The sequence below is a fragment of the Fusarium subglutinans genome (assembly GCF_013396075.1).
Source record: "Fusarium subglutinans strain NRRL 66333 chromosome Unknown NRRL66333_c0000224, whole genome shotgun sequence".
Taxonomy (NCBI): domain Eukaryota; kingdom Fungi; phylum Ascomycota; class Sordariomycetes; order Hypocreales; family Nectriaceae; genus Fusarium; species Fusarium subglutinans.
This window is the reverse complement of record NW_023502287.1, coordinates 1,025-67,526: the sequence shown is the minus strand read 5'-3', so window position 1 is coordinate 67,526 and position 66,502 is coordinate 1,025. Positions and strand designations below refer to the sequence as shown.

General features: G+C 50.1%; 22 protein-coding genes across 22 annotated transcripts in view; 7 read left to right on the top strand and 15 right to left on the bottom strand.

The window, feature by feature from the left end:
• Positions 1-2,363, bottom strand: part of FSUBG_11608 (SQS1) — a gene marked incomplete at both ends in the record, with an annotated part of 2,867 nt that extends 504 nt beyond the window's left edge. Inside the window, 3 exons of the mRNA XM_036676308.1 lie at positions 1-1,279; positions 1,799-2,032; positions 2,081-2,363. The exon at positions 1-1,279 is cut by the window's left edge and continues 6 nt beyond it. Coding sequence (XP_036532932.1) covers positions 1-1,279; positions 1,799-2,032; positions 2,081-2,363 — 1,796 coding nt within the window. The remainder of the gene's footprint in view (positions 1,280-1,798; positions 2,033-2,080) is intronic.
• Positions 2,364-2,699: 336 nt separating this feature from the next.
• On the bottom strand, positions 2,700-4,189 carry FSUBG_11607 (2-oxoglutarate dehydrogenase E2 component (dihydrolipoamide succinyltransferase); the record flags this gene model as incomplete). The annotated part of the gene is made up of 4 exons (XM_036676307.1): positions 2,700-2,996; positions 3,055-3,447; positions 3,519-3,875; positions 3,944-4,189. 4 exons carry the CDS (start codon positions 4,187-4,189, stop codon positions 2,700-2,702), a joined length of 1,293 nt encoding a protein of 430 aa, XP_036532931.1.
• A 1,207-nt stretch (positions 4,190-5,396) lies between these two features.
• On the top strand, positions 5,397-6,910 carry FSUBG_11606 (cysteine protease ATG4; the record flags this gene model as incomplete). Its single annotated transcript, XM_036676306.1, has 4 exons — positions 5,397-5,964; positions 6,019-6,187; positions 6,247-6,471; positions 6,523-6,910. The coding sequence occupies 4 exons, from the start codon at positions 5,397-5,399 to the stop codon at positions 6,908-6,910; spliced, it is 1,350 nt and encodes a 449-aa protein (XP_036532930.1).
• A 342-nt stretch (positions 6,911-7,252) lies between these two features.
• On the bottom strand, positions 7,253-8,872 carry FSUBG_11605 (uncharacterized protein; the record flags this gene model as incomplete). Its single annotated transcript, XM_036676305.1, has 3 exons — positions 7,253-7,290; positions 7,340-8,703; positions 8,763-8,872. 3 exons carry the CDS (start codon positions 8,870-8,872, stop codon positions 7,253-7,255), a joined length of 1,512 nt encoding a protein of 503 aa, XP_036532929.1.
• Positions 8,873-10,735: 1,863 nt separating this feature from the next.
• FSUBG_11604 (RING finger) lies at positions 10,736-12,490 on the top strand (the record flags this gene model as incomplete). The annotated part of the gene is made up of 4 exons (XM_036676304.1): positions 10,736-10,778; positions 10,887-11,054; positions 11,109-11,993; positions 12,048-12,490. The coding sequence occupies 4 exons, from the start codon at positions 10,736-10,738 to the stop codon at positions 12,488-12,490; spliced, it is 1,539 nt and encodes a 512-aa protein (XP_036532928.1).
• Positions 12,491-12,790: 300 nt separating this feature from the next.
• Positions 12,791-14,742, bottom strand: FSUBG_11603 (cystathionine gamma-synthase; the record flags this gene model as incomplete). The annotated part of the gene is made up of 3 exons (XM_036676303.1): positions 12,791-14,462; positions 14,533-14,627; positions 14,695-14,742. The coding sequence occupies 3 exons, from the start codon at positions 14,740-14,742 to the stop codon at positions 12,791-12,793; spliced, it is 1,815 nt and encodes a 604-aa protein (XP_036532927.1).
• Positions 14,743-16,069: 1,327 nt separating this feature from the next.
• Positions 16,070-18,346, bottom strand: FSUBG_11602 (uncharacterized protein; the record flags this gene model as incomplete). The annotated part of the gene is made up of 1 exon (XM_036676302.1): positions 16,070-18,346. The coding sequence occupies one exon, from the start codon at positions 18,344-18,346 to the stop codon at positions 16,070-16,072; it is 2,277 nt and encodes a 758-aa protein (XP_036532926.1).
• A 4,353-nt stretch (positions 18,347-22,699) lies between these two features.
• On the bottom strand, positions 22,700-23,601 carry FSUBG_11601 (ribosomal rna small subunit methyltransferase nep1; the record flags this gene model as incomplete). Its single annotated transcript, XM_036676301.1, has 3 exons — positions 22,700-23,176; positions 23,231-23,490; positions 23,559-23,601. The coding sequence occupies 3 exons, from the start codon at positions 23,599-23,601 to the stop codon at positions 22,700-22,702; spliced, it is 780 nt and encodes a 259-aa protein (XP_036532925.1).
• An 859-nt stretch (positions 23,602-24,460) lies between these two features.
• FSUBG_11600 (ribosomal protein s17) lies at positions 24,461-25,028 on the top strand (the record flags this gene model as incomplete). The annotated part of the gene is made up of 2 exons (XM_036676300.1): positions 24,461-24,595; positions 24,657-25,028. The coding sequence occupies 2 exons, from the start codon at positions 24,461-24,463 to the stop codon at positions 25,026-25,028; spliced, it is 507 nt and encodes a 168-aa protein (XP_036532924.1).
• A 354-nt stretch (positions 25,029-25,382) lies between these two features.
• Positions 25,383-27,906, bottom strand: FSUBG_11599 (adenosinetriphosphatase; the record flags this gene model as incomplete). Its single annotated transcript, XM_036676297.1, has 3 exons — positions 25,383-25,603; positions 25,657-27,757; positions 27,817-27,906. 3 exons carry the CDS (start codon positions 27,904-27,906, stop codon positions 25,383-25,385), a joined length of 2,412 nt encoding a protein of 803 aa, XP_036532923.1.
• Positions 27,907-28,571: 665 nt separating this feature from the next.
• Positions 28,572-30,702, bottom strand: FSUBG_11598 (oligomeric golgi complex subunit 6; the record flags this gene model as incomplete). Its single annotated transcript, XM_036676296.1, has 2 exons — positions 28,572-30,338; positions 30,388-30,702. The coding sequence occupies 2 exons, from the start codon at positions 30,700-30,702 to the stop codon at positions 28,572-28,574; spliced, it is 2,082 nt and encodes a 693-aa protein (XP_036532922.1).
• Positions 30,703-31,483: 781 nt separating this feature from the next.
• FSUBG_11597 (uncharacterized protein) lies at positions 31,484-34,291 on the top strand (the record flags this gene model as incomplete). The annotated part of the gene is made up of 3 exons (XM_036676295.1): positions 31,484-31,912; positions 32,272-32,931; positions 32,984-34,291. 3 exons carry the CDS (start codon positions 31,484-31,486, stop codon positions 34,289-34,291), a joined length of 2,397 nt encoding a protein of 798 aa, XP_036532921.1.
• A 2,796-nt stretch (positions 34,292-37,087) lies between these two features.
• FSUBG_11596 (solute carrier family 25 member 46) lies at positions 37,088-38,471 on the top strand (the record flags this gene model as incomplete). The annotated part of the gene is made up of 8 exons (XM_036676294.1): positions 37,088-37,125; positions 37,211-37,280; positions 37,341-37,376; positions 37,451-37,583; positions 37,637-37,729; positions 37,789-37,845; positions 37,909-38,380; positions 38,438-38,471. The coding sequence occupies 8 exons, from the start codon at positions 37,088-37,090 to the stop codon at positions 38,469-38,471; spliced, it is 933 nt and encodes a 310-aa protein (XP_036532920.1).
• A 985-nt stretch (positions 38,472-39,456) lies between these two features.
• FSUBG_11595 (uncharacterized protein) lies at positions 39,457-41,079 on the bottom strand (the record flags this gene model as incomplete). Its single annotated transcript, XM_036676293.1, has 2 exons — positions 39,457-40,044; positions 40,096-41,079. 2 exons carry the CDS (start codon positions 41,077-41,079, stop codon positions 39,457-39,459), a joined length of 1,572 nt encoding a protein of 523 aa, XP_036532919.1.
• A 719-nt stretch (positions 41,080-41,798) lies between these two features.
• FSUBG_11594 (uncharacterized protein) lies at positions 41,799-42,716 on the top strand (the record flags this gene model as incomplete). The annotated part of the gene is made up of 1 exon (XM_036676292.1): positions 41,799-42,716. The coding sequence occupies one exon, from the start codon at positions 41,799-41,801 to the stop codon at positions 42,714-42,716; it is 918 nt and encodes a 305-aa protein (XP_036532918.1).
• A 134-nt stretch (positions 42,717-42,850) lies between these two features.
• Positions 42,851-46,173, bottom strand: FSUBG_11593 (DNA repair and recombination RAD54 and RAD54; the record flags this gene model as incomplete). Its single annotated transcript, XM_036676291.1, has 9 exons — positions 42,851-43,217; positions 43,323-43,482; positions 43,537-43,616; positions 43,665-43,783; positions 43,840-44,753; positions 44,801-45,458; positions 45,623-45,691; positions 45,800-45,962; positions 46,106-46,173. The coding sequence occupies 9 exons, from the start codon at positions 46,171-46,173 to the stop codon at positions 42,851-42,853; spliced, it is 2,598 nt and encodes an 865-aa protein (XP_036532917.1).
• Positions 46,174-47,612: 1,439 nt separating this feature from the next.
• FSUBG_11592 (delta 8-sphingolipid desaturase) lies at positions 47,613-49,391 on the bottom strand (the record flags this gene model as incomplete). Its single annotated transcript, XM_036676290.1, has 2 exons — positions 47,613-49,104; positions 49,159-49,391. 2 exons carry the CDS (start codon positions 49,389-49,391, stop codon positions 47,613-47,615), a joined length of 1,725 nt encoding a protein of 574 aa, XP_036532916.1.
• A 1,405-nt stretch (positions 49,392-50,796) lies between these two features.
• On the bottom strand, positions 50,797-52,648 carry FSUBG_11591 (dihydrolipoyl dehydrogenase; the record flags this gene model as incomplete). The annotated part of the gene is made up of 5 exons (XM_036676289.1): positions 50,797-51,414; positions 51,468-52,172; positions 52,245-52,336; positions 52,390-52,454; positions 52,590-52,648. 5 exons carry the CDS (start codon positions 52,646-52,648, stop codon positions 50,797-50,799), a joined length of 1,539 nt encoding a protein of 512 aa, XP_036532915.1.
• A 799-nt stretch (positions 52,649-53,447) lies between these two features.
• On the bottom strand, positions 53,448-56,099 carry FSUBG_11590 (SGD1-like protein; the record flags this gene model as incomplete). The annotated part of the gene is made up of 1 exon (XM_036676288.1): positions 53,448-56,099. The coding sequence occupies one exon, from the start codon at positions 56,097-56,099 to the stop codon at positions 53,448-53,450; it is 2,652 nt and encodes an 883-aa protein (XP_036532914.1).
• Positions 56,100-56,653: 554 nt separating this feature from the next.
• On the top strand, positions 56,654-57,174 carry FSUBG_11589 (signal recognition particle subunit SRP14; the record flags this gene model as incomplete). Its single annotated transcript, XM_036676286.1, has 3 exons — positions 56,654-56,683; positions 56,762-56,840; positions 56,897-57,174. 3 exons carry the CDS (start codon positions 56,654-56,656, stop codon positions 57,172-57,174), a joined length of 387 nt encoding a protein of 128 aa, XP_036532913.1.
• A 243-nt stretch (positions 57,175-57,417) lies between these two features.
• Positions 57,418-58,063, bottom strand: FSUBG_11588 (CHRD superfamily; the record flags this gene model as incomplete). Its single annotated transcript, XM_036676285.1, has 2 exons — positions 57,418-57,643; positions 57,708-58,063. 2 exons carry the CDS (start codon positions 58,061-58,063, stop codon positions 57,418-57,420), a joined length of 582 nt encoding a protein of 193 aa, XP_036532912.1.
• A 2,217-nt stretch (positions 58,064-60,280) lies between these two features.
• FSUBG_11587 (Gbp2p-like protein) lies at positions 60,281-62,213 on the bottom strand (the record flags this gene model as incomplete). Its single annotated transcript, XM_036676284.1, has 8 exons — positions 60,281-60,565; positions 60,619-61,055; positions 61,121-61,172; positions 61,228-61,401; positions 61,456-61,549; positions 61,598-61,605; positions 61,728-61,780; positions 61,838-62,213. The coding sequence occupies 8 exons, from the start codon at positions 62,211-62,213 to the stop codon at positions 60,281-60,283; spliced, it is 1,479 nt and encodes a 492-aa protein (XP_036532911.1).
• Positions 62,214-66,502: the final 4,289 nt, after the last annotated feature.

The following is a 66,502-nucleotide window of genomic DNA, read 5'->3' as shown; positions in this document are numbered from 1 at the left end:
TCGGAACCCATCAGGAATGTTTGTAGCTCATCTGCGATTTGATCCATGTTCATTCCATCTGGATATTTGACCCGCAGATCGTCAGGGTCTTTTTTGCCTAGCATGCCAAGGGCACGCATTTCCTCTCTCTGTTTCTTTCGTTCGGATTTCTTAAGGCGATCGCTCTTCCAGCTGGCTTGGAGAGATGCTTCCAGTTCGGAATCGGACATGTTGAAGCTGATCTGAGCTCGAGCGCCTTTGCCTTTGCGCCAACGCAGGCTGGGGCGGTCCCAATCCATCAAATCAAAATCATCGTCGAATTCCTGGTGCTGTTTCGTCCTCTTGCCAGTGGAGTCGAAGTCGGAGTCGCTCGAAGAGTCTCCGAAATGTACATCCTCCATACCCAGATCTTGGCCAAGCTGCTGACCGGCTATCAGTCTTGCGAGTGTCTCATCATCGATCTCGCTGGGAACCTCATCTCCGTTGGTCGCTTGAGGATCGTCCGTGTTATCATCAGTATCGTCTCCTGCAGCGTTCGCTGACTCGGATACGCCACTATCGTCCGAGTGTCTTCCACGTTCTAGTAGTTCCTTGAAGTAATCATCAACCTCGGTGTTTTCCTTGAGGTTGGCGATGTAATCGGCAAGAATGGCATCCTCCTCGTCATCAAATTTAGTTTTAGCGTTGCGTCTCTCACGCTTCTTCTGTTTTTTCTCCATTTTGCTTGGGTTTTTACAGCGGGTTGGTTCCGTTTGCAGTTCCGATGCTGGTGGTTTTCGTGAATGGGATGGCTCAGTGATGATGGCCTGCTCGACGACACGGATTTCAGTCTGCATCTGCACCATATCGATATCAGGCACAGATTGTACGTTTCTCTGCGCACCTCGGCCCTTGAAAAGAAGCACTTCCTCGCTCGAGGTGCTGCTCCTCGACGATGGTCTATCCGGTATCTCCACGGGGGGGGGATCCTTCTTCTTTTGCAACTGGTCTCCTGTGAGATCAAAGAAGAATGGTACTTCCTGTTGTACGCTCTCTTCGGGTGCAGTCTCGGCTTGGATGGCTTCCTCAAGGTCATCAGGGCCTATAAAGTCAACCTCATCGGTCGATTCTTCAAAGCTCTGTTCGTCGGCCTGATCATCTTCCTTGTCGGCTTGGTCAACAATCGCGTCCAAGAGCTTCAAAGGTTCGGTAGGTCCAGCGCTAACAAAAGTGACTGGTCGCAGTCGTAGACTGGAATTCCCCCAAGTGGAATGGTCATGCTGTGACGTCTGGCGAGCTTCGTCGGCAAGCGTAAATCCAGCTATAATAGATCAGGTCAGCGTCCAAGCACTTTAACATTTGCGCATTTTGCATCAAGGCAATCCGTACCAGGTTCTTCTCTGGCAAAATTAACTCGGGGTGGCGTTGATGAATAGCTCCCACCTCCACGAAAAGTTCCCCTACCTCCTCGTCCTCCCCTGGCGTTCTTTGCGCCACGGAAAGCGGGAGCTCCCCTCTTGTTCTTTGCCATGGCAAGATCAGGGAGGGGTAGCCTTCATGATGAGAGTAGTCCGATATAGCAGTCCAATTGAGATTTTATAGTAGTTGTGCACCATGAAAACAAAGCGGTGATGTGGGTGAGAGAAAGCTATTACAGATCGTTGTCGATGGCAAAGAAAACGAGTCACCCCGCGGCGGACTTTGTGTTGCCGCTGGTCTATCGATTGGTTCGGAAAATAAAGTGGGGCTATGTGTCCTAGATAAGTGTCATTGAAAGAAGCCGTGATGCAGGTTGCAGGCGGGAGGCAGATAGCAGTTTGCCATGGAGTCACTGAAGCACCTAGAGCCTTGAGTTCGTTTTCAACATCCTGCTCGATTTGAACGGCTTTTTTGTTCTCGGTGTCATAAGTCGAGTGAGCACCTTGAAGCAGCGTGACTCGGAAACCAGCTTCCAGAGTGCCCTTGCAAGTTTCCAGCACACAACACTCACTCTGTATGCCAAATACAACAATGTGTTGAATGCCCTTCGACCTGAGAAGACCAGCCAAGTCAGGATTTGATTTGAAAGTGTCTCCTATGTACATTTAGAAATGAACAACGAATGAGCATGCAGCAATCTCACGTGTAACTTTTGACACGAGTAACTCTCTTGTATTGTTCGGGTCGTTTTCGAAGACCAACTCCCACGGCTTGCTACCCTTTACAAGAGGACCACTCTCGGGCGATTCTTCATGCTGAACAAAAAGTATGATGGGTTTCGGATCGGCAGCGATACCTCTTGCAACCTCAAGTATTTGTTCTCCGGCATCGCGTATGCGTTCAGCATGGGGGACTTCGGTCTTGTCATCGGATGCCAGATCCTTCTGGATGTCAATGACAAAAAGAGCGCTGACGGGGGCTGACATGGTCTCAATTGCTCTGATCCGAGCGTGGTAAAACAAACAACTACAGAGAAGGCTGGGTCATAAGGTCCTACGATAACTACAAAAGACTAAGCCAAAACAAGGCACGCTTCAATTTCGTTAGGCTAGGTTCTCCATCCATACAAGAGCAACCAGGATATACCACTATGAATGAAATCCATGTTTATCGACATTGGCAAGAGAACGTGCATGCTCCATAATTTATCTTTGTTTAGGTAGTATACAATAGATGATAGCCAAGGCGCCTCGAATTTCCTCGGCAGGACTATTGGCTACATGCTATATGGTATTAAGTAGCTTGACATTCAATGACGTCTTTTACAGGAGCATCCGTCGGGGATCCTCAATGTACTCCTTCACCTTAACAAGGAACTGCACAGCCTCCCGGCCGTCCAGCAGACGGTGGTCGTAAGTAAGAGCAAGGTACATCATGGGTCGAATCTCGATCTTGCCGTTCACGACAACGGGGCGCTCTTTGATAGCGTGGAGGCCAAGAACAGCACTCTGGGGGAGGTTGATGATGGGTGTGCCCATGAGAGACCCGAAAACACCGCCGTTGCTGATGGTGAAGGTGCCACCAGCCATGTCTTCGATAGTAAGCTTGTTGTCACGAGCCTGTAAACGCATGGTCAGTCACCAGTCTACTTGCGGGCGTGCCAGAATTGCGACCGACCTTCTTGCCCATATCGGCAATTGATTGCTCAATACCAATCATGTCCATAGACTCGACATTTCGGACGACAGGGGTAACGAGGCCCTTCTCGGTAGCGACAGCCACGCTGATATCGACGTAGTCGCGGTAGACGATGGTGTCACCGCCGTTGGGTCCCTCAATGGAGGCGTTGACGGCGGGGAGATCGCGCATAGCAAGAACGCAGGCTCGAGAGAAAGCACTCATGAAACCAAGCTTGACGCCAGTCTTCTTGAGAACATCCTCCTTGTAGAGCTTGCGGAACTCCATGATGTTGGACATGTCAACCTCGTTGAAAGTGGTCAGGGAAGCAGCCGTGTTTTGGGACTGCTTGAGACGCTCGGCAATTCGAAGGCGCATACGGTTCATCTTGACCTGAAAGACAGTTATTTAGTACCCGAGGACTGGATTCAAAAATACCAATATCATGGCATGCAGCAACTTACACGGCGCTCTTCTCTGTTACCCATAGAGGGAACGCTGGAAGCGGCAGACTGTGACTTAGAGTCCTTCTTCTCGGCCTGTCGGGGAGGCTCGGGCTTGCTGGGAGCAGGAGCAGACTCCTTCTTAGGCTCAGGAGCGGATTCCTGCTTGGGCTCAGGTTTTGATTCGGATTTTGATTCAGACTCGGACTTCTGGGGCTGCTCCTTGGACTCTTCTTTGGGGGTCTCCTTCTTGTCGCCGGATGGTGCGCCTCCAAGCTCAATTCGAACAAGATCTTGTCCGACAGTAACTGTGTCCTCCTCAGCAACGAGGAACTCCTTGATGGTACCAGACTCGGTAGCGTTGACAGCAACGTCAATCTGGGGACGATGTTTTAGTAAGGCTGTCCTGGTCAAAGTTCTCAAAATTGCTATGACGGCATGCATACCTTGTCGGTCTCGATGGTAGCGATCTCCTCATCTTGCTCCACATAATCCCCAATGCTCTTGGAAAACTGCTTGAGAGTACCCTCGGAAATGGACTCGGCCATCTGAGGAACTTTGATGACGGAATCGGCGTAGGTGCGAACGGTCTGCATCATGAAGGGAAGCATGACGAGCGGGTGCGAACGGGGCCTCAGCGCCCTGGTGGCGGGCACCATGCGGGCGGCGGTGGCTACACTTCTTGAGAGCATTTTGAAGGACTGTGAGAGGGATTGTCGAGGGCCGGGGGGAGAGAGGAGGGGATGCGACGGGGAGGATCGCGGGTGGTTGTTATTGTTGTTGTTCGAAGTTGTATTATGGAGGTGGAGATATTTAGAAGGCACTGGAGGTCAGGAGGGAAAAACGAAACCACACACGAATGAGACAAGCTCGGACAATGATTCGCGATGTTCCACTCACAAACAAGTTCCTCTCGGCAAGCTTTGGGGGAAGCAGAAAAAAAGCCGGGCAGTATTGATTGGTGGGTCCGCTTGGGCGTTTGCGGTAAAGCTTACAGGCAGGCATGAGGCAAGCCAGGCAGTCGCGGTACGTACCGTCCATTTTAACAGTCATCCATTTTTGGGTATAGGGTGGGAACATAAAGCAATGTCGAAAACTGGACATCTGTAATTTTCGACCGAAAGTAGTTGTAAAGGAAACTTTTAAGCATATTAGCATGGTTTTGCTTATATCTTAAGTGTCTAGACTTTGTTTATTGAGCATATTGAGGTGCCTGTATGTTGAAGACTAACATTGTCGTGTTTTACCCAATATTTCGTTAAAACCACAACATGATGAATTGTCTCGTAGGTAGACTTTCCAGCAAAACACGTACACAACCCCACATTGATAAGAAGAGAGGAAAGTGCAGAAAAACGCGTACATATACGTGTAACCAGAGAACGTAAATACAGAAGCACGAAAACTTCGAGCATTGCTATTAACTACAGGGCCATATGAACTTAACTCGAGCAATTCAACGGATATCTAGTCTGACGTCGAGACGTGTCACGGATGGCCCGTGCACTGAATCCCATCGGTACCTTATCGTGTGTGTTGGTACATATCGAGTACCTACAGCTTGTATTGGCTCCACTGGAACCGAAGTCCACCTCAGGCGCTTCTCACGGGCTGGCCTCCGGGTGCGAGTCACAAGCTACTGGGTTGTCTCTCCCCCGCCGCCCGCCGCCCGCCGGCCCCAGCTGACTCTCCACTGCCAGGCTAAGGCCAAAGCTCACCCATAGCCAGGATCCCATCTGCCCGTTTCCCGTCCGCTGCCTTCTATTCTACCTGAAGCTTCATGTTGCCTCCTTGTTGAGGCACTCATATTACATTTTTTATTGTATCTCGTTCCCAAGTTCCTCAGATTCTACAAGGAACGGATAAACAAATGAAAGCTTGAGATCCATGTCTATCAACATGGAGAACGCCATGGCCAATGTCGACCTCGGACGTTATCGACGGATCGTACAGATGTTTTGGGATCCGGAACCTACCAACGATGTTGCCCACGATCACCCAGTCTGGTGTCTTGGACGCTCCTACAAGCTAAGCGATAAGAAAAACACAAGATCCGATGAACAAAGTCCCCAGACGCCGCCCCCAGCACCCAAGTCGGACACCGAAGATCAGGATTCGGCTCGATCACCCAACATACCGACAAATGCACCAGAAACCCCACCGGAATCAATATCGAGCAGTTTCTCATCGTCACTGGCATATGACGACCAGTTGAATGACGGTGGATGGCCATCTGGCTTCATAACCGATTTTGAATCAAGGATATGGATGACTTACAGATCCGAGTTCGAACCTATTCCTCGCTCCACGAACCCCCAAGCCACATCTTCACTGTCACTGTCTATGAGACTTAAGAGCCAACTAGGGGACCAGAGCCCATTCTCATCAGACAGCGGGTGGGGATGCATGATTCGGTCTGGTCAAAGTTTACTTGCAAACACCATCGCACTCGTTCGCTTGGGGAGAGGTAAGTCAAAGCGCCCACCACACTAGACTATATCACATGCCTGACATCGTACAGACTGGCGGCAGGGACAATCACTAGAAGAAGAATGTCGAATCCTCAAAGATTTTGCCGACGATCCAAGAGCTCCATACTCAATCCACAGTTTCGTCCGACATGGTGCCAGCGCGTGTGGCAAGTATCCGGGTGAATGGTTTGGACCATCAGCAACAGCCCGCTGTATCCAGTACGTTCAAGTTCTCACCACTGTTACACGCGATATTCGTACTAACACATAACTTGAAGAGCATTGGCGAACTCACATGAGCCCTCAATCAGGGTATACTCCACTGGCGATGGGCCTGATGTCTACGAAGATGACTTTATGAAAATTGCAAAGCCAACCGGCGAAGCCTTCCACCCTACGCTTGTATTGGTAGGAACTCGGCTGGGACTAGATAAGATAACTCCCGTCTACTGGGAAGCTTTGATTGCAGCTCTTCAGATGCCGCAATCCGTTGGTATCGCAGGGTGAGTACTACTTGCCACTCTTCGCATACCTATAATACTGACCATGCGCAGAGGCCGTCCATCCTCATCCCATTACTTCATCGGCTCGCAAGGTTCCTTCCTATTCTACCTTGATCCTCACCACACAAGGCCCGCACTCCCATACCACGAGAACCCGATGGACTACACCACCGAAGAGATAGAATCGTGTCATACTGCCCGACTCCGCCGCATCCATGTCCGCGAGATGGATCCCAGTATGCTAATAGGTTTTCTGATTCGGAGCGAGGAGGACTGGCAGGACTGGAAGCGTAGCGTTAAGCACGTCCAAGGCAAGTCGATTATCCATGTGGCGCAGCAAAACGCAGTCCACGGAGGCTCAAGCGAGGGCCGCCAAGGCGCAATTGACGAAGTTGAGACGCTAAGTGACGATGATACGGATACCATTCAGGAGGCCTAAACCGGTTATTGGGCCCGGCGTTGTTTTGTTTTTGATTTTGGCTGTAATTTCCTGCAACCCATAATGATTGGCAGGAGGACCAGGCGTTACGTCGGGATAGACATTGAAATCGATTCGAATGACCCTCTTTACCACAATTTTTGTCGGTTGAGGCTGTGTGATACAACGCGTTCTTCACACGCTGCCTGTTGTTTGTTATCACTTGCCGAATGGTGACATGGTTGAATGTAATATGCATATCGGATGCGATGGGTCCTCAATCACCTCTTCTTCTTGCCTCCACCAGTCACTGATTTTAGTTCTGCATGTCCTTCCTCTCGAATATGGACGAACAGCCTGGTTCTAGAAGTAAAAGTCTCCCCACAAACTCCGCACCGTGGCTATGAACTTTTGTCAGCTTAACACAAAGATGATCGTTAATCAACATACGTACTTCTTCTTCTTTCTGCGACTGTGCAGCCGCAGCTTTCTTGGCGCGTTTGGCCTTAGCCTTGCCGACCTTCTTGCCCTGCGCACGCTCATCAACCGACAGATCCTGCACTGATGCTGACAATTCATCGTCTTCATTAGTAACATCGCTAGTAGTTTTGGGTTTGCTGGCTGAAGCTATTCTCTCCTCAACAACATCCCTGGGTGCGTAGTCGGTGTCGTCTGATGCGTCTGCAGACTCAGTAGGTGTCGTGGCAAGTGACGAATACGCTGGAGACGGTGATACAGCTTCACCCTGAGTCGAACCAAGCGGCTCCTCTGTAACATTGTATTTCTGTGCTGCAGCATCTTCTTGCCTGTTCGCATGTGCCTCATGTGGTGATGATACTTCATCAAGCTCCAACTCAGCACCTTCACGCTTCATCTGCCGACGCAGTTGTTGAACAGCCTTGGTGTGCTTCTTGCTCTTCTCGTGCGCCTCAAGCTGCTTCTCGCTTTTGAACGACTTGTTACATACGACACACTCCAGAATCTCAACCTCTGAATCCTCTTCAGATTCTGAAAACCCCCCTTCTGCTCCATTGTCGTCGGATCGAGCCTGGGCCCATTCGGGAACCTCGAATGATGCCATGCGTTCCTGGTTCGCAGCACGCGATCGAGCGGCCTGGGCAGCAGCAGCATTTCGCAGGGAAGCCTGGCGCTCTTCTTGGGTCTGCGAATTGGGTAGATATCTGGGGTCTCGTTTGCGCACGAAGCCGACGAGGAAGTTGACAGCATCATTGAACTCGCGAATGGCGTCCTCCCGCATCTTCTTGTTCTCCTTCTCCATCAAACGGCGGACACGGCGATCGGGGGCATCGGAAAGTCGGTATTTATCCTTCCATGCGAACGACTTGACGGTTGCGAAGCCAGTCCACGCGGTGTAAAATGGTTTCACAACATCCTCGTAGTCATCGTCAGAGGATCCAAAAGTTGGGTAGTCCCGGACATCGAGATCGTCGTTGTCGGCAGCAGCCTCCTCTTCCATGGCCAAGTGTTCAAAAGTTTCCCTGCAGATTCCGTAAAAACCAGTGGGCTCGTCATCGAAGGGTACCGCAGCGTTGAACTTGCGGATTAGGCCCATGATCTCCTCAGCGGATGTGAGTCGCACATTGCGGAACGTAGTAGGTTGGCCGTCATCGTCGCCGTCTCTTCCACTGAGGATGGCATCGCGGTGTGCATCGTACCAAGCTCTCTCTTGAGGGTCAGACAGGATCTCGTAAGCGGTTTGAACTTCGGCAAAGCGGCGTGTGGCGGTCTCGACATCATTGATGTTGCGATCAGGATGAAGCTCGAGTGCTTTTCTGCGGTAAGCTCGTTTGATCCTAGTCAAGAAAGGGTCAGTAGGAAGACAACATAGAGGGGCATGTTCGGAGAGAGTTACTCGTCGTCTGTAGCAGAACGCTCCACACTGAGCAGTTCGTAGTAACAAGTTTTTGCGACGGGAGCTGGGCCACCAGCATTGGAGGTTTCTGAGGATTGTTGGGCTCCCATGACTACTACTTTACTTGAATGAGCAACACGGGGCCAGTGAGAGTTTCGGTCAAATCTGCTGTTTCTGGAAAATAGACAATAAGAAAGGCAGTGATTGATATATGATATATTTGAGCTTTGTGTGAAGGAGGGGCATCGCGGGGCAATATCGACGATTAGGTATCCGTAGGTTAGACGATTTAACCAGACCAAATATGTAAAATAATAGTTATAATTAAATTTGCTTTCTCCCCCGCTGGATGTATCCCCGCCATTTCCGTTTTCCAGAAAAGATCCATCAGAAGCGTGTAAGCTCATTTGTTACTTGCCTTGCATCTAACTTTGACCGGATGATTCACAAAGAGTCATACTGTGGGAGTCGATTTTATGGAAGATAATCTCATTCTTAATGGGTACAGTATGGCCGTTCTTTTGATTGGCATCATTGTTTTACTATCACATGCTCCCTTTCCACACAAGCTACTCTACTAAGGTACCAAGTCTTGAATACCTACCTACCTACCTACTACCTTACTTGTTACTTGTCAATCAGGCATAATGCTACCTACTAACCTAAGGTAAGTACCTACCTTTGGTTTAAATTCATGACCAACAAGTTCGCTCTTACGCCGTTATGAGAGATCCTTTGTACGGTGAATGAATCAGGTTAATGCCGGTGTAAATTACAAGAGCTCCTGAGCTTTCCGGATCAGACGCCTTTATACCATTTGTATCTCAGATTCCACTTCACTGTTGGTGGTTCCTTAAGGAAATGATCTAGAAACCTTGGGGCTACCAATGGTAAAGCCTGGATCGCACACGAGGCTGAAGAGATGGAATGGACTAGGTACACTACCTAAGTACCTTAGTAGGTACCTTAGGTAGGCTGATCGATGAGCTAACAGAGCACAGACGCGGTGTCTGAGATTTGCTGGCCTTGACTGGCAATTTGTTGCATCTTGGCTGTTGGCATCATGGCTTTTCGACCAGATTTGCATCGCCATACAGGCTGGCTGGCTGCGGGCTGTTATTTTATTTTATTTTTAGCAGTCATCTGATCATTTTTTCATCCATCCATCCATGGCACCACTACTCGACCATGATGAACCAATCACCAATGCCCATAACGCAAAACTCGATCGGGGGAATGCGAAAATATCTGCTGGTCCAGGCCTGCCTGTGCTAGACTGACTGGCTTGAGAGAGTACAGAGTCTCGGTCAGCGAAAATGGTCGAATGGTGGTGCAGTGCAGTTGATCTGATTCATGAAAGGTATCATTCAGTTGAAACGCCTCTACCGCTGCCGGCAAGAGATTGCCGAGAGCCCACCCCAGGCTCATCCCTCCCCGTTTCTTCCCTCTTCTAAAGCAAATGGAAGACACTATTCAGAGGGAAAAAGACCATGAGTGACCCGAAATCGGTACCAATATTTACGTGGGCGAGTCTGCATTGAGTTAGGTCTCTCTCTCCACCCATTAGGTACATACATACATACTCTTTTGATACAATACCGATCCTTTCCACGCACGAGGTCATTCATTATTCATTCATTCATTCATTCATTCATTAATTAGTTACCTACTAACCTACCAAGTTAACTACCTACCTACCTCCCTTAATGGCACTCACTCGCCTTTTCTTCTCCTCCTCTTCTCTGATGCGGCGCATTTCCCTGACTTGATTCTTGATCCTTGCCCTGCTTTTCTCCTGCGATCTGACTCTTTCAGCCTTGAGCGTCGCTTGTTCTGTCTGCTCTTATTCCTTCGTCTTTTCCCGTCCGTTTTTGCCACCAGTTAGTTGCCTTATACTGCAAGTGGTCGCGTGCCTCTCTTATGCGAAAACTCCTGATATTGGATTTATTCGCTGCTCCACCAATTTGGCAATCATGAAATTCGGTCACGATTTCAAAGAGACTCTACGAGCTCAAGGTTTGTCTAGTCCACATGTTTTTTTGTCCATATTCAATTCAATATACTATCACTTCTGTGCATCCTGCACACTGTACCACTTACCTAGTGTCTAACCAAGCCTCACAGACTTCCCTGCTCACTGGGTAGATCATGCTATTCCCTATAGCCAGCTCAAGAAATGTCTCAAGAAAGTTGCGCGGGAGTTACATGAGCTTGGACTTGATCCTGAGACGTTGCGCGAGCTCCTCAACCCCGATGAAACGTCTCCTGTGGCCTTGAAGTATAAACTCAACGGTATGACTTGACCCCAACGTTTTCAACGGTTTTCTCCTGACTGACTTTTCACAGGCGGTGCCGACTCTCACCTCCGCCCAAAACTCATCGTACAGGTCCATCTTCAGGATGGTGTCCCCGTCGATGCCTCGCTTGCCCCCAATACGCGCGACTTTCTCAACAAGATCGCAATCAACCTCCCCCAGAACCAGCCGGCGCAACTCGAGTCTGCCACCAAATCGCCAGGATCGGACTCTGTGAAGGATGTCGCAAAAGCTGAAACCGTTGTTGAGACCACATCTGCACCCTCTGCCGAAACGGTTGATGCTCTCGTTGACGAAGCCAACCACAAGCTTGCCATTGCTGTCGCCGACGAAAAGACTGTTCAAATTACCGAAAAGCCAGCAAGCGACTCGGATCAAACAGAATCCATCGCGGAGCCTACAAACAATGGCTTGATCGAAACCTCGGCGACCTCACCTGCTACTGGTGCGACCGAAGGAACATACGAAATCATCGAGGTTCCCCTGACTTTCGACGCCGAATTCTTCGAGATGCTTCAGAGTGATGTCAGCAACCTTGACGCTCTGCAGATGGAGGAAGAGAAAACCATGACCTCGGAAATCGTAGCGCTTGGGAAAGAAGTTGAACAGGTCGTAAAGCCGAAGCGATTCTCAAAGACAGATCTTGCACGATGGCGACAAATCTTCGAGCTGTATTTGGATGCCGAGATCTTCTTCGCCACCCACGAACAAGACCACGGAGAACGCTCAAGTCAAGTCGCTCTGAGGCAGCTGCAATGGTTCCAGGACCAGGTCGCTAAGCAGAATCTCGTCAAAGATTTCAAGCTTCCCGAGAGCACAGCAGCTTTCAACCGCTTCATTAACTTGAATGCGTCCCTCCTAAAGAACATGCAGTTCCAGGAGCTTAACAAGACTGCCGTTGTCAAGATCCTCAAGAGTAAGTGGAATGTGCCAAGTGCTTGTTAAACCCGAGATACTGACATCGCCAAAGAATTTGACAAACGAACAGCGTTGGGAGTTGCTAGAAAGTTCCCTACCGTTGTTCACTCAGACAAGCTCTTAGCAGGCACCGTTGCACGAGATGTCTGCGCACAAATGTCGCAAGAGCTCGTATCCAAGGTCCCTCAGCTCAACGACTATCTTTGCCCAGTCTGTTTCTCAGTAGCTTACTTGCCTGTCCGTCTCGACTGCCAGCACGTATTCTGTATCCGTTGTGTCATCAAGATTCAGCGACGAAAGGAGAAGCATTGCCCATTGTGCAGAGCAGATGTGGTCCTCAAGGCTTCTGCGATGAATCTTGACTACGAGCTACAAAAGTATATGAAGAAATACTTTGCAAAGGAGGTCAAAGAGAAAGCGCGCGCCAACGAGATTGAGCGTGGTATCGAGGACTATGGGCCTGGTTATGTCCACCAGGAATGCTGCATAATGTGAGCTCGATAGGCTCAGACATGGACACGACTATTGTTGTTGTTATCATCATCATCATTGGAATCACGACATACTTGAGCGACTTGGACTGACACGGATTTCTGCATCAGAAAGAACCATGATATTTGTGAGTTCTATGTCATCTGTCTATCAGTAAAGGGTGCAAAGTCAACTAACATGGCTCTTAAGATTTACGACGGAAGACTCTATCGGTACGGAACGGCGATGACATGAACTTTATAGAACGAAGATAGACGATTATGTGCAAGAAAAAAAAATAGCACCTTTATTTGCTTTTGATCATCAGCTCGTAACCGACACAGCTTCAGCCGCCTTCAAGGCGTTCGTAAAAGTGTCCTGAAGTTCAGTGGTCTCCTCTAAACCAACGCTGACGCGAACAAGATAAGGGTCAACACCAAACTGCTCAGCCCATTCCAGTTCTTGGTAGTGGGCAAGAAGAACATACGGCGAAGCCAAGGTGAAATTTGTTCCCAGACTTGGTCCCTTTGCAAGCGGCAATGCGTCAAAGAAGGCCTGTGCATGCTCCTTTTGCTGAAATACGACAGAAAGTAGACCGCCGTATCCACCATCTGGCAAACGGACCTTTTCGTAGTGAGACTTGGAGTCATTGTACTTGGGGTAGTAAATGCTCTTGACAAGGGGATGTGTTCGTAGCACTTCGCAGATAGCATCCGAATTCGCGTTGATGCGGACCACTCGAGACTCAAAGTCGCGACTGTTCCTCTCCATGAAGATGACGTCCTCGGGCCAATAGTTGTCTTCGTAGATCTCGTTCATGGTGGTCTTGAGTGTGCGGTAATACTTGCTCTCGGGGTTGAGAACAAGCCCTCCACCCATGACATTGGAGTCGCCCGAGAAGATCTTGGTGAGACTGCTGACAACTACATCAGCAACAGGGAGGACGTTGATATTGGCAAATGTGCCAATTGTTTCGTCGACAACGACTGCGAAGTCGTATTCATCTGCCAGTTTGCGGATGCGAGTGAGGTCAGGGCATGTCAGCAGAGGGTTTCCAGGGAACTCGCAAAAGAGGCCGAGGAACCGCTCGCCGTTCTTGAGTCGTGCCTCGAGATCATCGAGGTCAGCTGCCGAGGCGTATCCGTAAAAGAGACATCCAGGGCCAAACTTCTGCAGAATCTTGAGTGTGTCCACGTAAGGGAAACCAAAGTTGATACTCTGTGCTGGCTCTCTTGCATGAAGAAGCGCACGGTGAGCATTAAAAATGGCGTTCATGCCAGCAGGGTAAAGGTAGACGTCGTTCTCCTCAAGGTTGGGCATGCCGCGAGTGTTGGATGTCATTGCAGGTAGAGGGCCATTGTTCAGATCGACATCGTGAGCCATGGCTCCAGCGATACGCCTACGGATAGCAGACTTGGCACGCTCAACCATGGACAAGTCGAGGTTTCTACCAAAGCGCTCTTCAAGGAAACGTGAGCTCTCGAGAGACTCAACAGGAGTCTCGGGCGAAGGTTGCTTGGGTGTTGAAGGGGCCGGAGAGGAGACACCATCGATTGAGCCTGGGCGAGTATAGCGCCTCGGACCGCGGAAAGGTCTGCCCTGCGAGGCTTCAGGAGGAGTCCGTGATCGAGCAGCTGGGATGAGGAGGTCATCTTTGAACAGGCCGTGGCAGAACTCAGCACGTCTACTGGACGTACCCTCGCCAGTGTGCTGCCAGTACTGCTTGGCGATTGGAAATACCTCAGAGGGATATACCACAGCTGAGATGGTGGAAGTGAGCTTCTTGAGCACAGGCGAGAGCTCCTTTGACTTGTCCAGGGTAAAGTCAATGATGCGGACCTGACTCGCCAGCTCGGGAGAGACTCGCTGGAGGATGAAGTCTTGACAGCGGTTTGCCACCCGCGGTGTAGGGAAGAGCGTGGCCTGGTGACCAGGACTACCATAGCGATCAACAATGTCTTTGGCGAAAGCCTGGATTCCTTTATGGACAAAGAATCTGGTGGAGTTTCATGTAAGTGAGGGTTCTTCGTACAGCACGGCAGTTGATATGATATGGCTCAGCTCACCGAGGGTAACCCGTCGTCATACGGTTCACAACCCATTCCTCGCCCTCTTCGTATCCGACATTTGCTTTCCATGTTGGCAAAGAGACACTGACGGCCTAGATTTATTAGTCAGTAAAATAGTTCCATGATAGATATGCACTCAATTGTTTGGTCTTGACTCACATGTGCCGTGTCGGGAGGAATGGACTCGCCCAGGCCAATCTCTGGCATTATAGTGTTTGGGATGGAGGGAGAACAAGGTGATGATGAATAGACCTTGGTCGGTATATTCGAAGCCGATATATACCGAATAGTTGGTATGTACGTAGTGAGTTTATACAAAAGTATATGTAAGACAACTTTTTTTCTTCTCTTGACTCGATATGAATTGGTAGCGCTGTGGTTAGATCGAGGGGAAAAAATGTCCGAGAACCGGAGGGGAAAGCCAATGTGAGTCTTGAGCACGAAATGTACCCAAAAATCCCGGAGATACAGGTGAGTACTTGGGTACTATAGGTAGTACGGTAGTAGGTAAGGTAGTGCTAATTCAAGTGGGACAAGTGACTCTTTAAGCTTGTTTGGTTACATAAATTAGGTAGGTACTGTGGATCACCTACCAAGCAAGCCTTATCTCACTCGAAAATATTGAGAGTCTCTCCTCATCTTGCGCCTCCATCTCCTTGAACTGGTGTAAAACATAATAATCGATACCGTGAGAATTACTAATGACCAATCTTACCAATATCAGGGTGGGATATTACTCCTCAGAGCCCAAGCTAGCGACTAGGTAGGGCAAAGTAAAGGTAGTCAGTGATATTCCCATATACTTAACTACATCGATGTGACGCTCATGGTGACCCCCACACTTACTAAAAAAACATCAACATTGATGGATCATGAGGGTGTTGCAAGGAGCTGATGACGCGAGACGGAGGGGCAGCTAGCGGAGGTGTGAAGGATTAATGTTCTGAGCGATACATGACTGGGCAATAGACCCCTGACTGTCATCTTGCAACGCCAATCGATGTCTTCCGTATTGTCTCTATCGCGCGTCTCTGAATACTTAGTTATAATGCCTGTCTTCTGTCTTTCTTTCATGTTCCGTCATATGTCCAATCTTGATATCCAACAACTAGTCACAGCTTGTCGTCAACCAAACAGAACAGACTGCTATATTCCATCCAATGCGTCTTATTCAAGGAAACAGGAAATCATCGCAAAACCTCCCTTCACCAAAGAAAGCCTGGCAAAGAAAGCCATGGGGCGCCCTGCCCGGACACCATAATAGTAGTAACACACAAACGCCTCCTCATATGCCAATCAAATACCCCGTGAGATTAGATCCAAGCTGCTGTCCTTGAAGCAGAAACCCATGAAGCTCCATCTGTGGTCTGTAAACAACAACATACTGCCTGCCAGTTGACCCATATCATTCTGTCGAACCAATCTGAAAAGGCCTAGCCATGCATGAATCGCTTTCTATCCGTCCCATCAACTCGTCAATCGTGTCGTTCTTATCGCCGCTCGTATAAATGCATCTCATAATCGTAATTCTTCTTCATCGTATCTTGCGGCTTCGTCTGCTCGGCTTCACCCCAACACAGCTGATACTGTCACTTGGAGCAACACTGACCATGTCGTCATCCCAATCAGCATGACTGCTACCAATGCCGCTCATTGGAAGCGAAACGTTCCTGGCAGATACATAGCTCTGAGCTTTGCTTGGATAGCCCATGTGTGGGTAATCAGGTCCAGTGGCCATCCGGGGCACGTTGTGCCGACTTCTGGCCCGACTCCTGGGCATCATGTCTGACACGTCGGGGGCCTCGTAGACATCGGGATCCAGAGGAATCTCAGGAGCGTCAGGCACCTCGGGGACCTCTGGTGCCTCCATAATGTCGGCCTCCACTTCAGTGCGGGAGGATCGACGAGGAGCTCGTGAAGACGGGCGTGATCGAGCTGAAAAGTATGTCCGCTCGTCGTCATACGGAGCCCGATGGCCGCGGACAACTGATTGTGATGACTTAGGCGCTCGGGAGCCGGCATGGCTTCGGCGGTCGTCGTACTTTCGGCTGACGGGCGCCTCACTTCGAAGATCGTCCACCAACACTACAGACTTGCTGCGACTAACACCTGCTTCGCTGCGGGCTCTGACGCTCCTAGACTTGTCAGTTACAGGAGGCCTGGAAGACCGACGGCTTCTTGCTTCAAAACCATCCTCCGGAGGTCGTGACGACCTGTGACTGCGGGTGTCAAATCCATTCTCAGGTGGCGGCCTTGACGCTCGACGGCTTCGTGTCTCAAAGCCATCGTCCGGGGCTCTCGACGCGTGACGACTGCGTGTTTCCACAAACTCATAGGCGTCTTCTGGGGGAGGGTGCCTTGACGAGCGTCGACTTCGGGTGGTATCATATCCTTCCTCTGGGGCTCGACTTCGCGATCGGGCCCGAGAAGGAGCAACGCTCCTTGCAGTGCTCTTCGCAACACTCCTAGTGCTTGGAGCAGCACTCTTCGCAGCGACGCTCCTCGCAGTGCTCTTGGCTACACTCCGAGTTCTGCTCCGACTTCTGGCTCGGGATTCGTTTGACCATGGGTTTTCTTCATCGTAAGGGGCTTGCGTCAGGTATTGAATGGGGCGGACCGGCTCGTCTGGAGAATCCTCACTGCTGTCGTCTTCTATGTAACCGAGATTCCTTGGCGGATACGATTCGTGATGCATCTTGCGGGGAGCATAGTCATTCTGCATGTGTTTCTGGAAAGGATATCCCTCCGGGTACATATCCTGAGGCGCAAAACCACCATGTCCTCGGTAAGGCAGCGCCTTGGGCGGGTATTGTGACGCCGTGGGCGGGTAGTCAGCGTAGGTGATGCGGCGCTCGTCATTGTGTAGTTTATGAACCGTGGGGGCCTTATCGGGGAAGGTTGAGCGTCGTGGAAGCGACGGGGGCTCATACTCCTGTCTTGGTTTTCGTTCTCGCTCCTTAGCATTGTGGCTTGCAAAGCCATATGTGAGAGCAGCGCCAGCAGCAGCAACTCCGAGGATGGCGCCGACGACAGTGGTAGTACTTAGGCCGTTGTTGTTGGAGCTTTGGCGAGGCGAAACAGACACGGGTTCGTCTTCGTCGGCACGAGAGGCAGCACGTTGCGTCATCTCGGCAGCGGTGACGGTATTGGGACCGTGTTTGGCAGGAGACTGACGGGGCTGAAAGGGGGACTGGCCGTTTATGGAAGAAGAAGACGAACGTGCGGAAGCAACAGGCTGAAGCTGAGGTTGTGAAAGAGAGCGATTCCTATTTGGCTGGGCGGTGGTACCATCATAAGTCCATTCGATAATTCGACCAAAATAATCCCGAGGACAAGTAGGCTGTTGATAAACGACCTGAATAGTGTTGCCGTCAAGGTCGCGTACTGTTGCTCGTCTTGGGGTTTGGCCGCCTTCAAAGCCTAAACGAGGTCTGGGACTGGGGCCGCCAGGATAGATTGGGTCACCGTCAGTTTGAATACTCAGCCACGGATTCGCGGTGAAGGCGCAGTCGTGGAAGCCGATCACTGCATCAGTGGACGGTACCGCAAAGACCAGAGTCGAGAGCTTGACAGGTTCGAAAGGTCGAGAAACCTCGCGGATCTGCAGAACTGGCGTGCCACCTTTTTGATCGTCACTACGTTTGCCTCCAGACTTGCCGGCTCCAGATGGAATTCCGTAAGTAATAGTCCCAATGGACGAGTTCTGTTCGCGTGACTCGTTCAAGAAGCGCAAGCCAATGAGCTGAAGAGTTGCCGAGTAGAAAGACGAAGACTGTGCCAAATGTGACACCTCGACGAATGGTAGTGTCATGGTCTCTTATAGAGCTCTGAGTGCCAGGACTGTCCGATCGGCTGCCTGCTGTGAGGTACCCGCTCGGATGCCTTGGCCGATATTGCAGGAGTCTTGGAGAATCCCCAAAGACTTTTGGAACTGGACGATTGCGTTGCTCAAGCGTTACTGGCTGAGCAATATGTAAGAGGAGGAGGGGGCTGGTGGGGAGACTGGAATATCGGTCAAGGTTGGCGGTGATGAGTAATGAGGAACCAGGAGTAGAGTACCTTAGGTAGAGCAGAGTAGCAACCCCAAATTGTTGGAGAAAATTAAAACCGAAAAATTTAAAAACGACAGATTAGAAGGAGTAAGAAAATCCACGAAGAAGAATGGTCCAAATAGATAGCGAGAAATACAGCGAGACAAGCAAGAAATGTTGGCCGGGTGAGGTGGCGGAGTGGATGAGAGAAGGCGGTCGAGAATGAAAAGGTAGGGATTTCGAGGCGACCCCAGGTAAAAAACAAGGCGTATCCGATTCGATGCCCCGAGATGAGTAACTGAGTGAGTGAGTGAGTTGTCCAGCTAAGGTAGTGCCGTGCGGAAGCCCAGAGAGGAATTCAATGGATCCGTACGGTACGGTAAGGCAGGGCAAGGTAGAAGAAGGCAAGGCAAGGCAAGGCAAAGCAAGGCAAGGTGAGGTGAGATGAGATGAGGTGAGGTATTGTGAGTGGCCCAAGTCGAATGGTGAGTTGTCTGTTCCTTAGTCTAGTCGGTCAATTGCTGCTTGGACCGACACCTCAGACGCCCAACACAACAAGAAACAAGAGAGGAGAGTCAAAGATGAATGGCCAAGTCCAAGATGTGAGATGGATAAGAGCACACACAAAGATCGGTTGGTGCCCGAGACTGTGATTAATCCTCGTCGCTCCAGATAGTCAAGGCACGACACGACACGGCAGTGAGTAATAAACAAGAGCCTGGACACACCAGGGTAAGGTATCCGGTATTGATGAATGTGACAAAGCTGCGATGCAATTCTAAGGCCCTTGTCCAAATGAACAGACGAGGCAGGGATGTGTGGATAGATATGCGTTTTGTGTTTGTTCTGTTAATTGCTCAAGGCAATTGGAGCAATTGCTCTGAGAAAATGGAGACCGGAGACTCTAGAGGCTCTGTCTATAAAAGAGAAGAGGAGGAAATAGGCTTGAGAGGGGGGGAAGTCGAAAGACGAAGAGAGAGAGAGAGAGACGCAGAGAGAGAAAAAGGAAGATGCAGCTAAAGAGAGAAGATCACCCGGACGGGATGCCCTGAGAAGGTGTCGTGAGGGTGGGCTCTACTTTGGAGGTACTAACTGTACTAACTGAATGTCTCTGCCCAGATGTTATGCTGATGCGTCCAGAAGGCGGCCAGACGCACGCCCACTGTCTCAGCCAACCGCCAACCCAGCCCTTCCGCTGCGTCTCATAACATGGAAGTCCAAGAGCCCTGTCATGCACCTCTTGTGACTGTGGCTCTGTGACTCGCTGACATCTGACCCTCTCGTGCTCTTCCTGTTCCCAGCTACCGTAGAAGTAGTCGCAAGTACCTACATCCCCTCTCTGTCGGGTGTGGGCAGGGCAGGGCATGGGTTCTGCATCACATCGCATCATAGTCTATCACGTTGGGTCGAATCACAGACACGATCAGGCATGGGCAGATCCATACATACTTCGTCCCCATCGTGGGCAGAGATATAGGGCTTCGCACGCGGCGAGCTGCCATGGAAGTGCTCTAGAACTGTGAGGTGTACTGTCCGGGCTTGTATATATATATATATATTTCAGTGGTACCTGAAGTGTTTGCTGGCGGTAATCGTTCACTTCCATTAACTTACTCCGTACCTTAACTGGACACATGGTGCGTGTCCCGTCTTGAGTTAGAAGCCGGCCCACTAGCCCCGCGCTATCCGGCAGCACCCGCTCATGATCACCCCTGAACCCTTCAAGCTCTCAACCAAAATTGGATATCCAGCTGTTGCTCTATTCAAGGTGGTTGTTATCTAAGCACCTGAACAATTCGAAAAGATTCTCCGATTTGGGCGGTGGTGAAAAAAGAGGCATCCCCCCTTTATGATATGCTGTGCTGTGCACATGCGGTTATAGCATCATGTGCCATCCTTGTAGCGACTTGTCCTAACTTGGTACCTGCAGCTAGAAGGGTCAGTCAACCTAACATCCATGGTGCCACGAATGAATGGATGGACGGATGGTTGGGTGGGAAGCTATGGGCATTGGACCAAACGTGGACAGCTCTCCTACGGCAAACTACTTTGATTAAGCCCCCCTTCACCACTCTCACTAAGTAAACCTGGCCCCAATTTCACTCACAAATGATAAACCACTTCCATATTAATTACATTAACTTCCATGCTTACCTAGGTGACACTGTCTTGACCTCTCATGTAGCCATGCAGCCGAGCTACTCCAAAACCGTCCTTCTGATACTGTCTTCTCCTCATATTGGTAGTCTACCTAGGTAGGTACCTACTCCCCCCCCCCCTCAGACCCCTCCGTACCTGCTATACCCTGGTACCTACCTACCTAAGTATGTAGCTCTGCTCATCCATCATATTTGATCATGGCAGAGCTCCCAGCACCAGATAATAACATCTGACTGTCCGCCACGGCTCGCTACCTTAGTTACCTACCTAGGTTATTGCTATAACAAGTATGTGTGACACGCAATGCTCATAACATATATCTTGTGGGTTGTCGTGGTTATCCTCTCGACCATCGTCTTTTTCTGTTCGATCATCGGAGAATAGCCCATGGGAATTGGTCCAATGACTTTCGGCCATCGATGCGTGACCACGTCAAGGCCAGCGGCTGGACTCACGGCGTCCGGCTTGATCCACCGGACCTCCACCGGCACTTCCACCCCCGGCCTGGACCGGCCAACCCCGGCCCTTCGGTTACCTTATCAAACATCAGATATTGAATAGGATTAAGCCCTCTTTGTCTGATGCTCGAGTCTGACTTGACTTGACTGGAACAACCAAGTATATGATTTTTTTTTCATTAAAAAATTTCTCTATAGATATTGTTCCATTCCATCAGGAAAAGAGGGCCATTTTGTGGAATAAAATATCCCACCGCAAGGCAGAGAACAACACGTCTCTAGTCTATGTAATGACTTGTCGTGGTGTTGGCCAAAGGCCAGGCCCGATTCGAACTTGCGGCCGACCAACATCCTGGCCATGTTTGCTGTAGTTATTGTTCGCCTCCTCAGCCTATCGTTCCTTTGCTCACTCCTCCGATGCACAATGGTTCAGATCCGGTGTTTTACCCTTCGAACCGCGTGGGGGCTGTTTACTTGACTGGCGACCTAACATACGTTGGTAGTAGTGAGGTAGTAAATAGCCAACCATCCTACATACAATGACCAACATCCTCAACTCCTTTCCTTGTACGTGACTACTTCAGTCGCTGTGGGGATCTTGCTGGCATATAACAACTATTCTGGCACCATCTTAAATGGTGCCCACGTCCTTCGTGGTCCCGCCACTCCAATGCTTCCCAGTCTTTCTCACAAGCTAGAATAGCTCTGGGCACGCGAGACCTACCAAAAGTGCGGGGCGATGTGGTGCTACACCAGCCATTTCTGGTGTGTTGCACATTCGCGGTTGCGGCGGATTGGCTTCACTTGGTGGCCTCAGTCCTAACGTTAGTCATGTCTTGGCTTCAGATATTGATTTCTGCTGTTTTGAGATACACACGCAAATCTGTTGGCTATCTGCACAATAGTGTACATATCCGCATCCTTCCTTATAATAGATATTGTCTTTTCTTTGACTGTCTGGCGCCTTAACTGTCCATCTATCGCGAATAACGCATTGAGAAGCGCTCAAGAACTATAACGGGATTGGCCCGTTGTGGTAGCTCCGTTATCCTCAAAAAAATCGAACTGCTGAGAAATGCAGATTCCATCGCAAGAGCTCCCCGAATCTTTCTCAAAATGCCTTGTCATGGCTTTCCCACCAAGAAGCGTCGATTCATTAGACCAATAAGCCCAAACAAATCTATAAGTAGATTCCACCCAAACTTAACATTGGCAAAACAACCATCAAGCACTGGGGCAAATAGAACAGACTCGCTGAGTGACAGTAGAAAAGAACAAATAGGAAAGTATGGGCCAGGTTGAAATGACCCATCAAGACGACATTCACGTCTCGGACCCGATGTTGAACGCCCCATGTTTTGGTTGCAAAAACAAGCGACAGCGAACACCCCAGGCATTCCAAGTTACAACCGAACAGTCTCAACCCCAACGAAGATGTTGTATCATCGTAGGGCGAGCCGGCATTTGGTATCCATCGCAGCTTCGGCCGCACGCCGGCTTGATTGGCGACAGGTCTTACATAATGTCCCAGACATCTTCAGCCGCGTGGCAGAACTTGCTGCAAGCAACACTAGCAGACAGAGAGTAGTTGCTGATGGAGATCTTCTCGTCAACAAGCGCATCGGCGAAGTTATCCTCACCCTTTGCCATAGCGCCAACAAAGACGCAGATGCTGTCCTTGGAATCCACGGTTTCAACATACTCACGAACCTTGACAAGTGGTGCATCGAAACTCAGAGTAACCTTGCGGCAATTGGGAGGCAAGTGGTCAGTGATGGGGTTCTGGATCACTCGGAGCAACTTCTCATTGGAGTTGGTGGAGCGGATGGACAGACGGTGCAAGAGTTGCACCATCAGACCGGCAAATCGCTTGAATGTTCGTGGGATACGGACTGAGGGCGAGACCTCGATCAAGACACCCTTGGCAGTATGGATGTAGATCTGGAGCTTGCCGGCCTTGTTGATAGGCGAATCCAGGAGGGTCAGTAAACACTAAGAGAAATGGTCAGCATGTTGAATGCCGACTCAGAAGATCAGAGTTGAAACCTGATGGGTGATGTCGGGACGAGCATCACTAATGTCCCGATTCATCTTGCGCATGACACCGATGTGCTCATCGCTGTTGAGCAAAGAGTACTTGTCCTCACGGTTGCGGCTGGTGCCTCCGTGAGAAGCCTTGTACGTCTCAAGACTGGCATTGGACAGGACGACGATCAGACGCTGAGAATCCTTGTCTGTGGGAGGGATGGGAGTGCTCTGCTCGGCAACCAACTGAGGAAGCGAGGGGGGAGGGAGAGACTGTGTGCCTATATTTTCCGACATGTCAATGACGACCCTGTAGGAATTGCAGGTCGAGTTCTTGGTTGGCTCTTACGAGGTCGCTTGACTCCAGCAGTTCGACGCTCGGGCGAAGACATGATGGAGGAGAAGAGAGAGGGCGAGACAGAGGCAGAGAGAAAAAGGTAAGTGGGCGGAGTTGAGCTTGGATGTTGGTTACTCAAGAGTGTCTCGAAACAGTCACGGACAGACAAGCCAGACAGTATGAATTGGTAGATACTGGAACAGTGAAATACCCAGACAGTACAATTGTATGATTGTATGCGATTGTTGTCGGTTGAATTGAAGCGAAGCTTGTCGCGTGCAGGTCCAGATGAAAAGGAAGAGTGAAAATTAGCCTCTGAGGAAGAGAGAAAAAAAGCGGCGCTTGCAATAAACAAAATATTGAACCCTGAGGCCAAGCCATATTCTGAAGGTAGGTACCTAAGGTAGGTAGCGGCCCCCACATCTCGCCGAAGCTCACGCACTGTCAGCGGGTCCCGGATGCCGAACGGGTAGAACACGCGGGTTCGGGGTATTTCGAAGGATGAAATCGTTGTATAATGACCAATAATTCCCTCAAAAAGACGTTGTCGTATTCGATATGGCCTCACTCAACGCCTAAAGAGACAATCAACGAACACATTGACTCGTTGCCCCTCGTCTTGCATTGCGGTTAAATGAGTTCTCGCTTAGAAGTTGCAGCCACGAGGATACCGGTATGTATCGTCGAGTCGTGTGAAGTGCTATCCAGCCAATCGGCGGGGTCCATATCGTAGAGCACTTACATAATCCTTCTCACACCCTGTACCGCTCCTCATTGGCTACTGAATTTTAGAGAGCCTTTGTGAGTAGGATGTCGAACAATTGACCGTGACAAGCAACTGTTGAACCAGCAACACTTCAGTCCTGCGAGACAAGCGAGTCAGCGCTCAGTTGGACAGAAGAGACATATTCGCCATGTCTTCTCCCGTAGCAAAGGCTGCGCGCCGTGTGACACACGAGCTTCATGGCGTTGTCGTCTCTGCTGGCCTAATGGACAAGACTGTCAAGGTCCGAGTTGGCGGTCAAAAATGGAACAAGATCGTGAACAAAGTAAGAGAATTCCCAAGTGTACTTCATAGGACCAAGAACACAGGCTAAAATGAATGTCTAGTGGTTTGCCGACCCTAAGCACTATCTCGTCCACGATCCCAACTCATCACTCCGAACCGGCGATGTCGTTTCCATTGTCCCTGGATGGCCAACCTCCCAGCACAAGCGTCACGTTATAAAGCAAATTATTGCGCCCTATGGAACGCCTACCGCAGAGCGCCCTCCCGTGCCCACGCTGGAGGAAAGGATAGCGGATTACGAGGCTAAGAAGGCCAAAAAGGATGAGCGAAGGGCGGCAAGAAGGCAAGAAGAGGAGAAACAGAGGCTTGAAGAGAAGCGTTTGGAAGACGAAAAGAAGGAGGCCAAACGCAAAGCATGGGAGGAAGCTCAGCAGAAGCGCAAACCTCAGACCTCGGCAAGCGACGTCGATTAAATTATTTCAACCTTGATATTACGAAACATGACTGCAACTCTCTAGGTGATGAGATGGGAATGGACAATGCGGGAAACATGCTTTTTGGGACAAGGCGACAGGAACAGAGGGCTGGAGCAACTAGGCTCTGTACGATATCATGCAGGGGGATCATGGCAGCAAAGATAGGGGTTTCAAACCAACTGTACTATTTGTAACATATAAATGACATACTAGACATTCAGCCCGTTTATAACTCCTCTACCCGTAGCCCAGTGTGTCGGACTGGGGTTGTGCTATCCATGATGCCCCTGCGCGTATAATGTATATGTGCCTTTTTGTTACATGTTGTATACCAGAATAATCGCAGTCTATCTACCCTCCCCTTTCTCCAAACTCTGTCGCCCAGTCTTCGTACTCTTTTAGACCAGCTTTACCAACACTCGGCCTTATGGTCGTCAAACTCGCCACAAAATCGGACAATTGAATTGGTCGGATCTCATCCATAGTCATGTGTAACAGTGCCTCTCCAAGCGATCGCAATGGCCCCATGGCTGCATCCTTCGCTAAGGCTGTGATATCTGAACCTGAAAAGCCTGTGATCATAAATTAGTCGGGTTTGCATGAAACGTATGAAAGAACTACCCACCATCTGTCAATGCCACCAACTTGAGGATATCATCATTAGACAAGTCGTGTTTCTGCTGGCCTAGAAGGGTCCTGAGCTGGGTCTCGCGAGTGGCCGGTTCAGGTAACGGGATGTATTGTCGTCGCACAAAACGTCTTCGAGCCGCCTCGTCAATTGCCCAGGGGAGGTTCGTCGCCGCCAACACAAGAACTCGGTTGGCGTCCCCCCTTTCCTTGTCTTTCTCGGTCGCTTCCCTTCCAGCAGCAGCACGTTGAAGATCGCTCCACTGAATAAGAAACTCTGTCTTAATCCTCATGGTAGCTTCGTGCTCTCCAGACCCTGATCTCTGTGAAAGCAGCGAGTCGATTTCGTCCACAAAGATAATACTGGGTGCGAGTGTCCGGGCCAATCCAAAAAGAGCTCGTACCAACTTTTCTGACTCGCCCAAGTATTTGCTTGTCAGGCTGCTTGCTGAAATCGAAAAGAATGTTGACTTAGACTCTGTTGCCACAGCCCTCGCGAGCATAGTCTTTCCTGTTCCCGGCGGTCCAAACAGGAGCATTCCTCTGGCTGGTTCTCGGAGGCCCATGAAAAGATCGGGCCGTAAAAATGGATAAACAACAGTCTCTCGAAGTGCGTTCTTTGCAATTTCAAGACCAGCCACATCACTCCAATGAACCTCGTCCCCTTGAACGACAATATCGTTCAATATTTGCTTGGCGGCTGCTGCATCGACACCAGCGGGTAGGTTCTTCAAAATTTGCTTCTTCTTGTTTTTCCATTCACTCATATCGTCAGGAGACTTTTCTAAAGTCTCTGATTCAGACGCATCGGAATCATCCTCTTGGGAACCGGCTTCTATAGGAGCCTCTTTCTCCCTCGCACGACGTGGCCTGGAACTTGTCCCATTCGTGTCATCGTCAGAGGCACTTGAGGTGGAGACTTGCCGAACTTTACGTTCACGCCGCCTTGACCTATCTCTGCTCTCAACATGGGGCCTCGAGGGTTTTAAGGATCTTCCAGGCTGCCTTGCTGCTGGACTGCGGGTTGGTAAGTTGCTTGACACACTTCTCCTCTCTGATGCTTCTCCAGAATCGTCGCCGGTCTCAGTATCGTTGGCTCGCTCTTGCCTCGATACTTTGCGTGGAGATGGCGAAGCGAGTCCGTTGCGTGAGTTGGGCAGTCTATCCATTCGGCTTGTGTAAGCATCTGATGGAGGTAAATCTTGATACGAAGACGAATTTAAAGCACTGGAGGCAGCAGTGACCGATAGCATGGATGGACGGGCGTAACAGTACTCATCAGAGTGTCGTGTATTTCCTGAAGGTTCTCCATCAAGATCGCGGTCCTTTGGCACAACCAAACGTCTCGAGTGGCTGTCCCATTGCGTTGGTACTGGCCTGCGAATTTGTTCCAAGGAAGTGCGAGAGCTAGGGCTCGCTGTGGCTGGAGTGGACTCCGACTGTGTCCCCCTTGCGAATCTTTCCCTTGAACCGAGCGCGCTCCATGCCAAAGTCGCTGCTTTACTTGATCCTTCGGCGAGTGGCTTTGCTGGCTTTCGTGGTTTGGTGGACTTTTCTCCTAATTTACCGGAACGCAAAGTCGTCCTCATGGTATGCTTTTCTGGGCTTGGTGTCCGTAACGTTTTGTTCGGTCTCGGTGGTAGAGCTGGCCCCCCAGGCGATGCAGATCGAGAGAGTGACGGGAGCGCCACGTTTGGATGTAGATGTGTGCTGGGTCCATCCACAATAGCAAGTTCTGATGACGTACGTCGAGGCTGTGATGGACGGTGTGGAAGGGTTGGTCGTGATAGTTCCGAATACTGCATGGCGGTGATTGTGCCCTGTCCAAGAGAACCTCTTCCCTCAGGAATACTTGGCCGCTTTGTCAACTTGCCGGCTGGTGGTTGCGGGGTGGTTGTCTCTTCTTGCCGTGAGATCCTGAGAGCTTCCAGAAGATCGATTCGTTCTTTGCACTGTAATTCCAGCTGTTTCAGTGCCTCTTGTAAGGCTTTCTCGGTGTCTGTACGTGGGCCATATGCGGGGGGTGCCCGATTTGCGTTGTAATCATAGATCTGATCCAGTGCAGCTCGCCAATGTCGCATGGCCTCTATTTCATTACCCTGAGACCCAAGTCAGTGATTAGTAGATAATTGAGGGAAGCGAAACAGCCACAACTTACCTGGCCTTCATAGTAAATAGCAGTTGAGCAACTTAGATAACTATCATCGTAGGTCTTCTGCAAAACAGCCAGGGCCCTGTTCCGTAGCATGGCTCCCACTGCAAATCACTACCATAGTAGCCCTGAGACTGGCTTGAGATGCGCCCTAGCCCGCCGACCGTGAAAGATTGCCGTTGTGTTGACTGTTATGTGTTTGGCGAGCAGAGCAGATTTGTGAAGGTTGTTTAGGTGGGGACGCGTTTGGGCTGAGTAGTTGAATTGATGAGCCAATGCCTTGGTATAAAAGGGTCGCGCACGTTGTAGTGTTTGATGTGATTGGAAAAAAGACGTGATCGAGTCAAGGTCGATGGTATAAGGCGCTGTCTCTGCTGCTGATGATAGTTAAACGTGATCAAGTTGATCGACCTGCATGCCTGACATGGATTAGCAGGTTAAACTTGGGCAGGCGGTGACGTAGTCTAGGATCGCACTGCCCACCCTAGTCGCAATAGATGGTGGCGGGGTAGATAATGAGCCTCATACATTAATGAGCTACCTTACCTTTAACAACCTAGGTCGGCAGAGCGCTCAATAACAGCTGTGGAAACATCCAGTGTAAAGCCACTCGTTTATTTGTTATCCAGCCGTTAGAAAATAATCAATGCGATAGAGTGCGCGAGTTATTAGGCGCTGCTATAATTTTTGCACTTCTGCTCAGTTGTATATCTAGATTCTCTACATGCTTACTCCTGGGCCATCTATATCGCCCCTTTTATCTATGAAAGCAATACACGAATCTCGGCGGTTGTTCTAGGGAAAACCGACCGTAGACCTTCGTCCTCTTCTGAATCAATAGATTCGTCATCCTCCTCAGTTATAACCTCTTCAAGCTGTTCAAAGTCATTGCAGAACTGTTCTGCTGCCTCCTCCGTAATTTGTCGAGCCAATTTCGAATCCTGTAGGTGCTTCAGATTATCCATGGCGTCCATGAGTGCTGATGGCAGAAAGTCATCCAATGTCTGGCTTGCTTGAGCGAGCTCTTTTTCATCCAACAAGGAAGCATTTTTGTCGTCATCCTCCTCCAGCTTCGTGAAGATTGCATCCAACCCTGACCCCTTTCGAAGGAACTGGTATTGACTTGTAATTAGTCCTTTAGCTGCATCGTCTGATTTCTCTAGCAGTCGTTTAGTTCGACGTTGCGTGAATTCGAAAGGCTCTAGACATGCTATTGCAGAAGATATACAATTAATCAGGAAAATCGCACCGTTCTGGGCATTCATGTTCTTAGCCATGTTTTCACAACCCGACATGAATGGTTCAAAGGCTTCCGAAAGCACATTCTCGAATTCGCTCTCGCGATCCTCCGAGGTCGATAAGGAAGAGTCGTAAGTTTTACTGATGGCCTTGAGTTGTTTGAGCGAATCTTGCAAAAATGCAGGTGGGCCAAGGTCTAATGGAGCGTGCTGAAATTCTCCTTGTAGAGTTGCGATATGATCTCTGACAAGTGCTCGGAACTGGCGTAAGGCCTCTATTTCCAGGCCTCCAATCAACTCTACCAAGTTGGAGTTGGGACCGAGCGTTTTTTGAAAAGTGATCCGGTAGAAATTGATCAGATTTGCGAGTTTATAGGCAGGTATGGTGTCTTCGTTGGCTTGAATCACCTGCTCCATCCTTTGGCGAAGCACGCGGGCGGCTGCAGAGACGTCGCGGTCGACTAGGTCGTTCAGTGCCTTGAGCGCATTAAAGTCAGCCTCGGCCTCATCGTCCTCTGCAATGAGGCGCCAGATCTCTGCGTCTCGGCCAGATTTGAAACCCCTGGCAAGTTCCTCCCCTTCTGCGACAAACAAAACCTCCAATGCCTCACGTTCACTGACAGTGGCTGAATGAATCCAAGCCAGCATGTCACCGACGTAGCGTAGCGGATCATGTGCCAGCATGTCGATGGGCTTGACAGAGGGATCTTCAGTACCAGAGGGCGAGGCACCTGTCAAAGCGACATAGAATGAGTCTGAAAGGATTCGTTCTCGAGCCTCGGAGAAGAAGTCGAGGCAGTTCTGGAACAGTGACGGCTTTTCGGCAAGAACTCGCAATGCCCGACGAATCGATGAGTTCATCTGTGGGTTTTCGAGATTCAATGTCTTGAACTCTCGCTGTATCCATTTGTAAAGCTTTTGGAAACCAAAATTGATGTTCTTCGACGTTTGCTCCATCAGTTCTAGACCCAAAGTCTGTTTCTCGAATCCAAGCAGGATCTCGCAATCCTTACTGATCTTTTTGGCTTTGCTTAAGGCATCGAAGAAGCGGTCATCTACTGGCTCGGCTGTTTGAGTAAGTGCGGCAACCTCATTCTCCGACATGACAAAATGCTTCTTGAAAGCGCCGAGCAGCTCTTGCTTCACCTCAACCTGTCTCTTCTGCTCCAATAGGGAGGATGCCTCGGAGAGTGCTGGCAATGTCTGCCTATGAGCTACAACAACTTGGCTTTTCATGTCCTCGTAGCCATTGTTAAGCTTATCAATAGTCGTCTTGATACGCCGAAGTTGCTATTGCCATGTTGGTACGATTTTCTGTAAAACAAAGGCTTGAACCCACCTCTGCAACCCGCCCAAATTCGGCAATAACTTCCCCGTTACTGTCGATGACTTCTTTTTGTAGGTCTAGTCGAACACGTCGACGAGTTTCGGCATCGTTTTGGATCCCGCGTTCATCAAGAAGAGCGAGAGCGTCTCGAAACTCTGTATCAGAATGAGTCGTCGAAAGGACACTGGTCACTTTGGATGTAAGTGGAGTGATCCCTCTTGGTGTTGAGGGAGTTTGTGGATAGCCATCTGGAGCAAGAAGTGATGAAACAGAGGCATCCTTCATAGGCAGGCTCTTCAATGACAATGAGCGATCTGTAGGTGCCATATCGTAGTAAAACAGCAGTAATGCTGCTCAGTCGAGTTGTTGCCGTCGGCAAACCTTAACTTATTCCGCGCAAGTCCATGAATCGACCGAGCCCGATGGAGCAACTGAGTAAATCTCTCAATTTGGATCTTAAAACCAACAGCGACCACGAGCGATCCCTATACAGAAACTCCTTATAAGACAAGCACGATCATGTAGATGGGAGTGCCAGGTGTCGTAAAGGGTGCATGGAAGAGGAAGGCGGTGTGCAACCATTCATTGGGTCTTATCGGTATTTGCCAGGCAGAATCGCACACCGCTCTGTAGCGTCATACCGGCGACTGGTGATGCCTGGAGCATTAAACTGTCTGTCTATTATCAACCTCCAAGTGATTTATTCACTTTTGTTTCAGGTCAGAGGTGCATGGTGTACTTGTGGTCTCTAACTCCCATTTGATCAGACTCTGTCACACCGGACCGTTCCCTTGCTTGGAGTAGGCATGTGCCTCGGGTCACGCTTATCGTGATCAACGTCCCCTCGTGACCTTGGGTTACCTGTCCTCCATATTTCACTGACGTTCGGCGAATAAATTTACGTTCATCGCAATTCCTGGATCCCTAAATCCAACAAAGCCCGGGTCCAATTATTTCATCATCCAGGTGGAAGGAAGCAACCCTTGCTCGTCGCCAATTACGGCAAGACAACAACCCAGTATCAACATCATTAATCGCCTTCGAACCGCCTCGACCCATACCAACATGCCCGCCGATCCTTACGCTTGATTCATCGACAGAACTCGATATGTCCTCCAAGTTATTCTCCCGATCGAATTTCCCTGCAAGAGGGTCCCGATCGTTTTATGAAGAGCTACGTTCTGGGGATGATGACGAGTACGATCCCGGCATCGATGAAGAGAACCTTGGGCATCGATTTGATGACGATTTTCATCCCGAAGGACTTGATATTGGCGATAGCCGCATGACAATAGAAAGTGCAGCTCTGGATCCAAAGGGCAAAGGAAGGGCTAAGACACGAAGGACGCAGGCGCAAAATTCCGGCGGACCGTCGCCGCGATGGCACCAACAGGACGACGACGGTGACAACGAGGTGCCAGCATCGTTACTCATGGAGCCAAACGAAGCAGTCAACTTGCCCCCAACGTCGCCCAGACGAGCAGCCCCATCCAACAATCCTCAAGGTCCAGAAGCTGCAGGCCCATCATCAGCACGGGTAAGGGCCCAGTGGGAAGCAGCCACAGCCCAGCAACAACTTCATCAGGAAAATAGATATGGGGTGCCCGCAGGACCACAACCTATACCTGTAGCTAGGGGCTCAATAGCGAGTAATCCGAGGGAGAAAGCACTCTGGCGATGGGTTAACACCTCAAATCTAGACAGTTTTATGCGGGATGTTTACGACTATTATGAAGGTGGGGGGCTGTGGTGCATTCTGTGTGCTAACGCCCTCTGGCTCTTGCAAGTATTCGATCATCAAGGTACGAAACATGAGTGGCTAATCAGTGCTTCAGGGAGACACTTTTCGTCGCGGTGTTGCTCACCTTCTTATGTCAATGCATTGACTATTCAAAGATTCCACACAGCAAGTCCCTGCATGAGGTTGTAGTTCCCCAATGCACGCGCAAAATGTCGGGTCTCTGGAACCTGGCTATTTGGCTTTACACCTTCTTCTTCATCTGGAAATGTGTACAATACTTTGTGGAAATTCGCCGTCTCCTCTACATCAGGGACTTCTACATTTACTTGCTGGATATCCCAGAACAAGACATGCAAACTGTTTCGTGGCAGGATATTGTGGCTCGTATCATGGCGCTGCGTGAACAGAACCCGAAGACTGCAACAAACATCACACCGAAACTGAGACAGTTCATTGGCAGCCAGTCGAAAGAACGGCTTGATGCACACGATATTGCTAATCGACTCATGCGTAAAGAGAATTACCTCATCGCGATGATCAATAAGGATGTCTTGAACTTGTCTTTGCCAGTTCCCTTTCTTCGTGGCCGCCAGCTATTTTCAAAGACAATGGAATGGTATCTTCATTACTGCATCCTTGATATGGCCTTCAACGAATTGGGCCAAGTTCAGCAGGACTTTTTGCGCCCAGATCGCAGACGTCTCTTGAGCCAGAAACTGAAGCAGCGGTTGATGTTCGCGGGGTTCCTCAATCTTATCTTTGCGCCTGTTGTGCTTGCATACGTTGTCATTGTTTACTTCTTTACTTATTATTATGTCAGTAGTTGAGCCCAGGCACTTTGTTCCTTGAAAGCTAATTCCTTTACAGGAGTACACAAAGGACCCCAAGCAAGCTGCAGCGCGCAAGTACACTTCTCTTGCAGAATGGAAATTCCGCGAATTCAACGAACTGCCACATATATTCTACGAAAGGCTGCACATGTCTTATCCATTCGCCACTCGGTATATCGATCAGTTCCCGAAGAGGATGACTGAAGATATTGCACGAACCATCGCCTTCATGACAGGTGCAATTACTGCCATTCTCGCCGTGGGCTCTATTCTTGACTCGGAGCTTTTTATTAACTTCGAGATCACGAAAGACAGACCAGTCCTGTTCTATCTCGGAATTTTTGGTGCCATTTGGGCTATCACCCGAGGAATGGTGTCCGAAGAGACATTGGTGTTCAATCCTGAATATGCCTTAATGAATGTCATTGAGTACACACACTACATGCCCGATCACTGGAAAAACAAGCTTCACAGCTTCGAGGTTAAACAGGAATTTGCAGAGCTTTACAAGATGAAAGTGGTCATCTTTCTCGAGGAGGTAATGGGCATAGTCACGACGCCTATGTTGCTCTTGTTTTCACTGCCTAAATGCAGTGACCAGATCGTCGATTTCTTCCGCGAATTCACAATCCACGTTGACGGCCTCGGCTACGTCTGCTCCTTTGCGGTATTCGACTTTCAGAAAGGACCAGGGAATACGGGTCATCAGGGGCAACGACCCGATGTTCGTGAGGACTACTACTCAACGAAGCACAACAAGATGGCCGCATCCTACTTTGGATTCCTTGACAACTACGTTACAAATCCCAAGACTGGCATCCCCGGCCATACACCGTTTGGGGGAAAACCAGCCTTCCACCCACCTCCAGCTTTCCCAGGACTTGCTTCTCCATCATTAGGAGCAGACATGCAGGGTTCCCACATTGGTCGGGCGGAAACGGGACGTGCCAGAAGTCGAGCCCCTGGTGGACGAGGACCACGTACGGGACCAATGCCACAGCCCTCCCCAATGGCGTCTATGCTGTTGGATCAACATCATCAACCTGCTGGGGTGAACATGGGTGCACGTAGTCTTCATTGGTCAAGGTATCCGCGAGCACTCCGCGGGGAAAGCCAGATAACTGAAGAAGCTGAAGATAGCGCCATGAGGCGAACTGGGGAAGATGACGAACTGTACGAGCCAGGGGGAGAACTAGGTGAATCGACCTGGGAAACGTCCCCCGCGAAAGGGGTGACTCGAGAGAACAGTGCAGCCAATACAGACGATCCTGGTGAAGGGGTATTGGGTATGATATACCAGCTTCAGCAAACGCAGCGGTCCCGGCGCGGTGGGGGCATGGTCTGATATAGAACATCTCTCGGGGGTCTCATTCATTCATTAATTTTCCCATTTTGGGTGAACCACATGGCGTCAAGGCGCATACTGGAAGTTATCTCCCCGGAATACCCTACTCCTTGGAAAACGGAGGTGGATTTTATTGGCGCTTAGCATAGATTGGGTTTTGTTTATTGCAACTATCTGTCTTGTGACTGGCAATGAAGGATTTAAGCATCGGAGCGTCGGTCAGTGTACCTGAGCGGCAGGAGTAGACTCTTGGGTATAAATGATCAAGTCTACTATATTTACCTAGGGTAAAGCATTTTATCCATTACTGAGCTCCTGGAAACTGTACTGGCAGGTTTGCTACTCTCAGGTCCCGCCATACGACAGGCAAATGAATTTCAACGAGAACATCGTGTTTGATGATAAAACCGAGGCCGTTCGCACAGACAACTAAAACACAACCAACGAGAAGTTTCTTGCACGGAGACTATATACGATAGGTAGTAAATGGAGTGAATGGGAGAGGAGATTTAGAAGAGGGTATGATATTGATGACATTAAAATCTAGCTTATTCAGACCATAACTATCAGATCAGCCAGATGCAACCACACGAGTTTTTGCCGGGGACTCCAACGTGGGTGAGTATTCAGTTCGAGGACGAGGGCTGATTGATTAATTACCCAACTAGAGAGAATTGGGTCCCCGAACTGATTGATAACCTAGTTCCAATGTGTGAGACCCCCTGTCATACCCTGATCCCTGGGTTGCAACCAGGCTCATGATTCGGTGGAAGATGAGATTCGACTCGGTATGTATGTACTGCAAGTCCAACGCCCACCCGTGTCTGTGGGCATGAGTGAATATCCATATCATTCAAATATTTCCTTTTAGATAGATATATATATATACATAGGCGTATTCTCATCTATATCAGTACTAACAGCAAGCCTGACTAGCGTCGCCTGGTCGTCCTACGCTATCCCTCCCCTTAACATCAGAAGCACTTGACACCCTTCTTGTCCAATGGAGAACTAACTATCGGTAGATGTGAATGAATAAATGATGGAGGGATGGTAACGCCGCGTGGTCACGATGGCTCGTCCATGGATAGGTATCAGTCAGTCATGGGTGCACCCTCTGTCTCTTGTGGAGTTGATGGCCTCAGATCTCCAAAGCTACCGTAGTTGAAGATGGATGAAGGACGAAATAAGATGGGAAGGAATCTCCGTCCTCCCTATTAAGGTAAGGTATTCCTTTGCCTCACGTTTCCGCCCGATATTTGTATTTCTCGCAACGGCATGTTGTTAACCTCGGCAGCTAATAAAGATCGATACATACTAACTACGGACTGATCTTGATCTTGATTCCAAACCCGACGAGACGGTTACAGGGATTATGATATGATATCAAGTGGCGCTGATCCACTCTGCAAATAAGCAAATTGGCCAGTTTACGTACAGAGATGAGCATCTACCTACTAAGTAGTGGAGATACCTACCGAGTAGATGGTCTTCCTTGGTACTGTATACCAGTGTGACCTGCCACGCCTTTCTTGGGCGCCAATGCGCACTGATGAGCTGAGAGACAATCAAATGTATCTAGGTACGAATATATACAAACAGAGCATTGGTAAATAATGTCAGGCCTCAATTTGCAGCAAGGCCAGCAGCATTCGTGGGGAATTGCAGTACTAAAGATGAACTTGTGATATTAGGGCCAAGTCCACCACCAGTTTCTCCGGCGGTAGATAAACTGGTAATGGATATGACTGCACTTCCGCGGGCATATAAATTATAATAAGCGCAACAGGAGATGGCGGAGAAATGGACAACGGCACCAAGTACCTCGCCTCACAATTTAGCAATGGAAAATACCTCGCTGTTTGCTAACTGACTTTATAGTCCTTTGTTATCTGAGCCGACGCGCCGAGCTCCCTGAACCATGCTAGTTCAAACGACAGAGGAGGGGAAAAGAGAAGACGTAGGTAGACTATGGAGACAGAGGTAAGGTAAGGTAAGGTAAGGTAAGGTAAGTAGGTAGCTTTGCAGCAATAATTTGACGGAAGGGTACTTGCCGTAGCTCCCGTCCGGACTCCGAGGCCGTAAACGGAGCTGTCTCGTCCCCAGAAAAAAAAAAAATTCAAAAAATCTAGGTACTATACCTACTAGAGGCAGTATGGGAGGGACTGCCCTGGATAGAGGGTAGCTCCAATGCCTACAGGTACTTAACCCTGGCCTGGGGTTTTTCCCGCGCTGTCCAATTCAGACTAGGTAGGTAGGTAGGTATCTTACCTACAGTACTTACTATAGGCAAGGTAGAGTAGAATAGTACATACCTACAGTAGAACACCACGACCAGCCTCTGAACTACTTTTTTGCTCCATCGCCTCCGCTCGGCTTTGGACTTGTTGCTTGCATTTCTTACACCTTAACTGCCGGCGACAAGACTCATCATTCATTGATCGGTGTATTCGAATAGACCGAGGCGAATCAAGAACAGGCCTGTCTCGGACATAGCAATCACTTTGCACGGTCTTTTCAGCTCCAGCAAGTCGAGGCCGTGTTTTTCGCCCCGAACTTAGTACCTAGGCCTTATCTCAACTTCGTCATCGTCATCGTTTTAGCGACCATCCTCCGGCGCAACTCCATATCTTGAGCCTCCTGCAGCCCCGTACGCGACATAGCCGACTTCATCTACGGCACAGATCGCTCGCCGTCACTTCAATAGCAGCAATTGCCTCGATACCTCCTCCAGTCGCCAACCTGGCGGCCCTCGAGACCAAGCCTTTCGGCGGAGCATCGGAAGCTGTGGCCGCCATGGCCCAGCCAAGTGCAGAGCCAGTCGAAGAATACGAGTGAGCACAACTCAGCATCTTTATCAAGATGGACATGTTCACCTCAGGGCCTCGAAATTGACTGTTTTCTTCTTCTTTCGTACAGCTATGAATCTCTCCCGCCCAACTTCTCCCTGCTGCAGAACATGGCAGCAGGCGCCTTTGCGGGCATAGCAGTATGAAGCATCCTACAAGCAATACAAGTTATACCGGGCTAATTCTGCGTCTTCCTACAGGAGCACACTGCCATGTATCCCATTGATGCAATCAAGGTATGCTTCTGCCCTGCACTCTCTCTTTGCGTGTTGCTTGCTCTGTCGATCTCGAGTCTGACACAATTACTTAGACCAGAATGCAAATCCTCAACCCCAGCACCACACCGGCCTACTCGGGCGTCATTCGTAATACCGTTCAGATTGCCCGCACCGAGGGATTCTTCAGCTTATGGCGCGGTATGTCTAGTGTCATAGTTGGAGCTGGTAAGTCAACCACGTCATGGCCAGGCCTATTAACTGTAGCTAAAACCGCTTAGGTCCTGCACACGCCGTTTACTTTGCAACATACGAAGCAGTCAAACATGCCATGGGCGGGAACCAGGCCGGTGTACACCATCCCCTCGCTGCCGGTAAATACACAATTTGTGCTCAGTTTGCGTTCTGACAGCTACTAACTAAATTTCCGCAGCCACCAGTGGTGCCGCTGCCACTATTGCTAGCGACGCGTTCATGAACCCTTTCGATGGTACGCCCCCTACTCCGCAGCCGTTCGAGCACCCAGAACATGTTCGCTGACAACCCTTTGCAGTCATTAAGCAGCGCATGCAGATTCAAAATTCGAGCAAGATGTACCGATCCATGCTGGACTGCGCCAAGTATGTCTACAAGTCCGAGGGCTTGGGCGCTTTCTACATCTCGTATCCTACGACGTTGTCCATGACAGTCCCCTTCACAGCTCTACAGTTTCTCGCATACGAGTCTATTTCTACCGCCATGAACCCCGCAAAGAACTACGACCCCTTGACACATTGTTTGGCTGGTGCCGTCGCTGGTGGCTTTGCTGCTGGTCTTACCACCCCCATGGATGTCATCAAGACTATGCTCCAGACTCGCGGAACCTCCACTGACCCTGAAGTGAGAAGCGTCAACAGTTTTATCGGAGGCTGCCGCCTATTATATCAAAGAGCCGGTGTCAGAGGCTTCTTCAAGGGTGTACGACCTCGCATTGTTACCACGATGCCCAGCACAGCCATCTGCTGGTCGGCATATGAATTTTCAAAGTATGTGACATGGTTAAATCAAATTGTCAACTGAAGCTAATGTTCAAACTCAACTAGGTCCTATTTCATCAAGCGCAACGATGCTGCTTGAACATCACATCTAAGTCTTGGGATACTTGGATGACCAGCATAGATTTGCAACCATATTCGACCCCCTACGATTGTCTTAATGAGAGATGGATTTGGGAGCGAGGACGCTTTAGAGAGCATGGATATGGGACTAAGACGACTACAACGACATCATCCAAAATACCCTTAAACAAAACCCTTTTGATTCGACGCTTCCCCGATTTGGTCCGAGCCCTTTATACCGAGGACCTCTACCGACTTTGCAACTGACCACGGCCTCTCAAGGGACGACGGTTGAATGAAGATCGAGGCAAGCGACGGATCGTGTACATAAAGAAATTAACCACTTCTTACGAACGAAAAAAAAATCGGAGAGCGGCGACATGGATGGGAAACGGATAAGTTATTGCTAGTGTTGATTCACGCAGTTAGACAGCGGAAGAGTGTTATGATAGGTTGTCTGTTATTACTTCTGTCAAAATACTAAGCGGGTATGCTTTGCCATGACACAATTTCCAACTGGCCTTGATTTACACATTATCTTGGATCTAGCACAAGCTGTATCTATTCCAATTGGAGCAATCGGCTTGTTCTGTTCCTCAAGGTGGCAATGCGTGTGTCCATTGGGATGTCGCTGTAGCGCCGACATCGGCGGTGGTGGTGGGTGATATTGTACCGAGGCCGAGCAAACACGCTTCATCGAGTTCCTAAAAACTAGGCAAATAGATTTACAAGTTGACTTGGTATAAAGATAGAATTCTCAAGGTATACCATCTCACTATATACTGTTCTTGACGAAAGTGAGCGATCTGCGGAAACTCCGACGCCGTTAACCCCTGTACTCCTGTTGGAGAGAGAGTCCCGCCCTTCTTGATCTCTAGGTAAAGATGTAGATACCAGCAAAGACTCCCTCGCGATCAAGCAAAACTGCCTCTGTAGTTGGCCCCTTCGCTATGTAACTCCTTAGTAGTATCTTTTGCAAAACTTCAAAATCTGTCGTGTGCTTTCTAGAATCCAAAGGGTTGGCCACCGAACTGGAACTTGATATTGGGACCACCGCCGCCACCGCCTTGCTGGAACATGAATGGATGACCACCACCGCCACCGAAGGGGTTGCCCTGTCCCTGAAAAGGATTTGGTCTCTCTTGAGAGTTGGGATCATCGCCACGGTCGAAACGGGCACGTAGCTCGGGGTCGCTAAGAACTTCGTATGCCTCGTTGATGCTGGCCATCTTCTTCTCGGCCTCTTCCTTGGGGATACCTTGTTTGGCAGCCTTGTCGGGGTGGAAGATCTTTGATTGCTTGCGATAGGCAGACTTGATTTGGCGCTCGTCGGCGTCGTTCTCGACACCAAGCACCTTGTAGTAGTCCTTGGTCTTGCTGCGCTTGAGGGCAATGTGAGCCTTGTTGAGAATTGGGTTGACCCTGTCCTTCAAATCGGGGCGGATCTCGGCGGCCTTCTCAAGGGTAGCAATGGCCGCGTCGTAAAGCTCACTCTTGAGTTGAGCCTTGCCCTTGTGAAGAAGACCCCAGAAAGAGTCAGGGTTGAGTTGTAGTGACTCGTCACAGTACTTGGCGGCTTCTTTGTGGCTTGACTATGGCAGAGTTAGTGATACGCAGGGTGTGAACGAGGCCGAAGAACTCACCTCAGTGTATGCTTGACAAGTCATCTCGGTCAGATTCTCCAAAAGCTGGATACGGGCGGTCTTGGGGATGCTCTTGTTCTTCTTAAGCTCCTCCACCTGGTTTCGGACATCAGGCACCAAGCCAGAATCATCGGCAGTACCGACTAATGCCCTACCCGCTGTGGTGGGCTGTCCTCGGCTGAGTTGCCCCTGGATCTTCTTGTATGCTTTCTCAACCTTCTTCTCCTGCTTGTGTAACTTCTTGCAGATCTTGGAATCAGGATCTGACTGAAGACACTTCTTGACTTGCCCGATACCATTCTCCAGGTCACCCAAAGCGTAGAACGAAGTCGCCGAAATGACGATATGGGGAGAAGTGTCAACGGGCTTCATGTGAAGGACATGTTGCAAGTCGCTGAGAGCGAGTTCGACATCGCCGAGCTCGAAGCGACAGTACGCTCGGAGTTCGCGCAGATGAGGAGACCGACTCGCGACAACGATTGCAGTACCGGCGTGACTGACACACTCCTCCCACTTCCCGCCCTTACTAGCCATGTCAGCTAGGTGAGCTGCCAGCTTGGCCTCTTCTAACTCGACAAACTCAGCCGACTTGGGAGCCTTTCCAGCAAGACCGTACTGTGCCTTTGCGGCATCCCAATCTCCAGCCTTGGCACGAAGCCTGGCGAGTTGAAGATGGGCTCCCTCAAAGCCGGGCTTGAGGGACAGGACTTTGTTGAAATCGTCAGTTGCCTGCGAGGTTCGGCCGAGTGAGAGATATGCGGTGGCCCGCTTGAAGAGAGAAAGATAGTTCGTCGGGTCGCGGGCGATGGCTGCGTCGTAGTACACGAGGGCTTCACTGGTCTCGCCTCGGGACAGATGCGACTGTGCCTTTGTCAAAAGGTTCGAAACAGGGAGATCGGCCGGGATATCTTGCGGCGAAAGGGCGCTGGCAGTTGCGAGGAAGGCCGTAGCGGCCATTGCCAGACCAGCAAGATTGAGATGCATCTTGATCAAGTTTGTTCGAGTCCAACCAAGTATACTATCGATAGGTCGAGGGGCAAATCGCAGGCGACATGTACAGATTGGAGGGTGCTAATGGGAACGCATCAACTTCAGTGGGTGCAATAGTCGACAACAACGATGGCAAAGTCTGCTTGAGTATAGAAGAATAGGAACAAAGAAAGAAAGAAAGAAAGAATTGATGAATGGAGGTTTCAGCAATTGACAAGGGACAAAAAGGACAGCTCAACTTGTTAAGTTAAAAGAAGCCAACAACCGGAAAAGGCGACACGACACCACTCAACTTAGCCGGGAAAGTTAATGTCTGTCAGCCAGGTACATGGATCAGCCTGGAATGCCATAGGTGGCCACAAGTACTTGTCTACCAATGCATCTCGGACGAGTCTAGCACCTTCTGCCTGCAGGAATTAGCGGCGGGCACTATAACTTAGCACACTCGGGGACCGAATCATTGCTGGCACTGTAGTTGCAAGGGTTCCCACCTCCAAATCAATCAATTGACAGGGACTGCTTAGACTGGGCCCGGCCGGGAACGACAGGCACGGGCTGCAGCTAGGAGTACATAGGTCCAGGTTGTTCTGTGGCGTCACTCGCTGCCTCGACCGCCATTGATTGATTCCCTAAACTTGGAGACTTCCACACCAAATCTGCTCCTTAATTCACGATAGAGACATTTACTCACCTGTTCTCTCACGCACCCAACCATGGCGCATCACCGTCTCCTCAGCCAAGATTCGGCCATTTTCTCTCCCTCGGTTGCTCGTATCGCGGCTTCCACCGCCCGCGATTGGTCCTATATCGACGCCTGGCTCTCCTCTAAATTTCACCCTCGACCAGTCCCGTCTTTCGAACGCAACAACGACACCCTCAAAGCCCTATTAGCCCTCGCCTCTGCCAACGAAGCCGCCGACGATGAGCGCAACCTGGTAGCTAAGTCGGAAGCAACTGCCTTGCAAGAGCTCACCGACTCCGAGAGGAAGATCGACAAAACCAGCCGGCCACTGAGGGAAGGCCTCATTGAAGCCGTAGAACACAACCTCCCTACCGATGGCCACACCGCTCTTGATGCCATGGCTAATATGGCTCTCCAATTCGGAGTCGCTTTTCCAGAGCCCGACACACTAGGCCAGCGCATGTATGAACTTCAAGCCAGCATCCATGAGGCTGAACAGATGAAGGCCCGCGTCGAGGTTCTCCATAAACATATAGACGATGAAGCAGCTCGTATCAAGGAACTTGTCAAAGAGCTACACAAAGACGACTATCAGCCTCCGGCACATTTGGCCAAACAGAACCTCGACATGCAGCGCAAGGTCAAGGCATTGTCCGCCAAGCTACCTGAGCTTCAAGACAAGGTTGCAGCTTTGGCTGCATCGGCCGACTCCCCGCACCCAACCATTGTCGACCTTGCTCGGGACGAGCAAGAATACTTGTCAGTGTTGTCACGAAAAAAGGAGCTTGACCTTCAGCTGGCCACGTTTCAAGGTCTTCCTAGCAATCCAGAGGTAGCCAGAGCAGAACTCGAAGAGCTTCGAGATCAGCTACGTTCTATAGAATCTCAGCGCGATGCTGTCTTTGAAGGTTTAGTGGAACGTGAAAGTCCTGTTAAGCGACGACGCTGAGCTTGTCTTATTTGATCCTTGGCCTGATACTATACATTAATGAACCTTGAACGCTGTCAACTCTACTTCCGCACCAAGTCGACACACCAGGCAAATGACGCTCAATACCTATATAACCAAACTGGAATCGGTCGCTATGGATTTCGCCGCCCTTTACCTGCCACGGCGCCACCCAATCTTCCAAACTGTCTACCCAACCCGATTCTTTTGGCCGGCACTGGAGGAGCGGGTGCTGGCTCTTTCTGGGGAATCGTTTGCAAGCCGACACCCCGTGTCTCCTTGCCTTTGACGTCTACCGCTCCATCGCCAATGCGGAGTTCACTGACCCCCATTGGTGGTATTTCGTCACCGTCCATGTTGTTTTGACGCTGCGCACGTCTAGCTCGTTCCTGCACACTTCGGAACTTTTCCAGGAGTTCAACCCATCGTATATTCCCATCTTCCCTGCTCTTGAGTCGATTGGGTCTGTCAAAATTGGAGCTGCTTGTAGCTGGAGGAGCCCTGTCCGCATGTTAGCTTGCCACAAAAGCCGGTACATGCCGCTGGGAGTTCAGAGCTAAACAATCCTTGCCCAACACGCCCACTATGAAGCAATATTCAACTTACGTTCGAGGTGCCGCATGTAGATAGCCTATAGAGCTGACGCTATTGAGTCTGTTCTTCAGCGCAGCAAATGCCGAGGACTGTGGTAGAAGCATGAGGATACCATACATGCACTTGTATAAGTATGGGTACTTCTCAGGTTCCAGGAGCTGTAGTCGTAAATCTGGACGGGCTGTTAGTTCGTGTACGGCAAGTAGGTGATGGAGACTACGCTTACAAGTGAAGACGGGTGACTCAATAAGCTGTACTAGCTTATCTACTTGAATGAGCATGTTGACTGTCATGTCCAATTCGCCGCTGAAGCGTGTCAGTTTAAGTAGCATATTCTGTTGCGCCTGGGCTTACAAGATCTGCAGCAAGTTGTAAGCTTGCTCGTAGGCCTGGGCGAGCAAGCAAAGTGAGAAGGTGGCGACAGCATTATAGCACCATGATCGAAATAATGCCACAAATAGCGTTTGGCCATCCTTGAAGTTGTCAGTATTCTTGTCCTGAATTGTAGCCTAGGAGGCGTTCCCCTTACCTTTGTTTCAAGGTTTCGTAATCTTTTTCGAACGTCTGCTAGCTGTGGAGCAGTAATGAGGTTGTTGTTGAGGTTCTGCACCATTATGCTTGCAAATTCGACGTCTTCCTCTTTCTCGATGCAGTCTGCTAGCGTCCTGTAAATCCTCTCTGGGCTCAGGCTTAAACACAGTTGCCGAATAATGAGGTTCCCTCGAGTTTCAAGCAGTTTTCGATCTGTTGAGAAGAGCTGTAAGAGATTGACCATGAAATTTGCAAAGTAGTCGTCCTCTGTATTCCTTGAGATTTGTGAGAGAAGCTGAAGATCCTTAGTAACTACGGCGTCTGAGGGATCGGATAATGTCTTCAACAGTGCTGGGAACGTGCCATCGTTGAAAGCGAGGACCTTTCGGGGGGCTTTCCTGTGTAGCATAATAAGCCACGTCAAGGCCGCCACTCGGGTCGCTTCATGGTCGTTGAGAAAGAGGAGAGTCAGAGAGTTGACGGCGGCGGCGTAGTCCAGATCGGCTTGTGTCTGCGTAATGTTGATATCAGCGGGAGTCGATATCGAGCGGCCTTGAGCAGGCGTAGGACTACGGAGATCGAGGTCTCTGGAGCTTGATAGGGATGCCCTGTTGCTGTTGTTGCCCTCGGCCCCCTTTTCTCCGAGAACTGGCAGTCGAGAAGTTGAGAGGTGTTGAGGCGGCTGAGCAGGAGGCGGCGGTTGACTCAATTCCGAGTCGTCAGAAAGTGAAACGACGTAGTCCATCAGGCATGTGTTGACCCGGGTTGCTGCTTGATGAATGGTTTCTTTGGTGCTGGCCATAGCTGGAAGCATATGGGCGAGGATCTTGGGCGTAAAGGGAAGGACTTTTTCGGGACAAATATCTAAAAATTCAACAACCCATCTTAGTGACTCGAGGAGGCAATCCTCCTCTGATGCCATATTAGCCGTCGTCCAAGGAACTTCAGGGATAACATACCTAGCGGAGAATCGAGCGTGGCAGTAAGTATCTGAAGAATCTCCTTGTAATTTATCTCGACATCTTGTCCGGGAATCCAATCCTCTCCACTATCGTCATCGTCATCGAGTGCGGCGTCTGAGTCGAGCTCATCTCCTTCCGCAAAGTCAGGGTTTATCGATTCGCTATCGATCGAGTCTTGTCGTTTCCGCTTGGCACCTTCTTTAGACCGTTTGCTTTCCAAGATGCCCTTCTTTATACGCGCAATGCGCTTGATCTCGTTCAAAAACTTATCCAAGCAGGTTTGTGTGGCAACCCTCACGTCCGAATTCTGGTCGGATAGGAACTTGAGCAGACCTCCAAGGAAGTCCGGGAGATATGTGACAAGCTCCAGGTCGGGTATAGAATCGAGCAACGTGATCCATCCCACGAGGAACTGCCGAGTGAAAGGATTAATAACCCAAATGCGCTCTTTCAGGAGTGGGATGAATCGAGGTAGGGAGAACGCTGTCGGCAAGTGAGAGTTCTCGCCTAGCGATACCTTATCATCGCCATCAAACTCTGGCGGTGCCTCGAGAATAGAGACGTATGAAGCAGCAGACTCAGACACAATGTCTTTTACGAGTCGATCCAGCAGTTCCGCTCCGTTCTTGACTGACAGCTCCGAGTCCGCGCCAAGCTGGAAAGCCCAGCATATTAGTATGGTTGATTTATCAGATATGAAGCCTGGAGGGAAAATCATACCTTGCAAAGCTGATCAAAGATACTATTAAAATACACCAATATTTCTCCCTTTGCAACCTTGGCTATATTGTACATAGCCTCACAAGCATAATACCTTACTCTTGCATCTTGGTCGGTGAAACATGCCAGGACAGGGGGGACAATCTTGGCGAGATATCTGGGTAGTTCCTGGCTTGTAAGTTAGATGTAGACTCTTGGGGTAGACTGAGGTACTAGATCTCTTCTGCGAAGGCATCCAGCATTGGAAAAAATAAGACGTCGTAGGTTGAAACGTACTGGACCAAGGGCAATAGCGGCAGCAGCGAGGCCTATTAAACCGCCATTTCTAGCATGAGGCTGATGAACAGCGTACGCATAGTCATTGCACAGCTGCTCCAGGATATCATGAACTCGTTGATAGTCCTTGACACTGACGAGATCTCGAATTACACGTTCAAGCCTATGGTATGGAAAGTCAGCATTTGCATCTATGAAGCTTGAAAGCAATGGTAGTAAGTCTCCGGACCGAGGTGTGACCTCTGGGTGAAGGTGAAAGCAGAGCGCTATCAAGAAGATAGCTGAGAATATAATGAATATACCTACTCCAGAGCCCCGATCTTACGTTTGTCGTAGAGCTTATCATTAAGGGCACGCTGGATGTTGGCATCCATAGCTGTAGCTCATTCACATCGTCCGCTAGGCGCGACGAGATAGCGGTAGGAAGCTTGCTTGCTCACTCTGTGGAAGCAGATAGGGGTGACAGATTACCTAATGATGATAGAACAAGAACGAACGAAGAGTATCTCGGAAGTGGTAAAGAAAAGTAAGGTCGAGCTTGGTTTAAGCTTGGAGTTGTTGTCGTAGGTAGGAATTAAGTTCCAAAGTGGTTGGCTTGTTTGAGATGGAGCAGGGAATCTTGCTTCCATCCACGCACTGTATGGTAACCTGGACGGGGAAGGAGTAGCCCCACGAGTCTCGACTTTTGGGGGACGCCCACCTTTTAGGACTTTGTACTCCGTGCTCGTGATCTGACGTACGGACGCCTTCGGACGCGTCTACTATTGTCTTTCAACCTGCTGAACCTTACATTGAGTTTCATTTGTTTGTTGATTGCAGAAACCCCTTTCAAGAGTACTTTCTATCACTTGTTGACTCTAGTCTATCAGCTTGTTGCCTGCCTGAACGAGGCTTGCACTAACTCTATCGAATCCCAAAGCAATATATATCTACCTAGGTACCTACTCTTATACCATAATCAGCGTCAATAACAAGTCCATTCTAGAACATGCATAATCATATCAACCTGCATGAAGATGGGAATGTCATTCTCATGAAATATGCACGTATCCACGAATCAAACGCCCCGAGGCTTTATACTTTCTGCCCCTCATCATGACCCCCCGTGCGACAACTCGACGTCACTCAACTACTACCGCCACTAGGCCCATGTGATGGGAGGTAAGCCCGGTTCTTCATCTGCCCAATGCTACCTAGCCTTTAAACTTCAAGGGAACTCCTTCGGCGAGGCTAAGGGCACATCTCATCACCACCTACCTTACGGCTTGCAACTCACCATGTGAACAAGGCTTACTGAGGTTAATCAGAGACCTCAAACCTGTGATGCCCAAACAACTACTATCATCTGGAGACAGCCAGACGTTACTCCAATACCTAAACCAGCCAGCTCAATTCCCCAGATGGACCAGCAAGAACTTCGATGCTCACGGGTTGTACTATCCGTTGCACACGCAAGGCACTTGTTGTTTGTTATCCAGACTCAAGTCTCACAACTCCGGACCTTATGAGCTTCTAGACCAAGACTTGCCCGCACACTGTCCTGTAGAGAGCAGAGCTTGCTTCCAACCTACTAAGGTAGTCAACAATTACACTTTGTGGTAGTGATACATCTCAATGTCTAAGACAATATCACGATTATTGACGAGAAGAGAAAGTAAGACAGAAATATTCATAAAGTCATCATTAGGCCTCGCAAACGATCTAGCATGATAGGTCCCATCGGTCTAATCCAAGCAAAACTTTTGGTGATTTTGTAAGCAGAAACTGGCACAAATATGTACAGCAAAATGCCAGCCTGTCGGTCGTGTTTCGTCTAATGGTGATGGCCTGAAAGGTCACCGTTCTGAATCGCCTGCTGGCACTTAGCAAGGATCGCCGCCTGTCGGGAAACCTCTGCCAGCCTTCCAATAACCTGCTGGTTACCATGGGCGAACCCATACAACGCGTAAGGGATGTTGACCTCGTCACAAAACTCCTGGACGAGCTTCTGTGTCGCACGCAGATTATGGCGCGGTACGCGAGGGAAGAGATGGTGAATGACCTGGAACTGAAGACCACCGTGGAAGAAGTCAAGCCACTCAGGACAATCGATGTCCATAGTGGTTCGAAGCTGTCTCTGCGGAAACGACTCCTGAGGCCCCAGCTCAACTGTGCTCATGGCAAAGTGAGACAGGACAATCTGAACATGAAGAGGCGAGGCGGTGATGTTGCTGATCATGACAAAGTAGAATCGGGTCCAGTTGTCAGGGAGAAGGTTGTATACCAGACCATAGCCAAACCAGGTCCAGAAGAAAAACTGCCCAATAATCTCGAGCCACCAGATAACCAACCCAGGCCCCTTCTTTGGACCTCGGCCCATGATGAGGTGGTCCCATGAGAGTCGGTAGAGGTTGAAACGAGCCAGTGCAAGTAACGGGTAGTAAGTCCAGGCCTGAACTCTAAGCAGAACCTTTGCCACAGCATCATAGGCCATAACTCTCTCGTAGTATGTTGATCTCAAGCTGCCAAGGAGACGATGGGAGACGGCGAAGAGAGGCATGTGCTCAATATCAGGGTCGTGCTCCGGCGCATTGGTAATAACGTGGTGCACGTTATGGCTGCGCTTCCACCATCCTATCGACAGGCCTCCCATAAAGTCGGCGATCAGGGCTCCGATGCATGAATCAATGAGGTAGCTATGGGTAATACCCATGTGCCCAGCATCATGGACCGTAAATGAGAGTTGATGCCAGAGAGCGCCCAGAAGAAAGGCGCTTAGAGCGTACCATTCATGACGAAGGCAGAAAGCTGACCCAACCGCCAATGCAGTGTATCGAATGAACTCGATTCCATAGGCCTTGTAGTTACAGTTGTAAAGCCCTGTGTCGTAGACCTTCTGGTGGAGCTCGCGATATTTGGCAACGATCTTGGCTTGTGTTTCCTTGTCGGGAGGAGGGTACTTGTCGAGATCGAGGCTGATATGTTGGCGAGTAATGGTATCAAGATACGACATGCCATCTAGATCTGGCTCTTCTACGCTAGAAGCAGATGATATCGAGGGCGCTCGAGCTTTGTCCTTCTTGTTGGTCTTTCGCTGTCTAGCTCCGGCGGTCTCTTCCTCGTCGAAGACTGGTGATGGGACACGAGTTGACGGAGCGCTCGAGTCCTGGTCTTTGTGGGATTCCCCTTCGGCGTTAGCTCGTTCGATTTCTTCGTGTGTACGGTAAACGCCTCCCTGGATAGGCGGCAGGAAGTTCTCCCAAGTTCCTTCAATTCGACCAATGCGATAGCGCAGGACTTTCTGGCGTGTCTCGAAACAGTGTAGACTATTCATCAGATTAGAATTGGCCTTGTAGGGGCTGGGTTTGTTTGTAGCCTACGCATCGATTTCATCAGAAGCATCCTTGCCCACCATATGAAGCATAGCCTTGTCACCTCCGGGGTGATAGGGCATCCAAGCATCCATCTTGATGACTTGGTTATGGAATATAGCGACATGCTTGCCTTCAGCAATCAAAGCTTCAATCCGGTCCCTGGTCATAAGCTTTGGTGTCTTCTCGGGCGCATTACCTGCCAGAGGCGGCAGGCCTGTAACGATAGCGCTATGGGCCATGATGAAGGACAGTTTGGAGCTGAGGCAGAACAGACAACAAAACTGCCAGAAAGAATGTGGAGGACTCTGCTGCACCAAACAACAGAATTGTCCAGGGCTGGATGTCTCCAAGCGAGGGATGAATGGGGGAGTATCCAAGATTTAAATGTGTAAGCTAAAAAGGGGCCGGTTTAAGCTTGCTGTCGAATCATGTGCAGCTCAATTCACCGCATCTTATCAGTTCCTTCAGCGAAGTGCGTGCCATTTCCTAGCACCGGCAGTGGTGGAGCGGCGCAGCTGGTAGCACACCTCACTTTCTATCAAAGTGGCTCGATTCAATCTCTCCGTTACAGCGGAGGGGCAGGTAGACAGGCAATGATTCACCCCGCCACCAGTTGGAAAGCGGCCTCCAGGGCACAAGGTCCCTTGTCAACGTTGACTTACAGGCTTCCATCTCGTACATTCCTAGGCCCCTGATTTCAGTAATCACCGTCACAAAAAGGCTCGCCGCATACGCAAGTGTCTCGTCTGCTCCTGAATAAAGGCACCAAAATTAGTTACAGGCAGCGGCGACTCAATCCAGACACAGGATCTCCAACCAGGTGGAGATATGCAGAGCAAAGCACCATGGATCACCAATACCACGTTGCTTTTGATCAGTGACAACAACTGACATCCGTATTTCCGCTATTTATTGTGAAGCTCTTCGGGTTCCTGAGACCCCGTATTCGCCGATTGGTGAGCTCAGATGCTTTGCATTCTCCATCACTTACAACAGCTTAAGTCAATTGAGGCTTTCACTGCCAGCTACAACTCGGAAAAGGACGATAACAATAACGGGTTTGAGGAATATCAACTACCTATATTCAAATTCCTAACGCTAGCCAGATCAATAGCTGGCTTCTGGTTGAGAATGAGCTGATCTGGTGTAATCCCTCACAAGAACCTTTCGACTTGAACAACCTTGTAGATCTAGGAGGTATCCACCGCTATGAGCGGGTTCGGGGCTAGTGTCTCTCGAAAGACCTGTGTGAGTTGAAAGTATTCGATATGTATTCTCGAATTCGTATTCGACTCCGTCGAGTAACTAACAGGTTCGAGAAAATGAGAATGATATCTGAATATCTGAATATCTGAATGGAGCGCTAGCCAACCATCTGTCCAGGGTTTATTGGCCAGTCAATTCGAAAGATAGACTATGAGTTATTCATCATAGAATTTGTATTCTGCTTCCACGCAGTGCAAATAATCAAGCAACGCATCCTGCCGTGTGATTTCCATACATCATGCTTAAACAGACAGAATTATTACTAATTTACACAACCCAGAGTCCAAATACCCCAGGCTCTATCCCGTTCGCGCTATCCTGGCGAGGCCTCCTCTTGACCCTGCGTCATCTTTTTCATTATGTTCTCTCAAGCATTGCTCAGAAGTGAATGGCCTTCGCGTGAGTGGCCATGGCAGCCTCCTTGAAGGCCTCGGCAAGTGTGGGGTGAGCGTGGCAGGTTCGGGCGATATCCTCACTGGAAGCACCATATTCGAGAGCCAGAGTACCCTCAGCGATCATCTCACCAGCGTTGGGGCCGATGATGTGAACACCGAGAATGCGGTCAGTCTCGGGATCAGCGAGCATCTTGACCATACCCTCAGTGTCCTGGTTGGTCTTGGCTCGGGAGTTGGCAACGAAGGGGAAGGTTCCGACTCGGTAAGGGATATTCTGGTTCTTCAGGTCCTGCTCGCTCTGGCCGACCCAGGCGACCTCAGGGTGAGTATACATAACGGAGGGAATGGCACCATAGTTGACATGGCCGTAACCCTTCTTAATGTACTCGACGACGGCAACGGCCTCCTCCTCAGCCTTGTGGGCAAGCATAGGGCCGAAGGTGACATCACCAACACATCGGATGTGGGGGATCTTGGTTCGGTACTCGGAGTCAATGATGACACGGCCGCGGTCGTCAGCCTCGAGGCCAATGTTCTCGAGGCCGAGGCCGCCGGTGTAAGGTCGTCGACCAATGGCAACAAGGACGACGTCGGACTCGATCTAGATATACTTGTTAGAACTGTAGGTAAAACAATTGGGCTTGATACACATACAGATTCGGGCTTGCCACCCTTGGCGGAGTCAACCTCAAGCTTGACCTTGTCGCCAGACTTGTCACCACTGACAACCTTGGTGTTGAGCTTGAACTCGAGACCCTGCTTCTTGAGGATCTTCTGTGTGTTCTTGGCGATCTCAGTGTCCATACCGGGGCCACCAATCTGGCCCAGGAACTCGACAATAGTGACCTTGGAGCCAAGTCGCGACCAGACGGAGGCCATCTCGAGGCCAATGATACCACCACCAATGACGGTCATAGTCTCAGGGACCTGCTCAAGAGCGATAGCACCAGTGCTTGTGATAACGCGCTTCTCGTCAATCTCAAGACCGGGGAAAGGAGTGGCCTCGGAACCAGTAGCAATAAGGATATTCTTGCCGCGAACGCTGGTCTCACCGCCCTCGTTGAGATCGACCTTGATCTCATGCTCGTTGACGAAAGAACCAGCACCCTTGATGTACTCGACGCCGTTCTTCTTGAAGAGGTACTCGATACCCTTGGTGAGACCGCTCACGGAAGTCTCCTTGGCCTTCATAAAGTTGGCCAGATTAAGCTTGACCTCGCCGACCTCGATACCACGGGCCTTGGTGTCGTGGAGAATCTGGTGGTAGAGGTGCGAGTTGTTGAGGAGAGATTTTGAGGGGATGCAGCCGACGTTCAAGCAGGTACCGCCGAGGGAGCCACGCTTCTCAATGCAGGTAACCTATATGAGATGAAAAGATCTGGTCAGCCAATTCTGTTCGCTTGATGGCATTCGTATCCGTATAAAACCAACCTTCATGCCCTCTTGTCCAGCCTTGATAGCAGCGACGTAGCCAGCAACGCCGCCACCGATAACAACGAGATCCTTCTCCTCTGTAAGAAATTCTGGTCAGCGGGTTGTTCGGGCTGGTGTTCCGACGAGCTCGGAGGTAACATACCAGCTGAAGAGGCATATCCACGGCTGAATCGCGACAACGAAGAGGAAGCGACAACGCTGGGGAGCCTATCGAGCGGGAAGAAACACTGTTAGTTGACGAGCCATTTTTCCTTCGATAACGGATTGGTCCCAACAGAAGCGGGCTTGAACAAGCTTCTCCTGGACCCATTCGTCGCAAAGCGCATTGTGATATTGACGTACGTAGACTTCTGGAAAGCCGGGCGAGCAACAGCTCGTGATATTAAGCGACTGGAAAGCATGATGTGGGTTGTGTGGGAAAGACAATGGAGGACAGGCGGATTGTGGAGAGGAAGGGGGAGGATGAGGTAGAAAAAGTCAACGAGGTTGAGGTTGAGGCGTTGCCGCAACAAAGCTCGCCCGCCGTCTAAAAAGCACAGGGCAGGTCAAGTCCAGTAAGGTACCTAAAAAGCACTGTAATGCATTACAGGGAGCTTCGGCAAAGAGAAGCCTGCCGTTTATCAGGTATAGTAATTTTTTCCTGGACGTCAGCCGACACGTTGACATGATTGGTCATTTCTTCGGTGAGGGAGCCACCTATAGCACCCTCACCTCCTCTCCGCGTGCCCTGTAAAGCTTTTGCTAGGTCTTGTTGGAGAAAACCGCCGCCCCTGGACATATATCTCCGGTCCCGGCGTCGAATGGTATTGCATTATGTCTCCAACTTTTGGGATCCATTCCCGGTTTCAGTGGTGGTTCACGCTAAGTCTTGTCTGGTAATTCGGGCATTTCGTCCCAACGCACGGCGAAACGGTTCTCCCCAAAGACTGATGTCGCCCCCAACCACAACTTATCCCATCTCTTACACCTCCGAATACCCGGCGTGTCCCGTCCCTACCCGGTCGCCGGACGTCAATTGCCCCTCGGGATGCCGACGTCACTGCTAGATAAAGCCGCTCATACACGGAGTACATCGCCGGTTCGCCGAGATGGATGATTGCTAATAAATAAACATCATGAGTCTGAACTCTGGACTGACCCAGGCCACGGAACTTTGTAATATTCTCGCCTCCCTGGATATCTATGACTCTTATCCATATCCTACACTTCTATCGCCGCTGGACGCACAATGATCTGCGCCTTCTCGCAAACGCGCTCCAGCTTTTTCAACTCCTTTGCGCTGACCAATTTTGTCTTCCGGACCTTCTTCCGTAGCATCCAATGTATACCGGCAGCTAAGCCTGGCAAGTCTCGGGCAGCACCAAAGATCTTCTCCAGCATATCTCCCTCTGTGCCCTTCTTCTTGCCACGACATTCCTTCAGAAGAGCAAGGATGAGTAGCTGGATAAACATTGATGTCCAGTGGTTCGCCTCAGGAAGTTCTAGAGGCTTCAAGATGGCAATATTTAGTGTTCCATCCGCAACAAGTGCCGCATAGAACTTGGCCACATTGGTGATTCGTCTCTCATCTTTCATGCGCTCAGCATCAGCCGACTCGTCCTCCTCAGGGGCTTCGCCGAACATGGATTCTCCTAGACTCCTAAAGATCTTCCATAATCGATCTTGGATCGCAAACCTGATTCGGCTGTTACTCAAACAGGCCTTTCCTCCCACAAGAGCGTAGTAGGGGTTGTATTGCATTTCGCTGCCTACACATTGCACTAAGACAGTGGCGAGGGCCAATTGGTCATCCTTCTTGAGCCGCAGGTTGACAAATTGTCTGTAGGCGTGCTCGAAATTGGATGCCGTCATCAATGCTGTGAAAATTGCAATCTGGGCCGTTCCACTCAAACCTTGAGCGCGAGCCTTCTTTGGGTAATCAGGCAAAACGATATCCATGTCCTCATGATCGCTCATTTCAGCATCAGATACATGCCCCTTTTTGCTTTTATCTAGGAGAGTTGTTGGTACACTGGCACCAACCAACCACCATTTACCTCGTGTCTCAGCTCCCTCAATGTCGACCAGGCCTACGCCCATAGGAGCAAGGCCATCGAGCCGTCGCGACTGAGACTTGAGCTCACCGAGACGCTTCTTCATGCGTTGTACATGTTCTGAGACAACAGTAAAGTCCAAGCCTCGGGCCTTCTTTTTGCCCTTGGTGAGGTCGGTGATGGTTTCAACCATGAACTTTGTGCGAACTGAGATATTACTGTAGCCCACATTTGAGACGGACTGGTTAAGGACCCCAGAGACGTGCTTCAGCGTTTGCTGGTCATCCTGCTTCAACATTCGGCCAGCCATGCGGCATATTCGCAGAAGAAGTTCCACGTTGATCTCATTGAGGTCGCTGAGAAGTCTCTCCATGTAATCAAAGATGATCTTGCAAGTGACAACCTCAAACACGTAAAGTTGTGAAAGCAGTGTCAGGATATTCGAAGCTTCCTTTTGAATAGCGGATTCGGCGTTTTGTTCCTCGCTCGCTTGCTCATAGTGACCGCCAAAATCTTCCACGATGCGGCGGATCAATACTGAACCAAAGCTCGACCCAATAAGCCGGTAAATAGCAGCGGCAAATCCACCGGTGAGGACAAAGAATTGATCAGGGAGGCTCTCCGGCTTGCAAATTTGAGCCATGATCGCATCCGTGATAACATCTGTCACATCACCACGTGCATTGTTTTGGTAAAGCTCCTCCACAGACTTGACAATGGACAAGATGTTGGCATCTGTAAGACGATTGATCAAACCTTGAACTTGTTTCCTAAGTCGACTTTTGCGCTCCTCTTCTGAATTTGCGGCTCTGCGTAATGAAGGAGGGACGTATTTCGCAACCGCAACTCCGGTGGTGGGCGCGACATAGGGGTTCTCTCTCTGTCGCGGTTGAGCTGGTGTGTTGTCTGCAACATCGTTGTCGTCGTCGTCGAAACCGCCGAATGACTCGTCATCAAAGTCACCTCCATTTTCATCGTCTTCATCCATGAGGTCCATGTCTTCGTCTTCACCTCCAGATTCGTCGTCCCAGCCCATATCACCATCCCCTTCCTCATCTTCAGACATGTCGCGGACCTTTTGTCGGCCTGCAGGTTCTACTGCCTTTCTTCGCTTGGATGCCAGCCAATCGTCATATTCACTTTTCCTCTTTTTATTGTCATTGCCGTTATCGCTGACGTCTTCTTCGCCGCTAAGGTCCCCTAGAAGATCGCCAAGGCCATCCTCCTTGAAAGACTGAGGTAGTGATTTTCGTCCCTTTTTGAGGCCTAGTTTTCGCTCAAAGGCCTCAATCTCGGCGTCGTCCTGGGCAAGTCTCTCCTGCACGGCCTTCGAAACACCCTTCTTGCCACTTTTTGCTTTTGTGTTCTTTTTCTTTTTCTCATCCTCTTCCTCGTCTTCTTCCTCATCCTCATCCTCATCCTCATCCTCGTCGTTGTCGTCTTCTTCATCGTCCATCAGGTCGTACAAATCATCGTCTTCGTCCAATGAAATGTCTCCAGCATCGTCCTCATCCTCGTGGTCGAGATCATCTTCATCATTACGAATCTGCTTTGAAGGTCGTGACTGGGATTTCTTCGCCTGCTCCTTCGTCTGCGTTGTGTTTGGTCTTCTCTGAGCATGATTGATATGTTGTGGTCGCTGTGGAGTTGCTCTTGCGTAGACGTGGGTTCGCTTCTGTACCCTTTGCGCTTTTCGTTGCTCTTTTCTTGACAGCTGCTGTCCCGATCTCCTGAGTCCATTGCGCTGTGGTTTGGGTTCTGGAACATCCAAGCCCATCCGCTTGAAGATTTTCTGTTGAAGCTCTGGTGCGGACGTCATCTTGCCGGAAGTGTAGTGGGAGGGAAACGCCGTGTTGCAGCAGGGTTACAATCCTGAGGTTGACTGAATTTTAAGCAACGATGCTGGATCTCTGATGGTGGTTGTGCCTAACTTGGCAGGCGGTCAGTGATGAGTATTGCGATTCCGACGATATCTTCTCGGAATCTTGTCGCAACATTGATCTGAGAACTGTATATGAATCAGATCATTTATGCGAGTTCCCCTTTAAGATTAGATTTGTACACACTGGATCTTTTGAGCCTCCTTTACTAGTTCGAAGGTGAGCAGAAAAGAAAAGATATTCTGCCGGCAGAAAATACTAACCTTCAAATCTCAAGAGACTACGGTAAGAGGTACCTACTTAGGTAGGTAGGTAGCAGTGAACTCTCTACTAAAGCTCAGGTACCGGTCTCACCGCCCGAAAGTAAGCCACAACCTGGGACGCCACACTTGGACCGACATGATGGCGGGGCACCATGTCAACCTCAAAATTGGTAGGGTAACACTCATCTCTCAATATACATCGACTTTTGACAGTCTCATAACCCATCACTATGGCTGACTCTCATATGAGCCATGACGAGGTGAGTCTGCATTTCCTTCTTCATACGAAGCGAGACCCGGACGATCGTCTAGCAGCTTTGTTTCTGACATAATGACAGTTCTTCGCCAAGTTGGGTGAGCTCTTCAATCATCGCAAGGGTAGCGACCATGGCGCCATCTACTTGAGCCAGAAGCGACGTACGTACAGATGCCTACCGCATCTCTCATCCCGCTAATAATAATAAAAACCCTAGTCACCTACGGTCAAGACATCCCCAGTCTCTCAGAAGAGGAATCCTCTCCAGATATTCACCCTGGCAAGCCTCTACCCCTTATCATCAGGGCAACGAATGGAAAGGGCAAGAAGGATCGCTCCAAGAAAGCTAAGCTTTCAACAGTCGTCAACCCCGAGGATCTGGAGGCTTTCTACGTGCGGTATGCGGATGTTTGCAAGGCTGGCATGACAGCCTTGAAGCCTAGAGACAGAAGCAAGAAGAAGGCCAAGGCAAAGAAGAAGAAGGCTGCAGCATAAACGATTTTCTTTTTACAGTTTAAATTTTGTGGTCTCAAGCACCAAAGGTCAAGGTTATATCATGGATTAACGAATTATCATGTTATGCAATGCCCAAACACGTCTCCAAGCCACCATGACTTTGAATTATTGCTACAAATGGAAGAGTAAAATATTACACGGAGCTGCATTACAATCCAATTCCGTCAGAAGCGTATGCGCGTTAGACATACCAAGCAAAGTGTGGGAAAGGGGCTAAGCCTTTTAGCACACCTTGCCTGAGCTGAGCTGTCCTCGGAAAGCGCCAGGAACAGCAAGGCTGGAGTGCGAGTCGGCGAAGAATTTCTCGGGGTTCTTCTCAATCTGCTTGAGAGTGAAGCCGACACCAGTGTCTTGGCCGTTCTGGATCACACCGGTGCGGAATGGGCCCTGGAGACAGCCGACAGCGTTGCGGCTCTTCTCGTCGCCGACGGGGTTGGGGAAGGCAATGCTAACACCAAGTCAGCGCTTCATAGCTCCAATTGTGTATAGGTCCACGTTATCTATCAACTTACCGTGGAGGTCCCGACTTGCCCTTGACAGCCTCGTGGATGTGGGTGGCAGTGTTGGCGGGAGACTGGTAGTCACCGCGGAAGCCATACAAGGTGATGTTGTAGCAGATGACATCTTCGTGCGAGTTGATGCCAAACTTGAAGAGGCCCTTGCTGCCCTTCAGTCCGCCGGTGTACTTGTTGTCTGCATCGACAACCTGATCAGGGGTAGCAAGAACTTCCCAGATAGAAGTGAAAGTGAAAGGGATACCACCCTTGGGCTTAAGGAGGCCAAGGACGCGCTTCTCGTGCTCCATGTCAGGAGTAGGCGAGGCAGCAGCGAAGGTGCTGAGAGCAACGGCAAGGAGAGAGAATTTCATGTTTGCAGTGGATTTGGCTGGAAACGTAGGACAGAGGAATGATATTAGAGATTAGGGTGTAAAGTTGCTCTGCAAGTGAGTACTGATGAGACTGATGAAGACTTTCAAACGAGGAGAGTAGATGTTTTATATACACTTCACTATACGATGACAACTCAACAACACCTAGGTTGTGCGCATTGTAACAACGTCATTCATTACAATATGTTCGTAGTATCGTGAGGCCCCCTGGGCAAGTCTCTAATCCATGATGGTACCCAAGGATTCCAACTAACAAGTCGCCAAGTAGACTAGGTCGATGCCCAGATACGCCAGTGTAATCAAACGACGTAGGGAGATATCACTGAGGTATTCGACAGCATACAACGTATGAGCCAAGCCCGTATTCTTTCCAAGGTGCCTGAGCGACACCTCATAGTGAACTTGTTGGGATGACATACCAAGCATCTTGGGGTTGGGCTAACCTGTCACACAGCCACACGGCAAAGCGATGCCAAGAGGATCTTGATCTACCAAACAACACACGACAACGGGTCCACCTGGTCAATGGGAGATACTTTCTTGAACTGGTTACGTATACGAGATGCAGTGGTAGACACAGCTCCCGTGTAGCTCTGCACTGGTTAAAAATGGCAAACGACCACCTCCGTCAGCCCAGACTTGGTACTTACTAACTTAGGTAGTGCATCTGGCGAAGCTTCAACCTACTCCGAGTACCTACGGTACTCGTTATTCTCCTCTGGGTCAAAAGTAAGGCTGCCAAGGTGTCTTGGCATCGATGAGGAGTAAGACCACGGATGCGCCAGCTTCCGGCGCAGCAAGATCGCTAAGACAAGCTTATTTCGAAGCTTAAACAACAACTTCCGCTATTGGTCGACTACATGTCGATCTGGATCAAAGGGTAATTGCGCAGTTAGTAGGACTGGGCAAGGGAGAGTCGGGAGAATGGCTAGCACTTTGAGCTTTGAGGAGCAGAGACTATGAGCTTGGCACATGTCGATCGAAGAAGCTCTTAGGTTACGGCAAGTCCATGATCCGGCTTGGAAAACCAAGGGTACCTTAGGTAACGAACTCAAGAGGTCCACGCACCCTCGTGTGAGACAAACGCTTATGTCCTTTGATCAAATCTTGCTTCAATGCTGGTGGCCGAAGACTATCGGACCTCTCATTTTTTCGAGTCCGCTTGTCTCGGCAACCTTCATTCTTGAACAACCTTCCGAATACTCACCGTCAGGGGCCTGCCTAGGTAGATATTGACTGTTGTCCAAGTTCCGGGCCTAGCAAATACCTTTTGCCCTTGATTCTAAACTTTCCAATTGTCGACTTGCATACTGAGAGAACGAGATTGGCAAAGAGACCGTAGACTTGGGAACCGAAAATGCATACCCTCGCCGTTGGATCTCGATCCCTCTCTAGGTCATAGGTATTACTGCTGGGAAGAGGACATGTCAACTCCAAGTCGATATGACCCTGATAACGAACATTACGGCAGCGCAACACCTCCGAGCCAGGGCTTCCAAAGCATAGCCCAGGCCGTAATTATCGTCCTCATGTGCGTTTGAGCTAACTATACCAAATCACCCCAACGCCTACATTCACCATGCAGTTTTGTGTGACTATGTTTTACCTTTACCTTTACCATTGCCTTCATCTTCACCTTCACTTATATCGTTGCCCGGCCGGCGGACTTTCATGCCCCAAGATGCTACGCATATCCGTTGCAGTCCTACGCTCCCCTTCACCAAGACCACCTGCCATCGTTCTTAAAAACCTTCGGATGATTACTCGACATACATTCTAAGTAGAGTCCTGTTGTTTCCTGGGAAGCCAACAGCCATCTTTTCCTTCATTGACAATGAGCAACCCTATAGCTGATAACCGCGTGCGTTTGACCGGTCATCTGGGTGTCAACGGTGGGGTCATTCGGTTCTGTATGGTAAGCCCATCATAAAATCCTCCCTCGCTCCCTGCTCATTAGAGACTAAGTCATCGACTTATTCTCCAAGGTGATAGTGACTTCGACCCCCTTTCCGTGAGTTAAGATTCCACCGTTGATAAACCCCAACTTTTGCTGCTCATGTGGAAAACGAAAAGTACCAAATAACAAAACAACCAGATATAAAAAGCGTTGGGTAGATGCAAACGGTCGCCGCCGCCAAGACAATAGTCGACCGTGACATAGCTGCATCAAGTTCAGTGCAAATGGACGTCCTCCTCTTACATGATCTGATCCTGGGTTAATCCACCGTGGGGATCTGTGTCCATGGCGTCGTTTCCGCCCTGGTTCAGATACTTCACGAAGCTCAGGTTAAGAGGACGGCCACCATACTGGTAGCCTTGAAACTTGGCAATGGCAGTCTCCGCAGTCTCGGCTGAATCGAAACGAACCACGCCAGAACCACGAGAACGACCACTAGGCTCGTACTGGATCTCAGCTTGCTCGACCTTTCCGATGGTAGTGAACAGCTCAACCAGGTCGTCGTTGCTGGTCGACCAAGGTAACTGTAAAAGATTAGCACAGGCACAAATGGGTAGGAAATATGACATAGTCTCACGTTGCGAACGTAGATGATTTCTCCCCTCTCAGTGCCGGCGGTAGCAAAGTCAGTGAAAGGGTTGGGAGGGACGGAGCTGGCAGGGGGCTCGAAACCTGGGCCGCCAGGAGCAGCTCCACCGAAGCCTCCACGACCAAAGCCGCCTCCGAAACCTCCACGCCCTCCGCCAAAACCACCACGGCCTCCAAACCCACCTCCAAATCCTCCGCGCATACCACCGCCATAGCCACCTCGGCCACCGAAACCCATGCCAGGTCCGCTGCCGGCATAGCGGTCCTCGCGGACTTCAATAACGCGACCTTGCCAGTCATAGCCATTGAACTGCTGGATGGCGTTGCGGGCATCATCTGGGCTCTCAAAGACGACAATGCCAGAACCCTTAGGGCGACCATCAGGTCCGATATGTACATCAGCTCGAATCACGGCGCCGTTTCGGGCTATATAACGATTAGCTCCAAACCCGCCCAATCATGTGTTCAAAATGAGAAGAATCAAGACATACCTGCTTGACGGAACAAGTCCTTCAAATCCTGCCAGCCAACATTGAAAGGAAGCTATTGCATGTCAACACACATCCACAACTTACAGAAAAGTCGGGGTTGAACAAACGTTGGCCACATAGATCTGACGGCCGCCACCTCCGGCACCACCACCAGGTGCGCCGCCGCCGTATCCAGGGTTGAAGCCACCGGGCATACCACCACCTTGGCCGCCGCCGCCGCCGCCGAAGCCGCCACGGTTTCCGCCAGTTGCTCCGATGAATCGAGGTTCGGCTTCTCGGTCCTTCGGATTCTGTCAGCATAATGCCTATGCCCAGCTCGGAAGTTTTTGACTTACCTCACGCACGTAGACTAGACGACCCATGAGGTTCTGGTTGCTGAGCGTGGCAACAGCCGCTTGGGCTTGCTCCCGAGTAGCATATTCCACAATACTGGATAGGTTAGCAACGACATAGACTTCGTGGAGAAAATCGACGTACCCGCATCCCTACAATTAACCAAGGACAACGTCCCACCCGTCAACCCAACCATCCATAAATGCTAAAAGGGAACGAAGAGCCACAAAGGAAAGCCAACCAAGGGAAAAGAAAATCATGCGATGAAGCCCACCTTCGACATTCCATTGGGAAGCAAGAGCACGTCGGCAAAGAGCACCTCTCCAGCTATACCATTTCGTCAGTCCCGGTTCCACCTGCATTCCGCGGCATTGAAAGCCTCACCCTGTCTCATGAAGTCCTTGAGATGGTGCCACTTGACATCGTACGAGAGATTGCCGACGTAGACACGGCGGTCCTGCTGGGAGGTTTCGCGAATATTATTCATCATTTGTTCTCGAGCAACGGCTCTTTCTTCGTAAGATCGGTGCGGTGCCTGTCCACCGTATCCAGCACTTTGTCCTCCACCTGGTGCACCTGTGCTAGTCATGGGCGAGCGATCACGGTTTCGTCGATATTCGTCCCGACTTCCTGATCGGCTGCGAGGAGAGTAGGAGCGGCGTCGATGTGGCCTATCGGGGCTTCTGGATCGTCTGCGGGGAGATCGTGACCTCTCACGCTTGAGCTTGTTAGCAGGTAACAGTACAAGTTGTGGTTCCATGCTCGGGTGCAATTATGGTGAGATAGAGAGCGCTGGTGCTGTGTAGACGGAGGGTTTTGTTGGACTGAGATATGTCGGATACAGTGTGCGCGCGAAGCTGAGTTTGAATCACTGCAACTGCCCGCAGCCGCTGGCACTGTCAACTGGCACGGCGGTGGCCGTTTGCCAAGAAGAGCAGTGCCTCTCCAATCAAATGCTTCCGGGTATCTTGAATGGGAAAGTGCAACAGTAATTAAAGCGGACAGCGACGGCCGATCTCGGATGAAAGGAGCTAATTCTTGCTTCTTTCCTTCTAGTGGTGATGTTGCGATCAAGGTGCTCGGGTAGCAGAGGCCAAACGACCGAGGCGGCGACCGAAGATCGCAACATCGACAAGCGCGGGGGAGCGCACAAACTCGGCACGGCGATAAAGCCAATTGCGCCAACAGACAGGTAATCTCAAGAAGCAGCGCAGCTCGAGGCAAGGTTGAAGGTGAGTCAGAAATGAACACAGGTTACTTACGGGTCGATAAGTATCACCGGAATCAGCTATAGAAAGGTGAGCGTCAGAATGGGAAAAAGTCAAGAAAGGATAAACCTCTGCGTAAGATGCGCAACAGTGGAAAATGGTGAGGAGAGGAAGAGTGTTTGAAATAACAGGGAGTGAGGGTAGCTTGGTTGAGGTAGCCAGACGAGGTCAACCTGTCTAGTGGAGGGGTGGTGGCAGAGTCGAGTGGACCTTGGCAGAAGATGCAGGTAAGGGGGCTCGATAATGCAATGCAATGGATGGGGAAAGACGACGCGAGAAAGAAGAGGCGGCTGGAGAGGTCTGTTGGAGTGGAATGGGGGACCTCGGAGGCTGCATCAAGCAAGAGGTGGTATCACATTGATTGATGAAGACACTCCAAGGAGTGGGAGCGCATGCGCAGATACAACAACATCAAACGATGCAAGACACAGCAGGAACAGACAAGGCTTGAGAGCACGTTCAAGATCTGTTCTGTCCGGGCTTTGAGATGAGGATGCTCAGATCATGGATAGACTTGGGCTCAACCAGGCTCCGGGTACGATGGACAGGTTGGGGCAGCCGACTACTGCCAGAGTCCGCCGAGCCTCGAGGGGCCATTGAGGGCAATGGGTACAGTACTCTCGAGCAGAGACGGCAAAGGAACGGCACGCACGTTGCCTCGATGGGCGCAGACGCGTGTGTCTATGGCCAACCACGGTGATATAAAGAGCAGCAGTGGCCGCGCATGATATAAAACCGCGATACGAGGAATCAAGCAAGAAATAACTTCAACTTACCCATTGTGACTGCGGTTTGAATCGTGTGCGTAGTACGTCTGGACGTACAGAGAGAAAGCTCCTTTTTGGATGGGGTGGGTGGCCTTGTCGCGTAATAAGTTGGTAAGGTAGGTAGGTATTGTGAGTGACGAAGGACGGACGGGTGCGAGTTCGGACAGTTGACGAACGGGCGCGACCGGTTTCTAGGAGAGGTAGGTCGCGGCGTAGGGAAGCGGAGACGGGCCGTGAGTGTCCACGTTTTCGTAAGGCAATGTGGTAAGGTTGTGGAATATTAGGATGGTGAGTGATCGATGAACGAGGATAGGCAGCTAAGGGGGCGACGAGGACGAGCAGTTAGCTAGGCAAGGTACACACTACCAAGCTACCAGGGCAGCAAAGCCAAAACCAGATAAGCTGATGGGATCCACGGTCAGTCAACCAAACAATGGCGATTGTAGCATTAAAAAATGCACGACACGGATGAATCACACAGTTGCGTGGACTGGGCTGGGCTTAGACTTGCTTGGGCTTGGCTGGCTGGGCTGAAAAGGGCCTCGGCGTGCGGCGTGGTGGTACTAGATACCGACTTCTGGGAATGGTCTGGTTTGGTTGATCGACTTTTTTCTTTCGCCTCGACGGGAGAGTGTCGACTTTGGTGGCTTTCAAGGGGTCTTGAGGGACTCAGCGATGGAGAGACGACGGCAAAAGGATGTCGAATGTGGCTTTTCGGTGTCTGTGGCTCTTTAGTGCTGACTTTCAAGGTTCTCGCTCTCTCCCTCTTCTTGTGTCGTAAAAAGAAAAGAACGCGTTGGGTGAGAGATGAGAAGAGACCAGGCGACGAATGAGGACACGGAACCAGGGTAAGACCAGGGACGGTGGACGTGATGGGTTCCACATCTAAAGCTTACGGGACATGAGCATGATAACACGAGGTACCGTACAAGTTACGTTGTAAGTTTGGTGTATGCTCTACAAAGCGTAATGCCGGAGATATACTACATGCAGCTATATTATTGACTCCCCAATAGCTTCTAACCCTACAGAGACCAGTGTTGCTCCTTCCACGTTGCGTGAAAAACATTCACGGATATGATAGGAGGAATTGGAAGGCAGAACAAAAGCCAGGTTGTTCCTGCCAAGATTTGAACGAGCTTCATTGATAAGTGTCAGGTACCTTAAACTTCCATCTCACATCACGGATACTGCTTCTCACTTTCTTGTTCTTCATAAAGTTGACTGTTGTGACGAGCCTCGGGCAATTCTTTTCCAGTCAACGTCAACTAGGTACCTACCTAATTGCTCTCGTTCTTGAACCCAACAGTTTCAAACTGACAGTCAACTCCGTCGCCAGCCCCAGCCGATACCACACTACGGTGCAACTTGAAGCCGGCGGATATATCAAACACATGTGTGAAAGGCTGGCGTCAGTCTTCCACCAAACTCTCCTCATCAATACCTAGTTTTGTAAGCAATTTGTGATGAACTCTGGCTTCATGTAGTGGACCATCTTTGTCTGCAAGACGCTGCAAAGTGCTGCAAGCGGCCTGATATTACAGTAGTGCAAGTAAATATCCCTGCCTGCATTCTTCAGGGTTCGCCCACCATCCGTTCTCCATCGGTTGATTGATTGCAGTTTGCAAATCGCCGCGCCATGGTCTTCGAGTCTCCCGTCTACCCGTGACCCAGCATCGGTAGTCGAAATTGCATTGATGCCAGGTTTCACCACCCAACCTGATGAGATCCTAGACCTGCCATTGGGTTACGTTTCTTACGCCTGTTGGGCTCAAGTGCACCAGCAACTTTAGTAGCAAGTACCAAGAACAAGGAGATGTGTGCTTGCAGCATCAGGGATCTGCTATGCTTGGGTTATTGTCAACTTGCTTGTTGAGGTATGAAGTTCTTTGACTCCATATCGACAGCTTGGATCTGCCTTGTATTTACTTTTACCACATAGGTAGTCGGTCTATGCTGTTGGGTTGACTTATACGAGAGGCAGGAACTCGCCACTCATTTAAGCCGCCATTTTCGGATAGCTATGAGGGAGAGCTCTTAAGCTCTTTATCTTTCTCTATAAGGCACCTACCTTGATCAATCCTTGTGGCCCCTACCCAACACCAGCTGCGCACTCAGCGTCTCATTCATCAGCCTGCGTTCTCACCTCATGCGTATGTTTGCTCAGTATCACTCACATCGAGTGAACACCAGAGCACCGCAGGACAGTTTAACAAGGCGCTTTCGAAACTGTGTCAACTTTGTCGGCAAGGCCTGCGTAGCTGAATGTATGAAACCAAGACTGTGATTGGCCTGCGCAACTCCTACGTTGACCTCGCTGCAAAGACTTTCGTGGTTACACAACAGCCATCGCGCCAAGGTGCGGGACAAGCCAGCCAATAACCTCCGCTTTATCAAAGTCAACCCCTCTGCGACGTGTTGAGGATCAGGGTTGTTAGCTTTTTTGTCTCATCAATCTCACTCTTTTCGCCAGGTTCGACATGCCAGTCCGTCGATTTGGTAAGAGTGAGCTTTGGACATCCCTTCCACGGCACGTTGCATCTAGAGTAAGGATAGGGAGTCCTGATACAAGCCTCGCCCGAATACTTGTCGTCGTTATTGTCAACTCCTCTGGCATAGGCACCAACAAGCGCCGAGGTTAGAGAAGACTGGCGACGATAGGAAAGGCCGCTCCGATGCACGATGGGCAAGCACTTAACACCCATAGAGCACTCTAACTAATTAGCAAGGGCCTCTTCTGTCTTTCTGCTCGAGGAATTGAGATCTCGATACTTTAATAGCGCAGATTACTGCAGAGCACAGGACCAACAACCAACAAGCCCAGAGATTCTGGTTATGAGTCCGTCTCCGATCATCAAGGTTGTTAGCGGATCCCAGACGATGCATCTAACGACGCTCAGGCCGTTAGCAGCACCCTATGTGGAGCAACTACAGCACGCACTTCCAGCCTACAGTCTCTACGACATCTGCCTTGTTGCCTGGAGGGCAGGACATACAGATAAGGCCAGGGGGGG